Consider the following 72,089-nt stretch of genomic DNA (forward strand, 5'->3'; position numbering starts at 1 on the left):
ATCTGATAGTTGTACCTAAAAATCCGTTCCCCTCCTTGTCCATAGTACTGAATTTATACTGGGCACATATCCTATCCAGAAAACAGACCATATGCCTCAGGTCTTTTTGTTTGTTTTGCAGCAAGGTGTGACTATATTCTGGCAAGAGATATAAGTGGGATTGATGTGTGTAATTTCCTGGTTGTTTCCTTGTAGGTAGAATTCTGCCTTTTATTTCCTCTTTTGCTTCCCACCTGCTGAGAAGCACTAGGTGGTCTGCCATCTTCTACTATGTGAATGACAGACATTCCGTAGAGATTGTGAAGTTAAAATAGAGAGGGAGCTGGATGCCAGATGACTTCATGAAGCTGACTGCCTTCCTGGCTCAAAATTTATGTGGCAGATGAATTATCTTCTATTTATCAAGCCACTCTTATTTTAGATCACTATCATACTCAGTTGATCATATCTTAACCCACTCCCCATTAAGAATTTTGCTAGTTAGCAATAAAAATGCGCATATACATTTTATTAAATATTTCCCTTGAAGTAATTAAGATCATTACTAACTTGGCTTTACTAAAATCTTTATTTTCTTAGTTTTTGGTAAACCTATGATTGATCACTAGAGTATTAAATTTGTTCTTTTGCTTATATAAACTTTGCTCAGAATTTTTTTTCTTTATGTGTTCTGCTAAATATTTTATGTTTTAATAGTCTTGGGGTTTTCTAATCCATCAATTCAATTCAGTAGGTTATAAAATTTCAGTTCTGGCCAATAAATTCCACCCGTTCTCTAGTGCTATTAATTAACTTTAGAAGATGTACTATGAAAATTCCTCTTTTGATATATAATGAAAGTCTCAGATGTGCTGTACTAGGTAGAGAAGCAGTCTGACCTATGTGGATTTAGTTTCACCTTCACTCAAAATATGGTCTAATATCTCACTTAATATCTGGTTATCTCAATCTTTTTTCTTTATAAAACAACGTAAAGCCAGTATTTCTCGGTATAACTTCCTAAAGTTATACCTAGGCACTTCAAAAAGTGTAATATGGAATGAAAATATCTTTTTTAATTAAGGAAGATATGTAACTCCTCAAAAGTTAAAAGTATAGAAGTAAATATTTATTTTGGATACTGAATTATGTAATAATGTTTGACAAGAGAAGAGATATTTAAAGATAATTTAAAAAGACAACAATTCCTATACAAAAAATATTCTATTAAATTTAAGTCCTGCATCGGGCTCCCTGCTCAGCAGGGGGTCTGCTTCTCCCTCTGCCCTCTTCCCTCTCGTGGTCTCTGTCTCTCATTCTCTCTCTCTCAAATAAATAAATAAAATCTTGAAAAAAAATTATTAAGTTATATTTTTAAATATAAATTAAAAATAAATTAACATGAAATCTACATAGAAAAGAGTCACCATTGGTGGTAGAGGTCTGAGGATTGTAGAGGCTCAAAAACAATCATTGTTGATGCATCAAAAAATCTATTAACAAAGGAATGTAGTAGGAACACTGTGATCTTAAAGCCTAGATGTCAAGGTAAATCCAAGATTTTTAAGGCAATAGTTTAGCAGAGATCATTTTAAGTGAATCAATTTCCAGAATCTCAATACTCTCTCCTAAAGGAGATCTGCCTGAAGTGTTGCCTTTTTCAGTTCTGCATTCCCAATTCCTCATTCACAATGACCTTTATCTTTATACAAAAAACAACATAAAACAAAAATAAACAGGAAATACTACATACCCATTTTTAAACTTAACATGATGCATTTCTAGATCCTTCTAGGACACAAAGAAGCAATTTGCTTCTAAATTAGATTCCCATTAGAGCTAAGGGAGAAATACGGAAAGGGATAGTAATTGATTTCATAAAAATGATAAAATCATGGCAAGACTCCATGCTTTAGCTAGTAGATAGCTATATTATAATCAGAATTCAGAAGTTAATGTGTCTGTCATGCAAGCACATATTAACGTTTCTATTTGAACTGAAAAATGAACTAAGATGTTTTCTGACAGAAAGGAAGTCTGATTTTGCTAATTGGTTTGATTATGGAAACTGGTCTTGCCAATTAGTTCTTATGGTAGGCATTTTCTGAACATTGAACAAGATAAATCTGCTGCACTAAAGTTTTAGTAAAATTTTATTTAATGCATCATTTAATATACAATATGCCAGGCATTACATCTTTATAATTTATAAATGTTGGAAAATTTTAGTCATCAACTTAAAGATGTATGAGGGATTTTATGGTTATTCATGATTCTACTGTGGAGCATGAAAGTAAAAATTCATGAAGACCATTTAGTATAGATTTCCCTTTTGCCATTTGGTGTTGGTGATGATAAAGTAATGGTAGTACCTGTTTGTCAAACATCATCATTTACTCCAACGGAATCCAGCTGTTTAAATGCAAGCAGGGAAAAACATAATTTTTTCACCCATGTTTGAATTTTTATCATAGAAGACAATGAAAAGAAGAGCAAGTGAGGTCATGGTATTGAGAGTGACAAAAATAACTGTTGTACATAAATTTGATAGGCAAAATGGATAAGGTGAAATCTGGGGTCAAGTGGATGTATTTCTGATGTTATTACATAATGACCATGGTCAGGAGAGGAAAGTAAACAGAAAGCCGATTTTAACCCTTAAAGGGCTATTTCTATTGGTGTTCTCTCAAAAGAGGTGGGGCTGCTGAGAACATGGTTTATTCATACAGTGGTGTGGTAATTTAAGATTATTTAGGGTTAATTGCCATCAACAGTCATAAAGATACATGAATCCTCTTAATTGTCCCTTATTTACAGGCTCAGGAAGTTTTAAACAGCTTATGGTCTTTCAGAGTAAGTGTTTAACTTCCTAGGATAAATGTCATCATAGGTAACCCACTTTACTTAGACAAAAAAACAGTTTCCTTTTGGAAACTACATAGATAAAACATTAAGTAGATAGATGGAATCAGTCTTAGACCTCACCTCATTATTAGAATATAACAAAGATCATCTATCTTCTGGATAAGAGGAGAATCATATTGAAATTTAAGGTCTTGAAGCTACAGTTGAAAACTTGTGAAAATAAGTGGGAATCTCAATAAACTACCTGGGCCATAAAAGCCTATATAAATTGATTATTTCTCCAGGAAAGAGTAAATGAATATGGTTATTTTGAAGAGACACTATGGAGAACAAATCTGTAATTGTAAAATATGTAGTCATAGGTTTGAGTACAAAACTATAAGGAAGAAGTATAGATTCTTAAAACGGCTTTCTTGTGAGTTGCCCGGCTGGCTCAGTCGGTAGAGCATGTGACTCTAGATCTTGTGGTCCTGAGTTCAAGCCCCATGTTGGGGTAGAGTTTACTTAAACAAAATAAAATAAGGGGCACCTGGATGGCTCAGTCAGTTAAGCATGTGACTCTTGATTTCAGCTCAGGTCATGGTCTCAGTGTCATGAGATAGAGCCCCCAGTCAGGCTCCGTGCTCAGCAAGGAGTCTGCTTGAGATTCTATCTCCCTGTGCCCCTTGCCTCCCTTGTACACACACTCTCTCTCTCTCTAAAAATAAATAAATAAATCTTAAAATAAAATGAAATGGCTTTCTTAAGTGGTCCCTTATAAAGAACTCTTCCTATTCCATAATTTAAGACATATAACATTATTAGAAAAATGGGCGAATTATGTGAATAGAAATTTTTACCAAAAAGTTATATACAAAGGGCAAAGACATGAAAAGATGCTCATTATCATTAAACATTAGGGGAATGCAAATTGTACCACAAATAACATTTTACACATATTTGGATGGATATAATAAAAAACGCAGACCATAATACATGTTATTGAGGGTGTAGAGAAATGGGAATGCTCATGCACTACTTTGAGAATATAAAAGGCTCAAACACTTTGGGAAATAGGTTTCCCGTTCCTCAAAATGGTAGAGTTACCATATGAACCAGCAAATCCACTGCTAAGTATAAGCCCCAGAGAAATTAAAACATGTGTAACACATATTTGTAGAAAAAATTGTACACAAATGTTCATAGCAAAGTTGTACTAATAGCCTCAAAATGGAAACAACACAAATGTCTGTGAACTGATGAATGGTTACCCATACACTGAAATATTATTCAGCAAAAAGAAATGAAGTACTACAACACAGATGAATCTTGAAAATATGCTACACAAAGGCAAATAGTAATGAGAGACTGTACATTGTATGATTTCACTTTTATGAAGTATCCAAAATAGGCAACTAAATTAGTGCTTTCCTAAGGGTTAGGAGTCAGGGTTTTTGGGGGGGAGGAGCAGTGCCAGCTACTATATGTGGGGTTATTTTGGGTGGTAATAAAAATATTCTAGACTTATTTTGTGATGACCATTTTATAACTCTCTGAATCTAATAAAAATATTATATTTTACAGTTTTACTTCAAATAATGCAGACCATCAAATGAAATAAACACATGTATTTAATATTTGAAAATTTTGCTCCCTAAATTCTAAGTCACCTCTCGAGCAATAAAGTTTGTATCTATGAAGTTTCCCAAACTGACTACTGTATTTCCCAAATTAACTAAATTATCAATGGTGAAATTAAAACATTTAAAAGGTAAGTATACAAATATGGGTTATAGTAAAAATACATTTGTGAACTAGTAATTGAACTAGTACTTGGTTCTGGAAGGGGCACAGACTAAAATTTAGACTGAAACAGACACATTTAAACAAAGAGTTGCTAAAAGAGTTGCTTATGACTTCATGTCTCGGGACACTTGGCCTAATGGCTGGGCCAGTTTCAACTGTTCACTCAGTTTTTGCTTTCTTTCAGAAAGAAAGTATTACTAAAGAGATCTGTCTCAGTTTCTGATATTCACAAACAAAACAAAACAAGAAAAGTCTTTATAAATTTTGCTAAGTGAACTTAGGTAAATTTTGCTAACTGAACTTAGGTAAAGTTTGACTGAGGAATGCTGGTATAAGAAACCTTCGAATTTTTCAGTTACCAGGTTTGAAGAGTGGGCTTGTTAGAGTCTATTTCTTACTTCTCCCCAGTGTGCTTTCTCTGTATAGACTTATAATAAAAAAGACAAGGACAGAGAGAAACAAATAATAGTGTCTTTTTTTTTTTTAAGATTTTATTTATTTGACAGAGAGAGACACAGCGAGAGAGGGAACACAAGCAAGGGGAGTGGGAGAGGGAGAAGCAGGCTTCCCGCGGAGCGGGGAGTCCAATATGGGGCTCAATCCCAGGACCCTGGGATCATGACCTGAGCCGAAGGCAGACGCTCAATGACTGAGCCACCCAGGCGCCCCAATAGTGTCTTTAACACAAAGTAGTTTTCACATCTGATCTGATAGTCAAAAGATTTTTTTATAGAGGTTTTTTTTTTAACTCAATCCTTTTATATAAAGGATTTTTTCTTTTCTTTTTTTCTTTTTAAACTCAAGAACACAAAATTAACTTAGTATTTGAGGAACTTCAATACATACATACATACACACATAAAAACATGGGCCTAACAAAATTAACTATACTCATAATGTTCTGACAGGTGCTCAAGCCAGATGCCCATGGGCTTACAAAGGAAAGTGTTGTTTTTGTATTAAAGATCTTGGGCCATAGTGACAAAGAGAGCTTGACCAGTGCTCTGTGGCACTGCAAGATGTTAAATCCTGGCTTTCCAAAAATAATACTTAGGCAACTTGATAAGATTTGAACAATCTCAGAGTTAATCATGTGAATACCATTTATGGAAAAGCTGAGCCTTTTGATGTTTACTTAAACAGAGTTTGGGGAGGCTCCTGGGATGAGCAATAAAATGAGCAACTTTTATCTATCTGGATGAGAGTTTCCCAGAATAGTAGAGTCATAAATCATGTTGATGAAGACAGTAGAATGGTATTTGTAAAGACTGCTAGAGTAAATTATGTTAAGGTAGATATAGGCTTAGTGGAGTACCTACTTTCAGTCCACATGATAAAAAGAGAGAAACATGTATTATAAACACATTTAAATAAATGAAGCTTAGTTTACCTCATGGGGATGGAGGTGATAGATAAGCTGCAGATGCAGAGGTTAACTGTGTCTTGTCCATTTATCATAAGGGGAGCTCCATAAAAACTTATCGATTGACTAGATGACATAAAAACTGTGAGACAAACTTCAAATGGCCTTTTCAGACAATGTCTTAAAATACATTTTGGACTCTTCTCAGGTTTCTCATGTATAAAATAAAAACAAATCCTTTACCATATGGTATTATGTTTTTATTATTGCTTATAAATTCTTCAAAAGCATATGTAAACTTTTATGCCTTAACATTGGATGCATGGCAGAGCTAAATGAAGCTACAATTAGTGTGCAAAAATCCCATCAACCCAGCTGTGAGAAAATCCCTAATTTTTATCTTGAAAATCCACAACCAATAATTCCCCAAATCTCGGGCGCCTGGGTGGCTCAGTTGGTTAAGCGACTGCCTTCAGCTCAGGTCATGATCCCAGGGTCCTGGGATCGAGTCCCGCATCGGGCTCCCTGCTCTGTGGGGAGCCTGCTTCTCCCTCTCCCACTCCCCCTGCTTGTGTTCCCTCTCTCGCTGTGTCTCTCTCTGTCAAATAAATAAATAAAATCTTTAAAAAAAAAAAAGAAAAAAAAAAGAATTCCCCAAATCTCTCTCATGGTTTGGTTGTCTTGTCTTTTCCCTTCACTTCTCCTTTTTTACATATGTGTAGAAGAACTAATCTAATTCACATGACCAATAGAGTAATCTGATATAGTGGCAACAAATATATAGAAAACAGTGAAGTAAAAAGATACTGTACAAAGCACTCAAAAGAGAGCTGTAATTATATGACAGCTGTCACAGCATTGCACTGACAGATCAGTGAGAGGTCAAGAACTGTCTTCCAGGCACAAGTCAGAAAAACAACAAGAGGGAAATGCAGTGCTGCGGAAATGGGGGTTGGGGAGTGGGTACTGTGTGATAATAAATCTGGGTAAAAGGCATTTGAAACTAATGAAATGTCATAGTCACATTAGAACTTCAGAGATAAGCATTGTATAATACAAGTCACTTTAAAACATATAATGAGATTGTATATAAAACAAAAAATTATATTTAAATTATCTCTTTATTCTTGAGCAAAGTAGTTCCATTATCTCTAATACAGCAAACTCTAAAATGCATTTCCTGCTTCATTGCAATTCACTGCAAATGGCCCAGATCAACATTCTGAAATTTTAAGTAGATTCTTTAGCCTTCTAATAGGATTTAGCTGCACGACTTCAATATCCAAATTTCTGCCTCAGTGAACAATAGCTCAGAGTTAAAATATTAAATAGACTAAATATTAAACACATCATTTCATGAAGGACATATATCACAAGACAAAATGCTTTGGAAAAGAAAAAAAAAAAGAGAAAGAATGATTGCCTGCTGGGTAATCAATTCTGGACCTCTCCAGAGCAAAGTGTTTATTCAAATAATTTAGCTCATTGTTCATCTTTAGAAGCAATATTCTGGCAGATTGATCTTCTGATGTTCATAGAGTAATATGTAAAAACAGATTCATTTCTTCCTCCACTTAATTTATACTGTATCTTCAGCTTTAAAATGCCATCAAATAGACATACTTTGTAAGGGCCAGGAAATAGTCTCTACGTGTAGTTTCTCTGGATCTGCTGAAGGCATGCATGGACTTTGGTATTAGGGGGACCTGTTTGGCTCAAACATTTTGGAGAGTACTTAAACTTTTTGAAGCTCATTGATCTCGTCTGTTGCATGATGTTAAAAATTCAGACCTGTCTTCTCCTTTTTTGTGGAATTTAATTCTAGATATTGTAAAGAATCTAATAAAGTGTTTGGGACAGGCTGGGGGGCCGATAAATAACTCTTCATCATTGATGTTACTCTACTGATAATAAGAAAGTTATATTAAAGTAAACCTCAATAAAGAAAATTCTATCCATAATTTCTGGACAAAAACATCCAAAAGAGTAATCCTAGAGAGATGAAAACATTCTAGGAAAAAATTTATAATGTGGCTCTAAAAGCAGGTGTTAGAAGGAAATTAAGAAATGCATATAATAAAAGATTAGATGAGAAAATAGTTATAGGGAAGGAGGGTCCTAACAAATTTAAAGGGATGCTTGAAAAGTAATCAGATCTTATTAGATCTAGAAATTTTCTATCTTTTATCTTCACAACTTGTTTTCTGTCAGAAACTTGAGTATTATGATTTTATACGGCATCTAGACAAGTTTAAACCTTACTCAACCTTCAGTGCTGCCTCTTCCTACCTACATGTTGCTTAGGATATGTCGTTCTACCCAGTCTAGGAATAACGGGCACACTGTTCTCCTGCATTGATGTGTAAACTCCTGGAGAGGGGAAACCAGTCAGACCAGATTGATTCATTTCCTCCAAGTTGCCTAAAATGAAGACTCAGATGTTGCATCACATATGGCAGAGATAAGACCTCTTTCTGATTCCTCATGGTCTTTTTCTATAGCTTGTGTCACTGCCTCTGACTTAGTCCTTTTCTGTGGCTTCCCCTTTGCTATTTTTATTATTTTCTCTTGCTTTTGGATCTTGGCCATAGCCACTCAGAGAAATGCTACAAGTACCCTCATTCCAAAAGGATCCCCAGGCTCACTATGTAAATTGTCCCATCATTTCTCCAGATCTTTGATTTGTCTTTACTTCATAATACAATTCTGTTTAACTGCAACACTTTATATATGTATATAATAAAATATATTTAACAAAATTAAGTGGCCTGAAGGAGTTAATAAGCATATCAAGGAATAACAATTGGCTTTTCCTGAATGATATACTCTACATGCCATATTGGTTTATGATTTCAGCTATTGTACTATCTAAACAATCTATGCAAGACCCACAATCACATAATTTTAAATATAATCCAGATGGTGTCCTCAAGTCCTGAACTATTTCGTAAAATCATTGCCCAGTTCATGATCAAATGTCGTAAGAACAGAAATATTTGAAAGAAATAATTGCTTTAAAGGTTATGTAAAGTAACTATTGTACATAATAAACTATTCTCATTTTGCAATATTAATTTATATTATAATTGCTTTAAAATTCAATATATTAATTTTTAAAACTTAGTTATTGGAATTTCAGTGTACATCATTTATTCATATGATATGTCATGATGTTTAAATTATTTAAGTGATGGAGTATCAAGTTTAGTAAAATAAATGTCCTTTCTTATCACTGTTTCATTTTAGATATGAGTTTAGCCATTCAAACCAAAACTATCTATTTACTCAAAATGAAACATTTAATACTACTCTCTCTCTTTTTTACCAAATAATAATAGACAGAATTATTATTAATTTAAGATCCTTAAGTGTGATAATATTGTATTAGATTTTCCATCATGTTTTTCAGCTAATGTGTTTTTGGTACTGAATAGCTTTTAACCATTGAATTCTGGAAAATTACATAATCATCTATAATAATGTGTTCCTCTTTAAATAATCTAATTTCCATTACACAAAACCAATCACATTTATCACAAAAAGCCAACTGAAGAACTTTAAAACATTTTGTTCCATGAAAAGAGTTATGTTGATAAATAATACAGTTAAGAACTCTCAGAGGGGGCAAAGCATCACACAATCCACTAAATTAGACACTGGAAATATATCATATATGGACATAAAGTTAGTGATCTAATGTAATCCTTATAAAAGGTTCTTCTAAATCCTTATAAAAATCTAACCTTAAATTTAATTGTGCCTTAGAGAATTCAGAGTATTAACAAACTAAATTGAAGGAATTGTTAATTTTTACCTGAATTTACTATACAAATTAATCTTAAGATTTTAGATACTCAAAAACATGTTCCTTTTATGTTGTTTTTGTGAATTTAGAAAAATATTGCATGCCCTGAACTGAACTAAAGCTTATAAGGGAGAAAAGTAGTATAGACCTATAGTAATTTAAAAGTAGGATGGGGCACACACATTTTGTTTTAGAGCATATAACATAAATCTGTAAATAAATTTACTAAATAACTTAATTTCTTCTATCTTACAATAACTGAAGCTACAAGTAAATTGAACTGAAAACTTCCAAGTGTAGAATGATCTAAATAAACACCAGTTGTGGGGCACCTGGGTGCCTCAGTCGGTTAAGCATCTGCCTTTGGCTGGGGTCATGATCCTGGGGTCCTGGGATCGAGCCCAGCATCGGGCTCCCTGCTTGGCAAGAAGCCTGCTTATCCCTCTCCCACTCCCCCTGCTTGTGTTCCCTCTCTCGCTGTGTCTCTTTCCATCAAATAAATAAATAAAATCTTTAAAAATAAATAAATAAATAAATAAATAAATAAATAAATAATAAACACCAGTTGTTCTTATGCAATTTCTCTTATCAGTGCCATGGACATGTCTGTTGAAAGACAAAACTTTTCAAAAAAAAAAAAAAAAGAAAGACAAAACTTTTCATATCATGCAATTATTTTTTGTCATTTTTATTTTATAGAGTAGCTTTGTTCCTTTCCTTGAAAAAAAAATTATATCCCTCCCTCTCTTTATCTCTATCTTTCTGTCTCTCTCAATGTCATTGAGGTAACTACTGAAGAATGCATACATGGAACAGCTACAAAAGATCTTGGTTTGGTCAAACACCCAAGCATGTCATTAAATAGATGCCAGAAGGCCACAGTCTAGAAAAACTTGCAACTTCACAATGAGTCTATAATTCTCTGAAAAATATAATGAGCTCACACAATTTCAATGTACTCCTCAGCCCATAAATGTGTTGCAAAATAACTTTTAAAAAGTTAATGCCCTTGGGCGCCTGGGTGGCTCAGTTGGTTAAGCGACTGCCTCGGCTCAGGTCATGATCCTGGAGTCCCTGGATCGAGTCCCGCATCGGGCTCCCTGCTCGGCAGGGAGTCTGCTTCTCCCTCTGACCCTCCTCCCTCTCATGCTCTCTGTCTCTCATTCTCTCTCTCGCAAATAAATAAAATCTTAAAAAAAAGTTAATGCCCTTTTCTTTTGCAAATAAATAGAATGATCTTATTAAATATTAATTCTCATCATCAAGATTGAGGTATGATAGGGCGCCTGGGTGGCTCAGTCGTTAAGCGTCTGCCTTCGGCTCAGGTCATGATCCCAGGGTCCTGGGATGGAGTCCCACATCGGGCTCCCTGCTCTGCGGGAAGCCTGCTTCTCCCTGTCCCGCTCCCCCTGCTTGTGTTCCTGCTCTCGCTATATCTCTCTGTCAAAAAAATAAATAAATAAAATCTAAAAAAAAAAAAGATTGAGGTATGATAGATATGTGAAAGATATTTTTCTGAATGATAATCGAATTATAAAAAAGGAATATATATATTCATAATCCTCAATACTATATCACTTATTTGTAAATTCAAAATTTTTTTTTCCTTTGTTAGAGTTTATGCTTATAAATGAGTTATCATAGGCCATAGCATCATAATCATAGTGATCACGGAAGTGAAAAATGGTTTTAAAATCGATGACTTGGTAATTGCATAAATTTGTGTTAGCTTTTGTATCTTGACTAAATGAACTAAATGTTAAGATTCACAAGTTTCATTCATTTTACTCTTGAACACTTGATGGTGCAAAGGGCAACATTTCCCAGGGCGGTAAGAAACTGGTTGCTTCTTCCCAAACCATATGCCCAAGTGAAATGTTAGTGTGTTTTATACACATCATTACCTCTAGTTCATGTAAACACAATTCAGGTTACTGACATTTTTGTAAAACAAATAAGAAATATGTTAAATATTAATCTCTGGCTTTCTTTGCCTTATCCATATATATGAAGAAGAAATGCTTTAGCAAATAATTAACTTTTATATATGTCATTTGATCATTTCTACTCTATTTTATGAACCATGATTTTCCTTGGAAAATCTCAACCTCAATATCCAATCAAAGAATGTCTTCCTTTGGATGTTTATTGTAAAAACCAAACAATTCCAAAGTTAGCTTTTGTATCCCTGCCAAAATCACTTCCTTCATCTTGAATTTTCCATAATAAACTAAATCTATCTATGTCTTTCTTATAGGAAATTATTAGTTATAGTAGGGGTGAGAGAATTAGAACTATATGTTAGATACCTGAATGGTGTTAATATTTGGAAAGATGAATATGAGAAAAGTGTATGTTATTGTTGAGTAGCCAAAGGTTTTCAAAAAATCACACATTTGCTGTAGTTGGGCATTTTTAACTCCAACAATAGGATATTCTCAAAGGATTCTCACAGGCCTTTCTGCAGTGTGTGTGTGTGTGTATGTGTGTGTGTATTCCTATAAAAGAGTTAATTTACGCTTATTTTATGGCATGTTAAACTTGTATATGTTTTCTCAAGGCCATTTTTTAGTTGGTCTGAATTAAATGCTTAAAAGACAAAACTAATTTTGTGCAATTTTTTGAACTGTCTGGAAAAGTGCTGAACAATTTCCTACTTCTATCCAGTTAGTTCATTATCATTGTCATTGTTTAAAATAGAAACTTATGAAGCTAGTCAAGGCATATATTCATATTAGGTATACTGATAATCCCTGCTATCAAAATAGGCAAAATAGGAAAAAAATGAGTTTTTTTTAAAAGCTATTAAAATGTTAACTAACTGTAATTTAAGACATCTGGGAATAAAACAAAAAAATTAAAAATAAAGAAATAAATAAAACATCAGGAAAAAACATTTATATTTTTTGGAAATTTATAGCAATTAAACTTTGATAAATAACATAATCAAAGATTTCAAGATACAAGCAAAAATCCATTTAGGGTTGGAATGGGAATGGACATTTCCTCTATAATCTGGTACATTGTTTATTGAAAAAGAATCGGAGTCAGTTAATTTAGAACACAGAAGTTTACAAACTTTTCCAGTAAAGGGCCAGAGAGTAAACATCTTAGGTTTTGAGGGCTATATGGTCTTTTTTGGCCACTACTCAGCACTGCTATTGAAGCATGAAAGCAGACATAAACAATAGCAAATGAATGGGTGTGACTCCCTTCCCTGCATTTTTTTTTTTTTTTTTTAACCAAAATCAGTTGCAGGCAAGATTTGGTCAACACACCCATAGTTTGTCAACCCTTGAAGATGACCGAGTTTTATAAATAAACTTGTATATAACAGTGCTAATATTTACACGTCCTTATTTCCATTACATTAAAACAACTTACTGAACTGAGACAATTCAGTGTAACTTCCTCTCTCATGAGACAGGAGTGTAAACATAAACAGAGACCACATACAGTGCACTTTTGTTATGATCAGTTTGCTGAGGTTTATAGCCCTCTGTTCCAGACACTACCTATTACTTTGGTCAAGTATTGCAACTGAGTTTGCTTTGTTACAACCTATGACTTCATGCTAGTGCCATAAAATGAAAAAAAAAAAAAAAACAGTATCTTGAAGGGGATCCAAAATATTAATTTTTGCAAATTAAGAGATCAGTATTGTTGATTACCCTAAATGTCAAAACAGTGTAAGAAACTCAAACTAATATTTTTCAAAGATATATTTTTCTGTTGTAGTATCCATGAACATAAATCTGTATTTGAAATATAATAAATGAGAGTGACATTTTAATATGGGCAAACTAATATATATGAATAATTATTTCTTCCTTAATATGTTTACGAGGAAGAAGACAAATGTCTTCTAATTGAGCCACATGGAATTTACTAATGGAATTAGAGATAGCATACAGTTAAAACCAAAAAAGCTTTTGAGAAAAACAGTATATCATTAAAGTATTATAAAACAAGACAAAAGTGACCCAGGAAACACTTTCTAGATATTCTAAATACAGGATATATAAATAATATATATTATGACATATATATATAATGAAAATAATACCAAATCATATGAATGGGAATGCACAAACCTTTAACATAACTGCATAAGCATATTAATTAGGCAGCTGTAAACTATGTGAGATGTAACTAAACTTATGGATAGTTTTAGAAATAGCACCAGCAAAAATATCATAATAGTAAAAAGCAGTTATAGATGCAGAAAAGAAAATTTTGTGGAATCTATATTCTGTGATAGATCAGGTTGTTGAACATGTGACAGAAAATGGAAGAATATGAATTCTCTTGTCTATATTTGCCAAATTTTTCTGATGAAATTTTATGTGACAAACATTACTTCTATAGGTAATATCAGAAGAAAAATCCATTCTGAGGAAACACACACACATACACACTGCTTTCCATCAAAAATAGTGGAGATTGATTCATGTATTTTTAAAGTCTTCCATTTCTGTTAATCATTAATGATATTGTTGCTTAAAGTAAAGACATACTCAGTCCTCACTTCGTAATTTCTTTTTCAGTTGAGCGCACGGTTTATATTTTCAAACCATAAGTTTAGGCAAACACTGGCTTAATATCAATGTAAAAAGTCCAAATATTAATTGCAAATTAATATATCATAATTGGAAGTTATAAAATGTGTTAATTTACAATTTTGTGTTATTTAATGATACATTTTTAAAATTTTTCTATTACTGAGTTTGCCACTTTTAACTTAAGTATCTCAAGTGTTTTGGACTGTTCAAAACAATGAGATTGATCTAAAAGGATTTTGTGTGTGTGTGTGTGTGTGTGTATCTTTTATTGAGGGCATTCTCTAAAAACACAACTTAAGCCACTTCTACATAGGCCTGAGGTTTAAAAGTTTAAGGATTATTATTTCAAAAGAGTATCACAATATCAGTAGTGTTTGGATATTTGGTTAATTGGTACTTGCAGGATACTGTCTTTTCACCACTCATATGTCCATCTAATTGAATCTATTTCCAGTCAGTATTGTTTTTTCCACTGTGGTATGTCCCATTTTAAACCAGATTATGTGACCCTTCTGGACCCTGTAATTCATCTACAAATTTGGACGACATTCACCTTCCAAGTTATGAGAATTGTAGGTATCCAAATTTATCCCTGTATTTGTATTTTTCAATTGCACTTTAAATCAATTTATGTGTTTGTGTTTAATACAGTATTGTTTCCTGTACATGTGCCAACTTTACGTCTTTCCTGTCTTTAATATCTTCTTTAAACTACTTGCTATACCAGACTTGGAAAAAAGCTTAAAGTTTAAATAATATCTTCGTGTAAATTTACAAGAAAATGACAAAATATTTTCTAAACTGGTTGCAAATATTTTTTATAAGATCTCTTCCTTTAGAAACTTTTAATAGTCAATTCTTTAAAAGCATAAGTTCATAATACATTAACTGATAAAACAGTTATAAGTAAAATTAAGACTAAGCATTGTACATGTCACATTTGATAATTCTTTCTCTTTTTTTTTTTTTAGATTTTTATTTCTTTATTTGAGAGAGAGAGAATGAGAGAGAGCACACGAGAGGGGGGAGGGCCAGAGGAAGAAGCAGACTCCCTGCCAAGCAGGGAGCCCAATGCAGGACTCAATCTAGGGACTCCAGGATCATGACCTGAGCCGAAGGCAGTCGCTTAACCAACTGAGCCACCCAGGTGCCCTCTCTTTATTATTATTAAAGCCACTAGTAATTTTTGGTTCCTCTGATCACTATGTAAAAACTTTAGAGGATTTTTTATTTTAATTTTTCCTATGAAACAATACAGACATTATGCCATAGGAAAATTAATCATATAAAACTGGATTTTAAAAATATATTTTTTATTTTGTTTTGTTTTGTTTAATTATGCCCCTGAGTTCGACCATACTCAGCTTCATCTGTGGTTTCTAATACCTGAATTGCTAATGAGAATATGAATTGCTAATGTATTCCATAGACAATGAAAATTCCTGGAAAAAGACTTTAAAATTTTTTTTTTTAAAGATTTTTATTTATTTTTTAGAGAGCGAGCGAGAGAGAAACAGCATGAGAGGGGAGAGGGTCAGAGGGAGAAGCAGGCTCCCCGCAAAGCAGGGAGCCCAACATGGGGCTCGATCCCAGGACCCTGGGATCATGACCTGAGCCGAAGGCAGACGCTTAACCATCTGAGCCACCCAGGCGCCCTGGAAAAAGACTTTTAACACTCTCTCTAACACACACACACACACACACACACACACACACACACACACACCCCCCTAAGATTAAGAATGTTGTTGATTTTATCAGGAAATAAGATTCTTTAGATTTCTTTTCTTTGCCCTTCATTGAGTTTAGTATTATAATGCACTAATTTCATGTTTATAAGTGAATGTTTATAATAGCTATTAAGGTATGAGTTTCACTGTTCAACCCCAGAGGTAGATGGATCTGTTTATGGTCCTTTGCCCCTGAGACTGAGGGAAATCATTCTCAGAAACTAAGAACAAACATCTCTCAAATTTCATTGGCTAAAATGGGGTGTATAAGCTTCACTGAACCAAAATACACAAAAGGATGATTTACTTATTATTCAATGTTTTAAAAAATATTTAATTGCAATATAGATTTTAGATTTTATTTTTTATCTTGAGGTATAACTGATATACAAAAAATTACATATATTTAATGTATACATCTTGATGAGTTACTACTCGATGTGTTTAATATAAGTTAATTGAATCAATTTGCTAGAAACTTTATTTTGTTCTGCTTTAATTTAATTGGTTCCCTTCACTTCATTGATAGCGTCTAATACTTAACGTCCTATTATGAGCAGCTCTCACACATAATGGAAACTCCTAGACCATGAATTTTAACACTTCCTTTCCATAAAAAAATATAGATTACAATAATTATACGATGAAATCATGGAGATCTTTTTCCATTGCATGAGTACTAGATGACAATTCTTATAGGAAAAATTTTTGAGTTTATATAATTTTCAAATGTGATATACTCTTTCCATACCCAGAAAATTAGGATATATAAAATATTCAAAATAAGACGTATTTATTCAAAAGAAAGGAATTATAATTCATACTAACCACACAGAACATACACCTCTTTGACTTTATCTAAATTGATAGCACATTTTGTAATAGGCCAATAAGTCTGTGACCCAGACACCAACCCTTCTATGGAATCTTTTGAGAAAATAGCATAGGAGCGTTAATCATAAAGTAGTATTATTGGTCTCATGGTATCAACAAAAACTTTATTGTATCCACCAAATTTAGATGCCATAATTTTATAAAATTCTGGATTTACTATATCTTATAATGTATATATCAATGTTTATTTTCAGAAAATAAGCAAATATACACATTTTAATTAATAAAATGGCATTGAAAGAAAAATATTAAGATACCAGTATCACATTTGAACACTTATGTAACATTATTACTTCCATCATATGTATTTAAGAATGCCTCATACACATTTTTGTGGGTTTTTTTTAAAGATTTTATTTATTTATTTGACAGAGAGAGACAGCGAGAGAGGGAACACAAGCAGAGGGAGCGGGAGAGGGAGAAGTAGGCTTCCCGCGGAGCAGGGAGCCCGATGCGGGGCTCAGTCCCAGGACCCCGGGATCATGACCTGAGCGGAAGGCAGATGCTTAATGACTGAGCCACCCAGGCACCCCCTCATACACATTTTTGAAATGTTCTAAATTTGTTTTATTCTATACTAGAGTTTATAGGAAGGTGAGAAAGAAGAGTGACTTCGAGTGTTAAGCTGATAAATTTTCAAATGTCAGAAATTTGATGAAAGAACTGCATACTGTTTATGAGAAAGTAGAAAGTGCTCCCTTCTCTGGCATTAAATAAGGATCTGAAAATATGGGAAAGCTTAATAAGAAGCAGTCTTAAAGGATCATACTGTGATGTCTCTTTATGGTTCTATTCAGTTTAAGCCAAATTAATAATTTTAATAACAAGTTCTCAAAAAGTACGTAACTCCCCATCCCTGGTTAAATAGCTAAACCCGGTGAATATGCATAATTCAGAATTTATGCAAAATAGTGACTAAAGAACTTAGTATTGCTTAATATTATTCAAGACAATTATGTTTTTGAATTTTTATATGTCCTGCTTAAAAGAAAAAAGTATTTACTGCATTATGCTTCAGAAGTTTCTTAAACAAATTTCAGAAATGAGTATCTAAAAATCCAAAAGAGGGCCTTTCCGATAAATGTTCAGTGATGAAACTATTGTGATTTAATTTGTTGTGTGTTAGTTATTTACTCGCTTTTCCTGATTTTCTGCTTATTTAATTGCAGTGAATGGAATTTATGGAAAGGCAAGAGTAGACAGCTGGGAGCAAAGAGAAGAGGAAACAGAGATTTTAAGTAGAAGAAATGAGAGGTTACATCATGATTGGATATAGGGCATTATTCAGATGACATAAATCCAGATTAGCTTTCCTTGCTTAAAGTATTAGGCAAGGATAAGGATTAACACTTACAACATCTGAATAAAGTTGGTTTCTTTAGAATAGTGTTTTGGTAGTTCAAAAATGACATATTAAAGCTTCCTATAGTAAAATATATTCTTCAGTTATTGTAAATACACTAAATAATATTTCTTTACAAATATTTTTACTTTTTTAAATAAATGATTTCTTTCCTGATCCAATGAGTTACTTTCTTATTGACAGCTAGTATGTAAGCAAGGTATTTACTGTGTTTATTATTTAATCTCATTCAGCACATGAAGCTGAAGATCTGAGACTTCCTCAATTAATATTAAAAGAAAAATGTTGCCAAACTGATTTATGATGTGAAAATTATGTCTAACAATACAGAGAAGTTATAGTTGCAATGTATGCCTCCATTTCCATAGAAAAGCTAAATTCTAAATCTGTAATCTCTTGATCTTTGCAACTATTTTAGCTTCTGTCAATCTTGCTTAGGAATGCACACTGACCTGATTTTAGTAGTTGATAATCTTCATTTCTAATGCTAAGGTAGATCACATATCCAAACTTGACCTAGTTACATTTGGCAAAGAAGGAACTTATTAGGTATCACTGTAAAACTATCACTGAGTTTTCTTTTGGGTGGTCTATATTTTATTATCATGTGCATTTTTAAATGAAAGAATGGAGATCTTAGAGGAAGAGAGAGATGGAATTCTAGTAATGTTCCTAAGATAATATGACCTAGCATTACAGCATGTTTTGGTTCAATTTAGAGTTGAAGAATAGAGATAATTCTATCTTAGTACTTCATAAAAGAAAAAATATTCAATATTTCTTTCTTATCTAATCTCTGCAGTCAGTGCACCTGTTCCATGGTCTGATAATTTTATTTTTCCACATTTTTTGAAGTGTAGTAATTATAATAATGGGTCTGATTATTGAAGCAATACAAAATTGTTGAGTTTGTACTGTGAACATGAACTTCCTGGGTTCAAATCCTATTTTAGCAATCTCTTATTTGTATAATCTTGGACAATGTACTCAACCCCTCTATATAATAATTTTATTATCCAAATCATATATAAAAAGGTTCTTCTGCTTGTAGAGTCTGAATTTTTTCCATATGCAAAACAAATTCACCACATTTGGAATCACTGATATTTTATTTTCCTTATTCCTCAATGAGATTTTACTATGAAACTTCACTAGGTCTTTATAAATATTTATGAAAACGTTCTGTTACATGGCTAGTAAATTACAGTTAGCCCTTCTACTTATTAGTAAATGCAACACTGTTGGAGCAGTATGGGATATTTTCAGCTCCTCCTTTCTGGGAAACCATCCAAGGAACATAGACAGAGAGAGTCACTTTGAGAAAAGACTTTTTTTTTTTCTATTTGCAATCACTTTATTTTAAACAATTTTTTCCCGTAAAATCTGCTTCCACTTCTTATTCACACTGGGTCTTCCAAGGACCACCTGTTCGAAGAAGTCCTCCAATACCTTCTCCTTTCTATATCTCTGTATTTTTTTTTAATTCTAACCCATTAAAATAAAAGATTTAAGACTGAGAAGTAGGCCCATGGTAGTAAAAGATTATAAGTAAATGCAGACACAAATAAGGCAAATAAAAAAAATCGTGGGTATTATTTAAGTCATTTCAACATTTTTCCATGGTAAATATCATATTTTTTAAATATTTGGGGCATCAGTATATATAATATTTCATGATTCACTAAATTAACTTCTTCATAATCATTTTGGTCAAAGATAAATAGGAGAGAAATAGGAAAAAAAATAATGGTCCCATTCTTTTGGTTACACATTGGTGCACATCAACCATCACTCAAAGTAGTGACTTCAAATAACCATTACAATAATTTATTTTGCTCACACATCTGATTACAAAATAAATTATTAAAATAACCTCTTCATTAAGTAATTTAATAGCAAGTAATTTCAAGTGTATATCATGTTTGTGGAATTCTTTAAATAGTTTACTTTGGAGTTCTTCAAATAGTTTAATAGGAAAGACTTCTAACACCATAGAGCTATTTGTTCTGATAATAGGACCCCGTTTATCCTTCTTGAAGAACACCAGTGTTTAGTATATAAGAAAGTATACATTTATTCCAAATAGCATTTTGTTTCTTATGACATTACTTGGATTATTTTGAAATAATTCGTAATCTTTTCATCACTTCCATTTTGTAAGATATTATTTGTTCTGTTAACATTATCTAAACCTAGGATCTAAGTCAGCTGGCTAATGGCAAGATATATAATAACAAAATATTTCTATGTTATCAAGGCATTTTTCACCTCCAAATTTTATTTTAGAACATTTGAAAAGTACAATTAACTACCCCTTCCTTGTTAACTTTTTAGAAATGACACACCTTTCATAGATTTAATATAATTAATATTTGAAAGGATGCATGGTCATAACATTTGGCTCTAGACTTCAGAAAAGTTGTGATTTTTTTTTTCTCATCCCTGCTTCCTTTTCAGTAGTTTTGTCATTATTTGACCCTTTCTTCATCTGAGGTATTAGTATCCTTAATGCAGATCCATTTCTTTCTTAGTTACAAACTCTATTATTTAGCATTAATAGATATTGATAGACTAATTCACACTGATTTGTGAATAGCTGATAAAGGTTAATATTTTTCCCATCAGCTATTTAAGGGGACTGCTCCATACTACATTATCCATATAATATTTACTGATACTAAATCTATATTTAATGTTATAATTTAGAGGGCATGCCAATTTTTTTTCAATTGCAATCATTATTTTCCCTTTTGCAGTTTTCTTTTAATTGTGGAATCAGTGATTTCTTTTCATGTCTCAATAGCTGTATAGGCCATTTGATGTTTTGGTGGAACTCTTAAAAATCTGTCTACATTAAAAGGCAGGTTTTTGCTTGCTTGTTTGTTTTGGGTAAGGTGATGTTTTCAGTAAAAGGAATATATTTTGGGGTGGAAAGGTGATTATTCCGAGAGTTCATAAGTTAGCATACATGTTGGCTTAACAAATAAGCCTTCAGCCATACCTTAAGTCACTTACTCTAAATAGGCTAGATTTTTAGCAGAGTCTGACATAAATGCTTAAAACAAATTGATGGTTGCCAGAGGGGAGTGGGCGGGGTATGGGCATGATAGGTGAAGGGGAGTGGGAAGTACAGTTATAGAATGAGTAAGTCACAGGGACAAAAGATACAGCAAAGGGAATATAGTTAATGTTATTGTAATAATGTTGTATGAAATCTGATGGTAGCGACACTTGTGGTGAGCATAGAATAAAATGGAAGTGTCAGTAGTAGTTTTGATAAAAATTGCGCTGGGGCACCTGGGTGGCTAAGTGGGTTAAACGTCTACCTCTTGATTTTGGCTCAGGTCATCATGACCTCAGGGTCCTGAGATTAGCCACTTACAGCTCTGCCTGGGGCATGGAGCCTGCTTAAGATTCTTTCTCCCTCTCCCTCTGCCCACCCCCTAAAAATGTTGCATTATTGCATTGATTTCGATAATTAATTGTCTGGAGAAAAGAAAAATCTAGTGAAAAATTTCCCATTAAAAAAGTAAGTTATTTAAAATATGGGTATTACAGTTCTCTTCTAAATGTAGGGATTGGATAGGCTCATTTTTAAAGCCTTTTCTAATATTCTAAAATTATGCCATAATAGTTAATCTTTTAAGAACAATCAATTAAAAAAATTTTTTAATCTATTTGTACAAATCCCACCCCCCCCAGACACACCAAATGAGATGTTAAACTACATACAATTGGGGCAGTTGCAACTTTGGAAATTCACCTATCAAATTTAAGCCTGGGAAGATATTTTTATTTAAGATATTGGAATAAAAACAATAATTTAGTAGAATAAAAGGAATTCTTCTCCTTTGAGCACCATACATAGAATGTGCAAGGATCTTTTCTTTATAATCTTTCACTTTATTTAGCCTTCTGTGGAATTCTATTTAAAGCCAGTGTGATCTTTATGTTCAGATACGCCCTGCAGGGCTGCTGAACAAAATGAATAATGAGCCCAGTGGGATCTGACTAGCTATGTCTCAGTTTGTCACGCTGAAAACTAATTGAGAATGAGGAGTTCACAATAAAACTACAGCTTCAGAGTGTTGGTCTCTATTGGTAGGAACTGAAAACTGTAAAAAATCTAATGTGCTATGCAGGATATTAACTTAAGTTTGTCTTGTGTATAGTTTTCCTTAAAATAATTTTTATATAATTTTACAAATTCTAAAATACTAGGTAAGTGAACAAAAGGTGAGTAAATTTGTTCAGCAAAATATAACAAGGCTAACACTATTTTAATAACTATGATTTGCTAAACACCCAAAGGCTATGCATTTACCATTGCCAACATGTGGGTGAAAACTGAAAATGTGAACCATTAACCATACTATGGCAATATCCCAGATGGTTTCTCTCATATAAAGACAGATAAAAACTGTGCAGTTTTTACTAAAATTTTGTTTTCAACTAACTGATTTAGGGTTGTTGAAATAGTAGTTATATGCTTGAATTTATGCAAATTTGATTTTACCCTGATTTATTCAATTTTCCTATGTGTATCACAGGATTTGAAATTTTGTTTTCAGTAACAGTGTCATCAATTCATAGAATACAAATTATATATGCAGATATATACTGATAGAAAGAAAAAATAAATCTAAGATAAATCAGAAAATATTTTAATTTGGACAAGAGAGGGAGATAGCTTCTCACTCATAAGTAAGTATTACTTTCAACTAATTTTCAAAACAAATTCATGTATTTGCTTACTTTTTTTTTTTAGAGAGACAGAGAGAGAGAGAGTGAGAGAGAGTGTAGGGGTGGTGGAAGGACAGAAGGAGAGAGAGAATCTCAGGCAGACTCCACTCATCACAGAGATCCAGGAGAGGCTCTATGCAGGGCTTGATCCCACAACCCTGAGATCATGACCTGAGCAGAAACCAAGAGTTGGAGGCTTAATAACTGAATGAGCTACCTAGGCACCCCTATATTTGCTTTCTTAGCATGTTTTTATTTTTGAAATGCAGTATGCGAACAATTATTTTAAAACATCAAGAAGGTGACAAACTATTAATGGAATAACAAACTGCTAATTTTTCATTGCTATTAAGATAAGACCTACTAAGGTAATTGTTAAACTGTTTAAAATGTTTCATGAGCGGGTGCCTAAATGGCTCCGTCCATTAGGTGTCCTACTCTTGATTTTGGCTCAGGTCATGATCTCAGGGTTATAAGATTGAGACAAGCATCCAGCTCTGTGCTGGGCGTAGAGACTGCTTAAGATTTTCTCTACATCTCCCTCTACCTCTCCCTTCTCTCTCTCTAAAAAAAAAAAAAAAAAAAAAAAAAAAAATTCATGAGCATTCATTTCTTTTTCTTTTTTTTCTTTTTAAAATAGGCTCCATCCCCGATATGGGGCTTGAACTCAAGACCCTGAAGTCAACAGTTACATGCTCTACTGACTGAGCCAGCCAGGCACCCTGAGCATTCATTGTTTTAAAAGAAACCTATGTTTGGGGCGCCTGGGTGGCTCAGTCGGTTAAGCGTCTGCCTTCGGCTCAGGTCATGATCCCAGGGTCCTGGGATCGAGCCCCGCATCGGGCTCTCTGCTCCGCGGGAAGCCTGCTTCTCCCTCTCCCACTCCCCCTACTTGTGTTCCCTCTCTCGCTGTGTCTCTCTCTGTCAAATAAATAAATAAAATCTTTAAATAAATAAATAAATAAATAAAAAATAATAAAAGAAACCTATGTTTGTAAACACATTTTTGTGTATGTGCATGCTTGAGGGAATCTGGTAGAGCTATAGAACAAAAGAGCTTCTTTTTTAGTTTTTATTTTTTTAGAAAATTTAATATTGCTTCCAAGCCTTTATTCATATAACAGGAAACATTTATTATGACCTATATTTCCAGAGCACCTACTAACTATAGGCATTTTCTATTTTAAACATAAATGCAACTTTCTTTTGAAGATAGAATTATGTTATGGGTTGTTTTCTGAAATATATTGTCCTTTTTTTTTCTTTCCTTTTGGTTCTTTCTTTCCTTCCTTCTTTCCTTCTTTCATAATCAACAGTAACTCTAGTTTTATGAGAAAAAAGATACACAATTCTTTTTTACATGTACATTTTATATATTTTATATTTTTAAAATTAAAAAAATGCTCTGATCAAAATTAGTTTTATATGAATCTGAAAGCCTATTTCAGGTGACACTGATAGGGAGTTTAAGTGTATAGAAAACTCATGAATTCAGAATCAAGGCTTTCTCATTATTTTAGGAATAAGCTCTAAATTATAAATATCTCCAAAGCTATGATCAATATCTGAGTAGGCCTAGAGGATATTCAAAGCCCTATACAATGAAAAAGTTATTACTCCACCAACTCCCTACCTGCAGTAGAAAATAATAAAAAATAATAAAGCAGGTGCATGAAATATCAAAAAAACTATCAGTTCTCATTATGATTAATAATGTATTGTTTTATATTTCATTATGATGACTTAAATATGTGCTTAATTAGATTACTGATCATTCAAACTCTGTCTGAATGTCTCTGGGGAAAAATATGTACCAAATGCAGTATATGAAAATAATTTTCAAGTTTCTTTCTTTCACTTACAATTAAATCTCTCTCAGCCAAACCCAGAAATTGATGTATTCCAATGACAAGTACACAACAACAAGTTTGTTAGATCTTCATTTTTACTTATGCCATATAATTTCAATTTATAAATATTAATTTGGATAATCATCATTGCAGTAATATAAATGTGAGTGTTTAGCCTAATAGCACCTATAAAATGCTTAGTCATGTGAAATGTTTTCTTACTTAACCAGCACAATTACAATTTAATTATCTATTGATAATTAGGAAGTCATAGATAATATATTTGTTGTTATAAATTCAGAAGATTCAAGAAAGGGCAGTATTTCTGGATTGTCAGAGGAAGGACCTACAAAAGTTATGCCCTTTAAAAAGCAATAAGAACACTGGCAAATATTGTCAAAACCAATTCTTCCAGAATTCTAGGAATCACCAAATGCTTACAATAATCTGAAGAACATTAATTCAAGTAATGACTGAACTCTCACTCTTTGCAGATGATATGATACTTTATGTGAAAAACCCAAAAGACTCCACCCCAAAACTGCTAGAACTCATATAGGAATTCAGTGAAGTGGCAGGATATAAAATCAATGCACAGAAATCAGTTGTATTTCTATACACCAACAACAAGGCAGAAGAAAGAGAAATTAAAGAGTTGATCCCATTTACAATTGCACCCAAAACCCTAAAATACCTAGGAATAAATCTAACCAAAGAGGCAAAGAATCTGTACTCAGAAAACTATAGAACACTCATGAAAGAAACTGAGGAAGACACAAAGAAATGGAAAAACGTTCCATGCTCATGGATTGGAAGAACAAATATTGTGAAGATGCCAATGCTACCTAGAGCAATCTACACATTCAATGCAATCCCTATCAAAATACCATCCACTTTTTTCAAAGAAATAGAACAAATAATCCTAAAATTTGTATGGAACCAGAAAAGATACCGAATAGCCAGAGGAATGTTGAAAAAGAAAACCAAAGCTGGTGGCATCACAATTCCAGACCTATTACAAAATTGTAATCATCAAGACAGTATGGTACTGGCACAAAAACAGACACATAGACCAATGGAACAAAATAGAGAACTCAGAGATGGACTCTTAGCTCTATACTCAACTAATCTTTGACAAAGCAGGAAAGAATGTCCAATGGAAAAAAGACAGTCTGTTCAATAAATGGTGTTGGGAAAACTGGACAGCCACATTCAGAAGAATGAAACTGGGCCATTTCCTTACACTGTACACAAAAATAGACTGAAATGAATGAAAAACCTATATGTGAGACAGGAATCCATCAAAATCCTAGAGGAGAACACAGGCAGCAACCTTTTTGACCTCAGCCGAAGCAACTTCTTCCTAGACACATCGCTAAAGGCAAGGGAAGCAAGGGCAAAAATGAACTATTGGGACTTCATCAAGATAAAAAGCTTTTGCACAGCAAAGGAAACAGTCAACAAAATCAAAGACAACTGACAGAATGGGAGAAGATATTTGCAAATGACGTATCAGATAAAGGGCTAGTATCCAAAATCTATAAAGAACTTATCAAACTCAACACCCAAAGAACAAATGATCCAATCAAGAAGTGGGCAGAAGACATGAACAGACTTTCTCCAAAGAAGACATCCAAATGGGGCGCCTGGGTGGCTCAGTTGGTTGAGCGACTGCCTTCGGCTCAGGTCATGATCCCAGGGTCCTGGGATCGAGTCCCACATCGGGCTCCCGGCTCAGCAGGAAGCCTGCTTCTCCCTCTCCCACTCCCCCTGCTTGTGTTTCTGCTCTCGCTGTCTCTGTCTCTGTCAAATAAATAAATAAAATTAAAAAAAAAAAAAAAGAAGACATCCAAATGGCCAACAGACACATGAAAAAGTGCTCAACATCGCTTAGCATCAGGGAAATCCAAATCAAAACCACAATAAGATACCACCTCACACCAGTCAAAATGGCTAAAATTAACAAGTCAGCGACAGATGTTGGCAAGGATGCCGAGAAAGGGGAACCCTCCTACGCTGTTGGTGGGAATGCAAGCTGGAGCAGCCACTCTGGAAAACAGTATGGAGGTTCCTGAAAAATTAAAAATAGAGCTACCTTAAGACCCAGAATTTGCACTACTGGGTATTTACCCCAAAGATACAAATGCAGTGATCCTAAGGGGCACATGCATCCCAATGTCTATAGCAGCAATGTCCACAATAGCCAAACTATGGAAAGAGCCCAGATGTCCTTTGACAGATGACTGGATAAAGAAGATGTGGTATATATAGACAATGCAATATTATGCGCCATCAAAAAAATGAAATCTTGTCAGTTGCAATGACATGGATGGAACTAGAGGGTATTATGCTAAGCGAAATAAGTCAATCTGAGAAAGACAATTATCATATGATCTCACTGATAATGTGGAATTTGAGAAACAAGGCAGAGGATCATAGGGGAAGGGAGGGAAAAATGAAACAAGAAGAAAACAGAGAGGAAGACAAACCATAAGAGACTCTTAATCTCAGGAAACAAACAGGGTTGCTGGAGTGGTGGGGGGTCGGAGGGATGGGGCGGCTGGGTGATGGACATTGGGGAGGGTATGTGTTGTGGTGAGTGCTGTGTATTATGTAAGACTAATGAATCACAGACCTGTACCCCTGAAACAAATAATAAATTATATGTTAATAATAAAATTAATTAATTAATTAATTAACAATAAAAATAAAAAAATAAAATGGTTGAATCTGAATAATAAGAGCAATATTAGTAATCTTCAGTAATTACAACAAGATTTGTAATATTTTAACCTGCTCTCTTTCCATCTTACTTTCACCATGAGCTCCATGATATCCTTAACAATCAGCAACCTAGGATCTCTGGAGAAGCCAAAAAGGGTTTGGAAGTTGTCTGAATTGTCCAAATAATGTTTTCTCTATTTGCCTAAAAATTCCCGGACTAATCTAGCTAACAGAGCTAGTTCTTTACTAAACCTGACTTAGAATCTGTTCAGTGGGAAAAACCACATCTGAGAACATTTTTATAAAATAATCAGCGGCATCAATAAACACTACAGGTGACTGAGGCAGTATTATCAATTGTGGTACTCAAAAGAAGAAAGAAGAAAAGAAGAAAGAGAAGGAAGGAAGGAAAGAAGGAAGGAAGGAAGGAAGGAAGGAAGGAAGGAAGGAAGGAAGGAAGGAAAGAAAGAAAGAAAGAAAGAAAGAAAGAAAGAAAGAAAGAAAGAAAGAAAGAAAGAAAGAAGAAAGAAAAAGGAAAGAAGGAAAGAAAGAAAGAACGAAAGAAAGTGAAAGGAAAGGAAAGAAAAAAAGAAAAGAAAAGAAAATCTAGATAATGATATGTCCACATGGAGCTTTGAAAACCTCTGACAGATTTCTGGGAATATAGAAGGTCACATGTATGTGCTGGGTTGTGTGCATATTCAGAAAGACTTGAAGAGGCACTACTCTCTCATTTCTGACAGTCCTTGAGGTGTATAGGCAGAAAAAAAAGGCATAACGTGGACACGGAAACTGCCAGAACACTGAAGTATACCTCAACACCCAGAGCCTCTTGGCAAAGGTGGGAGACTTATTGATTCAAAGCATTCAAGGGAAATCTCAGACTAGCCAGTTGAAGAGAGATTTTTCCAGCTACACATGAAAAAGAATATGAACTTTACTGAATTAATCTTGGAAAGTCACTAAAAAGCAAAGAGCAGTAGCAGCAGGAACAACCATAACAACAGAAACAATAACAAACAACAACAAGCCTTGTGGGGAATCTGATTTCCAAAGTGGTCTAATTCAATTTTAAAATGGAAAAGAATAATTTTATGACCCTAAATGAGATCATCTAGATTTAATAAACACACTCCTACAAAGACAAACACTACTGAATCTGTCTCAAGAAGAAATATAATATTTGGACAGACTTATAACTAATAAAGATATTAAATTAATAATTTTTAAATTTCCAAAAGAAAAGCCTAGGGCTATATTGCTTTGTTGGTAAATTTGACAAGATGTTTTAAAAAGAAATACTGTCAATGCATCATAAATTTTTTCCAAAAAATAGAACAAAATAATATATTTCCTAATGTATCCCATGAGGCTATCATTACTCTGATACTAAAGCCAGACAAAGACATTACAAGAAAACTACAGAAAAAAAAATACCACTTATAACTAGATGGAAAAAAAAAATTCTTTCATAAATTACCAGCAAGCAAATCCAGCAACATGTTTATATACCATGACCAATTTTTATCTATACCAGGATTTTAAGATTGGTTTAACACATGAAAATCAATCAATGTAATATGCCATATAAATAAATTAAAAGTAAACATATGATCATCTCAATGTATAAAAGAAAAATATTCAACAAAATCAAACAAACTTTTATGAAAAAAAGTTAAGAAACTAGAAATGTAAGGGACTTCCATCAACCTGATAAAAGATAGCTACTCAAAATTCACAGTTAACATACTTAATGGTGATATACTGAAGGCTTTCCCCCTAGTATTAAGAATAAGCCAAAAATGTCTACTCTTGCCCCTTCCATTCAACATTGTACTGAATGTACTTGTCAGAGCAATTAGGCAAAATAAAGGAATAAAGCCCATCTAAATTGGAAAGGAGGAAGCAAATCTATCTGTTTTAAAGTGATACAATCATGTATATAGAATATTCTAAAGAATCCATAGAAAAACTTTTAGAATTCCTAAAAAAGTTTGCCAACATTAGTCACAATATCAAAATATAAATATCAATTCTTTTCCTATATATTGGCAATGAACATTTTGAAAATAAAATCAAGAAAACATTTCGTCTTATAATAGCAGCAAACATATTAAAATATTAAGAATAAATATAACAAAAGAATAAATTTAACAAAAGATGTATATGATTTCTGCCAACTCCAAATCATTGTTGTAAGAAACTGCAGACCTAAATAAATTAAGAGTCATGTTCACAAAGACTTAGTATTATTCAGATTGCAATATTTCTTAAATGAATTTACAGAACCAATATAACTATTAAAAACCCAGCTGCCTATTTTGCAGAAATTGTCAAGCTGATTCTAAAACCTGTATGTAAATGTAAGAAACCTAAAATAGACAATCTTAAAACAAAACAAAACAAAACAAAGATGGAGGTCCCACACTTTGTCATTTTAAAACATATTACAAAGCTACAGTAATTAGGAGTATAGTACTAGCTTACCAATCAATATATAGATCAATGGAGTAGAATGGAGAATCCGAAAACTATTACATTTATAGTAAATTGATTTTATCAACGATGACTGTTGGGGTTAATGTAGAGCATGAAATCAGCCATAATACCTGGCTTGCCAAGATGTAACACAAGGCCGCTGAGGGCAGGGAGGGTTTTGGAGAAGGGCCTGGGCCTTTGGAATGCCGAGGCCTGCGTGACCACTCTGCCATAGGAATGCCATGGGGAGTTGCCTTCCGTGCAGCTTTCTTTTCTTTTCTTTTCTTTTCTTTTCTTTTCTTTTTTTTTTTAAGATTTTATTTATTTGACAGAGAGAGAGAGATAGCGAGAGCAGGAACACAAGCAGGGGGAGTGGGAGAGGAAGAAGTGGACTTCCCCCGGAGTAGGGAGCCTGACACGGGGCGATCCCAGAACCCTGAGATCATGACCTGAGCCAAAAGCAGACGTTTAATGACTGAGCCACCTAGGCGCCCCTCCCTGTAGTTTTCTTAGCCCAAACAGCCGCCCTGTGACCTAAGAGAGGTATGCATTGTCCCTTAGGCTATGTTTAGCAAAACTTGTAGAACATGCAGATTAGCATATTGTATTTTTCCAGTAAACAGATCCTCCTAGTTTCAGTAAGACCTCCTGTCACACATCATGTGCTTGAGAAACAGTGATATGGATTTGTGATTATCCTGAAAGATTAATAAAAGTGGGAGCAAAGGGCGCCTGGGTGGCTCAGTCATTAAGCATCTGCCTTTGGCTCAGGTCATGATCCCAGGGTCCTGGGACGGAGCCCCACATCGGGCTCCCTGCTTGGCAGGAAGCCTGCTTCTCCCTCTCTCACTCTCCCTGCTGTGTTCCTGCTCTCGCTATCTCTCTCTGTGTCAAATAAATAAATAAAATCTTTAAAAAAAAAAAAAAAAAGGTGGGAGCAAAGAAGGGCAAAGGGTCTTCATCTCTGAGAGTTGACCCCCTTGCCTTCTCCTCTCTTTCACAGCAAAGTTTAGAGTCATCTTTCATCCATTGGTACAGGGATTGCTGACCATTCCCGGCAGATGACACCATAACTCATTGAGGAAAGTACAGTTGACACTTGAACAACCTAGGTTTGAACCATGTGGGTCCACTTATATGCAAAAAATTCACATTTTCCATAAATACAGTATAGTTTTGTTCCTTGTAACTTTAAAAATAACGTTTCCTTTTCTCTAGCTTAATTTATTGTAAGACAGTATATAATACATATAAAATACAAAACATGTATTAATTGATTGTTACTGGTAAAGCTTCCACAGTAGGCTACTAGTAGTTAAATTTGGGAGGAGTCAAAAGTTATAGCCACGTTTTCAACTGCTGGGGTATCGATAGGGATCAACACCCTTTATTCCTGCTTTGTTTAAAGGTGACTGTATAGTGCTGTAAACAAATATGTTTGAACAATCTGATATCTACATGCAAAAGAAGGAAATTTGATTCCTGCCTTATGACATACACTAAAATTATTGTAAAGTGGAACACAGACCTTAATGTAAGAGCTAAAACTTTAAAACTCTTAGAAAACATAGAAATGGGGCGCCTGCGTGGCTCAGTTGGTTAAGCGACTGCCTTCGGCTCAGGTCATGATCCTGGAGTCCCAGGATCGAGTCCCGCGTAGGGCTCCCTGCTCGGCAGGGAGTCTGCTTCTCCCTCTGACCCTCCTCCCTCTCATGCTCTCTCTCTCTCATTCTCTCTCTCTCAAATAAATAAATAAAATCTTTAAAAAAAAAGAAAACATAGAAATGAATCTTTGTGATCTTAGGTTACATGATTTTTTAAGAACATAACTCCAAAAGCATAAGTGAGAAAATATATAAAATAGATCAATTGAACTTCATCAAAATTAAAATATTTTGTATTTAAAGGACACCTCAAAAAATTAAAAGGACAAATTACAGAATGGGAGAAAATATTTACCAGCCCTATGCCTGATAAGGGAATTGTATCCAGAATATATAAAGAACTCCTACATTTCAACAACAAAAAGAAAAAAATAAATAAATAAATGGTCAAAGGATGCACTTGTACACTATGGGTGGAAATGTAAAATAATGCAGTGCTTTAGAAAACAGTTTAGCAATTCACTCACAGGTTAAATGTGATGTTACCATATGACCCAAAAATTCTACTATAAAATATATACCCAAGATAATCAAAAACATATATCCACATAAAAGCTTGTACATAAATATTCACAGCGGCATTATTTATCATTTGCCCCAAAGTAGCAAAAACCAAATGTCCATCAACTGGTGAATGAATAAACAAAATGTGGTAGATCCACACAATGAGATATTATTCAGCAATTTAAAGAAATATGACGAGCTAATGAATTTTAGAATTTGTAGGATCCTTGAAAATGTTACAGTAAGTTAAAGAATCCAGTCACCAAAATACATACTGTATGATTCTATTTATATGAAATTTCCAGATTAAGCAAATTCATGGAGACAGAGAGCACACTAATGATGGCCAAGGTCTTCAGATAGAGAGGAATTGAGAATTGCTGCTAATGGGTACAGGCTTCCTTTTGGAATGATGGAAATGTTCTAAAATTTAACATTGGTGACGACTACCCAGCTATGCTAATATAATACAAACTACTGAACTATACACTATCTAATTTTGTAGACAGAAATCAAGGTGCAAGTAAATACAAATAAGTAACATTTCAGACGGGTAAGTATTATCCAACTGTAAAGTTTTAACAACTTTCTACTTTTAGTTAATTAATTTTTTAGTTTTTCAGATATCCATATTAAAAAAGGTTAAATATCAAAAATATAAAAAATATATACAACTCAGAAGTGAGATGAAGGAATAATATTAGTTATATTAAAAGTATAAAATATTACGGCAGAAATAAATCCAACTATATTAATAGTCCCTGTATGTATAAATACAGTAAAATTTCTAATTATAAAGGCTGCAGAGTAGGTCAAACAACAGCAAAAACTACCTACAAACTATTTCTAGTAGTATACCAAAAAATAAGGAATAGAAATGATAAAAGTTTAAAAGAGAGAAAAACCTGAATTAAGCAAAATTTCATTAAAAAATAGATGTAGTCAAATTAACATTAAGCAAATAGATCTTTTTAAAAAGGAATATTAGGGACAATGTTAATTACCACACAGACAAAATGAGTTACTCCCTAGTAGGTTAGAACTATTACAAACTTGTATAACATAACAACGCATTTGTTGTTACGTTATATTGTTTTTGTCCAGAAATTAAAGGAAAAACACAACAGAACTAAAGAGAGATATTGACAAACTCATACCCATATTAGAACTACACCATTCTCAGTAATGAATAAATTGTGAAAAAATAATTAATACATTGTCCTACATTCATTTAATGAGTGTGTGTAATACCTTTTGGTCAAGGTTAGCAAACATTCTTTTCAAAAACCAATGGAACAGTTATGAAAAGAGACCTTTTACCCAGCCACAGGCAATTCCCATATTTCCAAAAACAACAAAAATAATTCTATTACTAAACATGTTTTTTTCCTAATTATAAATAAACTAATTTGAAATAAAAACCATGAAAATAATAGTTTTAAAATAAATAGTTATAAATAAATTTTGTTAAAAGAGGAAATCAATATATATATGTTATATATATATACATATATAATGTTCAATTTTTGTGGGCTTATTAAGTGCCAAGTACTGTTAAAGTCTTTCAAATTCATTACTCTATTTAATCTCCATTTGATCTTCATAACCCTGTGAGCTACATTATAATTACATTAATCTACACATCAATGCAAAACTAACCAATAGGAAAATTTTTAAAAAGTACAGTCAACATGAATTGAAATAATCCTGAATGTTTAATAAAAATGTAGCCCATTTAATTTGCATTACATTTTCTCCATTAGTAAATGCTAATTATGTGTCTGGCACTATTATAATTGTTTTACCTTCATTATTACATTTGGTACTCATAAGCTACCTTACAATATTTTTAGCTGTTGGCAACAGGAAAAAGGAAATATAAAACAACCTTCAAACTTAAGCCTAAACAAGAAAAATTATTTCCTCACAAACATGAAAACCCAGAGATTTCAGAATTGGCTTAATCCAGGTTCTCAGCTCTATTTACAGTAAATGTATTTTGTCCTTTTTTTCTATTTGTTAGCTTGAGATGAAAATATGTGCAGTTGACCCGAGCATCAACCTCTTGACAAAATCAAAAGGAGGAAAGAGAAATTTTCTTGGAGAGCTTTCCAAGTACCAGGAGGGACTTTCTTACTGTGGAACATCCAGCAATCTCATCAGGACAAGTTGGTCCAAACCCTGTCAGTGAGGGAGATGAGATTCTCTCCTTAAACCAAAGCAATTGTCTATCCCCTCTGGGATGGGAGTGAGCACATTCCCCTGACTGGCCATGGTACTGAGCACCCGAACTGAAATTTGGTTAGAAAAGTGGTAAGAGTCACTGGATGCAGTGTTATTTAAAACTACCCTCTGTAGGGATGTTTTGTTATTATGGCATTTTACAAATGAGTCTTACTATCTTGTTTAAGGTCTTTTCCTTAATTACTGGGACTCAGTTTTCAAACCCAGACTGTTCACACTAAAACTTTCTCTTCGTATGAATGCATAGTATTTTCTAATCACCAGTCTTTCCCCATAGAAGGGTTAATGAAATCTTACATCTATCGGAGGACTAATGTTGAAGTTTTATTCTTTGTAATTTCTTTTTGTCTCTGGCTTATCCCTAGAATTCAGTGTCTCCAAATATCTGCAGTTATCTGAAAACACTGTATCTTAAACAGAAACTTAGAATTCTTACTATGAAAAGGTTTGTGCCACGGCTGCTCTTCTCAGACCATGACAGAACCTCAACTTGTCTCTTAGTTTCCTTGTTCCCAGTATAATAACATGCCATGTTCAGTTCCCTGTGGTATTTCCTTTGTACCATCTCTGGCAATTTCTAACAAGGTTCTCTGTAATATTTTATTACTTTCATCAGTAAAGCAAACATAGATCTCCTGTTCACCTAGAGCAAAACCTACAAAGTCACATTGCTATGGACTGAATGTTTATTTCCCTCCAAATTTCTTACGTTGAAATCCTAGTGCCCAACATGATGGTATTAGGAAGTAGGGCTCTTTTGGGAGGTGATTAAGTCATGAGAGCAGAACCTTCAAGAAATGGACCAATGCCCTTACAAAAGAGGTCAAAGAGAGCTCCCTTGTCAGTTCAGTTATACTACAGGAAGTAGGACACCCTGCAGAAGGTCCTCATCTAACCAGGATGGCAAGGATGGCAGCCTCTAGAACTGTGAGAAATAAATTTCTGTTGATAATAAGCTACTCAGCCTGTGGTATTTTTTTATAGCCGTCTAAATGAACTAAGATACAGTTTATTCAGCATTTTTAATGCTTTTTGAGAGTAACGATTTCTATTATTAATACCTTCTTGAAAAACCATGACTCCTTCAGTATATGGAATCCAGGTCTAAGAACTAGGCCTCATCTAAAAATTTGACAATAAATTGCCAATTTTTCTTGTAGTGGCTTCCCTCAGTCTCCTCCTCAATGAGTGTTGATTTTGTTTTGATTGTATAAATTGAGGAATTTTTGTGTTTTGATAGTTCAGACTCCTCCTACATGCTAGGGCAAACTTGCTGCACATTCGGATAATTGCAGACAGCCTTAATTCTAATTTATAAATGCTACCTAGCTTCTATGTTTTGTAATTCTATTAGCCCCAATACTATAAGAGTTCCCAGTACTACCACAGCATCTCTTGCCATCGGTCCTTAACCTACAAAAGACAGCCATCTCTGAACTTCTCAGAGATGCTGGTAATTCTTTTATTGGCACATCCCATATTGTTTTGGTAAATGTATCTTCCCGCAGAATATAGTCAGCAGATGGATTTTATGAATGTAGTATATCACTCTAGCATGTCCATTTCTCTAAGCCTTATGATCAATCACTTCCTTCCATCTTTTCCATGGAAATTCTAGTTTTTATACTTCAGTTTGTGACCTTTTCCAATCTTCCAAAAGCCACTCAGTTTCAGCCCAACCTCTCAGGATCCTGCCAGCTTTTAAATATTGTATCAAAGGAGAGCATTCCCATATGGATAAACTGTCTTAGTCAATTTTATCATCTGTTCTCCTTGATTCTGAATCCTTAACATCCAGCCCCATTATATTTTGGCTCTCTGCAAGTTCATGTGTTTCCTCAGTCATGCCGCAGCATCGAATATAGTTATTTCTTTTACCAGGCCAAGTACTTCCAAAACAGGATTATGTTGTGATATAATCTATTATCCAGCAGGAATGATAAAGCAGTTCCAGGGGAGGTTGAGGTTGAGTACTGCCTTGGAAAGTAAAGACCTCTACATTGTTTTCAAGCATAAAGGGAAGGGTGGTTTCTAAATTCTGATACAAAGGAGTAGACATTGCTGCAAATCCAGAGGAAGCATCAGGAGTTATATTTTCTAAATGCCTCATCCCAAATCTCAGGGTTCCACTCTTTCTCAATCATGCCACTTACCCTGGTGTTGCAGACATGCTGGAATTAAAAACAAAAACAAAAACAAAAACAAAAACAAAAACAACCTTTTTTGGAGTTCACCTAACCTTATTAACTCCCGACTGATTCTCAATGTTTTTGCCCTCTGGTTTCAGAAAATTACTATATTGTCATGGAGGCTCTCTGGCTTTCCCTATCACTTTCGGTTTGTGATTAGTCATCGCTAGACTTTCATTATTTTTCTTGTAAAAGTTTTAACAGTTGAACCAGGACAGCATTCCAGATGCTGTTAAGTACACCAATGGCCATTACAAGGCCCACACAGACAAGCAGAATTCTAATCAATTATACAGCTGTAAGATTACATTTTAGAGGTGGCATCTCAGATGACTCATGGTATCTACTGTCATAGCTCAGGGTCCTCAGAACACATACTGCAGGGAAGATATTTGCAGGCAGGGGTTTATTGGGTGACATTCCTCGAAACTACATGGTTGAGGGTTATTGTGATTGAAGCAAGAGGGCTGGGCTCTAATCGCTGGATACAGGCTGCCTGCAAGAGCAATTCACCTGCAAGCTGTCAGCAGCTCATACTCCAAGCAGCTGAGAAAATAAAGGGGTGTCTGGGCAGCCCACCACTATGCTCCCTTTTTAAAGGTACTTTTTAAAGTTTTAAAAGGAATTCAATAACTTCTCTTAGTTCTTCTCATCTCTAGGCCAAATATCCAAGTCTTTATTAACTATATTATAAGTAGTTTCAGGGCAGAAATCATTTTATATTTGTTTGTTTGCTCATCACAGAGTTTTGAGCATGGTATGTGCCCAAAACCTATTTTTATTTTGTTAAAGAATTCACAAGTATTATGAGTCTCTTCACTCAACTGTTCTCCCTCACATTCCTATTTGTAAAATTCTTAACCATCTTTCACATTCTTAAAATATCACCGTCTGGTCGGTCTTTCCTAATTGACTTATGGTCATCTATTTTTTGTTTGATACACCATAAAATGCTTCTCATGTGACCGTTATTTGTATTGTCTTATTATCAGTTAGTTCAAGTTGTCATTATTTATATCTATACTTGAGATATAAAATATTGTATAGTTTGTGTATAAAACACGTTTACTATAAATAATTTAAGCAATGCATAAAACCACAAAGAAAAGAAAAATACATCATTCTACTCAGAATTAACAATGATCTGCTCAGAATTAACAATCATAAACATTAAAAGAACAACCTAACAATCCCAGGACCCCAGGATCATGACCTGAGCTGAAGGCAGACACTATTTCTTTCTGATTTCTACTGATTTATCATTTATGTTAGTCTTTACATTTAATTTTGTTTTTATCTTCTTTGAGTTCTTATAGACCATGTCCTTAAACTGTTTTCCACCTTAAAACACATGTGGACAAATGCCTATTGCTTTAATTTTGCTGAGAGTGGGCTGGGTGGAAAGAGGCTTCTTTCAATGTTGTATGTAAGACTATAATCTCTAGTAATGTCCATATTAGTCAAAGGATCTCTACCAGTATTCTTTCTACTTTCTTCGAGTGTGTATCAACCCTAAAGAGACACTCTCAGCCTTTTAACCACACACTCAAAACTTATGCCATTTATAGAAGTGCACACAAATGTGGACATAGTTATAATTATTCATGAATAGATTTTCTCAAGGATAGCAGTCCATTTCTTATGTTTAATTAAAGTCAAAATATATTTTCCTATGTCTTCTTTGTCTTTAAATCTTTATTTACACACTAGCAAAATGATACTGATTAGAATCAGACAAGTATTGGAATAATTCTATTCTTTCTAAATTATGTATTAATAGTTTATTAATTTACTTGAAAAACATCCTGTCATTAAAAACTACTAAAATGTATGATCATGCCTAAGGTCCTAAATAATTGGGTCAGAAAATAAAGAGACTGGGATTATGTTGTGGGTAGATACAGGAAAAATCTACCATACAACAAATATTCTCACTTATAGCCACACACACACACACACACACACACACACATGAAAAATACTCTGTTTAAAGCTCACAATGTAAGTTTACAGCATCGAAGACCTGTCACGTTATGCCATTTCGGGTTCCGTTTTACTTTTAGAGCATCTCAAAGAAGAAGAAAATATTTTTAAGTCATTCAAGCTCTATTCTTACTCAGTTTCAATTCTAATTAATACAAATTGTTTTAATGTAAACACCATTACATATGTGTGTGTATATCCATCATCTATCTATCTATCTATCATCTATCTATCTATCTGGCTTTTACATAATTAGAAGCAACTAACTGTCAGATAGGGTAAATAGATTTAAGGATGAAAAAATGTTATGTGTAGAGAACAGCTCTCAAATAATGGGCTCCTATCACTAATATAAAATTGATGTTTCAAATGCAAAATTGAAATCAGTATTGTTGACTATAACTCTTATTTATGTTTACTGGGTTTTTTGGCCAAATGAATTCATTGTTGTCATTTTAAATAAGAGCCAATTTTAATGGTTAAGAAAACAGAGAAATGTATCAGCCTAACAATAAAAAAATGAATATATTCAACTTGTATTCTTTGTAAGGAATATGCTTTCTAGTACCATATTGATGCTAGAATGCATGGTAATAGGGTATTATATAAACCATCATAGGAAAAAGCATTACAGGGAAAATGAACAATATATAACTCTTAAAATGAAAATGATCAAATCCACAATACACATACAATATTTCAAACTAGTTAGAAATCAGCAAACTATAGGGGCACCTGGGCAGCTCAGTCAGTTAAGCATCTGCCTTGGCTTAGGTCATGATCCCAGAGTCCTGGGATGGAGCCCTGAATGGGGCTCTCTGCTCAGTGGGGAGCCTGCTTCTCTCTCTCCTGGTGCTCCTCTCCCTGCTCGTGCTCTATCTCTCTCAAATAAATAAATAAATTTTTTTTAAAAAAATCAACAAACTATATAAATCAGTTAAAGAGGAAGACATTCTCATCCACATATCTTTACTAATAGAATCCATTTATTCTCAATATCTCACAACGAAGAATAAGTCTGCACATTGTCTTCTGGGAGAACTCTGGATGTTAAGTTCTTTTTTTTTTTTTTAAGATTTTATTTATTTATTTGACAGAGAGAGATACAGCGAGAGAGGGAACACAAGCAGGGGGAGTGGGAGAGGGAGAAGCAGGCTTCCCGCAGAACAGGGAGCTGGATGTGGGGCTTGATCCCAGGACCCTGAGATCATGACCTGAGCCGAAGGCAGACGCCTAATGACTGAGCCACGCAGGTGCTCCTGGATGTTAAATTCTATGGAGGATATCCCAGAGCTTCAAATCCAGGCTCTACCAATTAATCTAATTATGCATGTGAACTTTAATAATTTGCTTATGCTTTCTACTCTCCATTTTCTATATCTATTATAAAGGTGTAATAATGGTATCTGTTGCTTAACTTATGAATGTCAGGATTTGAACAGTTTTGTAGAATGTTCTTAGAAAATTATCTAAGGTAGGGCTCAATAAAATATGCAAATAAAAAGTTTATCTAGAAGATATTCAGGGAGATGGCAGAGATTGCAAGGGAAATATTTTGGAAGGTGATCAATGTTTTTACTTGAACTTTCATTGTTCTCCCTGGCATTTAGCAGGTCACAGTAATACTACATGTCATAATGAATGTATACTTAGAAGCCATGGAGAACCTTTGATACAATTCAACTTTTCTCTACTTTAGACCAAATAGTATATGATGAGTAGTCCCTGCATTAACTGTTGGATACTGTGAAAATGATACAGTATGGGGAGGAAAGGAAAATGTTAAGAACTGTAATTTATAAAAAGCTTTTCAAGTGGACAGTTTGAATTTAAAATAAAAGGAAGAAAATTTGTATCCTTGTTATGAGGAGAAATATAACATTAGTGAAAGAATAAGGAAACTCTATAGAAATACTGTTATATATTTTTTTGAATCTAAAAAGGACCATGAAACGTAAACAATGAAGAGCAGCAGCTGAATCTCAATGTATTTGGTTTATTCTCCTCAGAATCTCCATAAAGAACCAGTGGGATGCAGAGTAGAACAAATATATTCATAATGATACCAGTGCTCAGACATATTTATAGACCAGTGAGGTGAGGAATATAAAACAAAATCCTTCAGTTTCTACACATTTAATTTCTATGGCCAAAGCACATCAATACTTTATTACTTACTAATTTACTCTTTGTGCATAAACAATAATAATAGTTGTCATTCTCCTAACTGAAATTTCTCCCTCTCCTTGCTTTTACATCTCATTCCCTAATACCTACCTAAGGATGGTGTTGCATTGATTCTCCCTCTCTCTTTTCTGCTGCCAATTCTCTCTTTTATATTATTCATACCAGTATCTAAATAATTTTTTTCTTTTATCTTAAAAATTCCCTGTTTGATCCCATTTCCTCCTCTAACTTCTGTTCCATTTGTCTGCTCTTTACAGGAAGGGTTCTTGAAATTATAGTAGCCAAATTGTTGGCTTCTTATTGGCCCCTTGCACTGGTTTTTGTCCACCAACTCCACTGAAACTCCTCTTTTCAAAGTCATCAATGACCTTCATTTTGGCAACTTCAACAATCAAAATGCAGTAATCTCACTCTGGCTATTTAGGAACATTTCATACAGTGTATCACTCTATTTTTTTTTTCTTAAAATACTTTCTTCACTTGTACTATTGAACACAACTCCCATCCCTAAACTTGAGGGTGTCAATCCTTTCACATGATTATTTTTTTATTATCTACTGTCACTGTCTAGATTGTCTCACACAGTCTGATGATTTAATCACATTCTAAATGCTAACTCCTGTATTTGCATGTTATGTAGTTCTCTCTTGACCTCACGTACCAAATATCCTATGCCAGCTGGACTTCTCCACTTATATATTTGATAGTAATTGAAAACTTTGCACATGAAAAATGAAGTTCTTAACATTCTCCCCTTATCTATTCCTCCTGAAGTTTCCCTTACTTTAGTAAATGCCAATTTTATCTTTCTTCATTTGCTCAGCAATAAATCCTTATAGATTCCAAAGCTCTCTTTTTTTCTCTACTTTCTTAACCCTATGTATGGTCTTTCAGCAAATGACTTTAGCTTTGCCTTGATAACACTAATCACCACTTCCAGTCACCACCCTGGTCTAGACACAACCACCTCTCTTACAGAATATGATCACATCCTCCTTTACATTTTAATAGCCTCACCATATTACTGTCTCTTAATAGCCTCACCTTGCTGTCTTAAGAGACTAAACAACTGCCCTGTGTCCTTCAGACCATGTGATTCTAGCAAAATGATTTTAGTCACCTCATCCTTCTGTTGAACACTTGCCTCCAGTGGTTTCACTTCTTGCTCAGAATGAAGCCCAAAGCTTTTAGTGAATGAGTTACATGGCCATGAATTACATGTCAAAACAGACTCTCCATCAATTGTTTCATGGCATCTCCTCCTTGGCTTCACACTTTCTTTTCCTCACTCCACTCCAGTCACATTGGACTCACTATTGTCCATTGCATATGCCAAAGTCCCACATGCAGACATTTTACAGTTGTTCCTTCTGAACACTTTCCCCTAGATACTTCTATAATTAATTCATTTATTTAACTTTTTTGTCCCCATAAATATCTTTTTAATGAGGTAAGATCAAGGCATCCACTAGCCCAACAGGTACAATACTTAGGGCACATAATACATTTAAGATCTCTCAAGAATATTTTAATTTGTTTTAAAACTAAGAGAATAACAAACTTTCTTGTCAACTAAAATGTTTTAATATAATATTAGTACTGTTCATTCTATCAACACAGTCATAAAGTACAATTGTATACATACATATTCATATATGCTTTAGAGTGTGTGTGTGGGGGGGTGTGGGGGGGTATCTTTAATGAAAGTCTGGAAGACAAAGTGTCCACAAAGACCATAACATAGCTATGTGGCAAGGATTTCTCTGTCAATCTCATGTAAACTTCCAGCATTCTGTTCCAACATTTCCCATCCTCTTTCCCTGCTTATGTCTTTATCTTTCTTTTAGCACTTATTACTACTTCTCTTAGTAGAATATAAACTTCATGAGGTAACACATTTTGTATCTTTTGTTTATTATTGTTTGTCTAGTACCTAGAAAGATACCTGCACATACTTCTGGTGAAAAGATATTTATTCGGTGACTGAATGAATGTATACTTTAAATTGCTTTAAAAATGTCTATTTTGGTTGAAGCAGTATTTTTCTTTTGTTTTTTTATATAGCACTCCTACATATTGTTCTTATTTATTTATATACTTATTATTTACTTGCTTGCATTATGTAATATAACATCACTTATTTATAACATAGAGGTACCAGATTTGAAGAGGAAATAATCTACTTCTTAAATACTTTCTAATATATATTATCTTCTTCTCACTTCAGAGAAATCATGTGCCATCTTCCTGACATGATTTCTTTAATTGCAAGATCACCATTTACAAGTATTTTTTGTTAATGAAAAGGAACGGATATTTCAGAAATATACGTCTGAATAAGAATTTATTTAGAAATGAAGGTTTTGCCACTAAATTTAATTGTTACATTGTGTCAGCAGCAATATTTCTGTAAAGCATAAACTATAAGACCAATGTTATTGATGTCACATAAACGAAAAATTTTCTGCACTGAATTTTGGTTGTTTACCATTGCTTTGGTTTCTTACTACTTGAAAAATATATTCCAACTGAGTTTCAAGTATCTGCTGAATAGAATGTGAACCACAGAACCACAGAATATGTTTTTTATAATTAAAAAAAATGTGGCCCAATTTTGATTGAAGGAATGAAAGGAGTTTTGATGAATCTACTAGTATTTTTTTTTACATTTGGTAGCAGAGCTAACTGGAGTTATATTTTTGAATAAGGATTGGCTTTTCTATCCTCTAAAAGACTATTCTTGAACTTCTGCTGAATTACCAGAATCAAAGATATATGGTACGCTCACGTTACATCCAGTCACCAGTATTCCACTGGTATCTGGGCCAGTGGTGCCCTCTCAGGCTGTGCTCCTGGTCTTCCTGCCCCCATACCCACTCCATTTTGTCCACATTGGCATCTTCTACATTATTTTGCTACAGCATCTCTCTAGGTTGATATTCCAGTTCATTACACAAAATCTAATGTATGATAAGGTTTAAGAATTTCATTATGCCTCAGTATGTCAATATTTCAACAGAATTTCTTTGACTAAAAATCCTAAAGTTTGAATAGCATTAGCTTCTAGAGGCTAAGTAGAAAGAAAAGAATATCTTTGGCAGGGAGATAATTCACAATTCAAATCATACAATTTTATCTAAAAATGTGAAATCTTTATATATATATGCAAGTATCATATAAGGATATTTTGGTAAAAGTCACAAAGCTCTATCTCTGTAATATGATTTAACTTTAGGAAAAAATAGATGGATGCAGACATACACATATATTTTCTTTGTTAGAACATATGTTCTGCATATGTCTTTAAATAGCATCAATTATATCCTTTCATTGAACTGACCAGAGTTATTAATTTAGGGATATTACTTTCAATAAAATATTTCATCCTCATTTGTGAGGTAGTCTGAGGAATACTTGTTACATAAAACAGGCAAGATTTTTGATCTGATTCTCCCTTACAAATACATTATTTTCTGAGAAATTTAATAAATGGAGATAATATGACTATGGTTCATAAACATTAGATTTAAATATTATGTTTACATATTATATCCCAATGCTAAAATTCTCCTAGGATTCCTCTTCTCATGTTAAAATCTCTTGCTAGAATTTGAGGCATTAAAATAAAAGATGCAAAAGGAAGAAGTTCTACAGTATTGTGAGTCAGGACCTCAAAGTCGTATGTGGTTAGGCACTTACATCATTTCTAGTAGACTTCATAATTATTATATCACTGATTATCAATTTACTATATTCATATATGTGTATATTCATATATGTATATAAATATATACTTATATATACATATTGATATTTGTAGGTATAATGTTTGCATATAAGCATATGTATATGTGTGTGCATACTGATATACATATAGAGAGAGAAACAGAGAGAGAACTTTTATACTGACTCATTCAAGAAGGTATTGCAAATTTACACTTCTTAGACTAGAGGAATCAGCTTAGTGGATAAGGTGTGTCAATTCCTCAGAATAAAGTCTGAATCTGGAAATAATCAAAGGCTTTTGTCAGCATTGGAGAGCCTATGTTCTATTTATCAGTTATCTCTATCTTCCATCATGTTGATCAAAGTACAGAACAACAGGATTCTTAAAAGTATAGGCAATGCATTTACCAGGCATCCTTACTCTTAAGTTACAATAACCACGGTCACCATTTAAATCTGTTTAATAACTTTCAAAAAGAATTTGAGAATAATGCATTATGATAAAGCATTAATAACTTATTAAAACTCCAAAGGGATTTGACACTCTAGCCATGAAGATGCCTTATGCATTTAGAAGTAGCAACTACTCTAACTTATCAAGCTAAATTAATCAAAACTAGTCAAAATTCAGGGGAAAAATCTATGTCTAATTGATATTCCATGAAAATATTAAAGATTCAAAACAACAGACTTCAGAAAATGTATAAATTCTCCCTGTTTTTTAGCACGGTATAAAAATTCTCCAAGAAAGAAAACCCACATTTAATTTTCTCCCTTTCATTTTTTTTTTTTTCATTTACTTTGATAGTTTTAAAGGGAAGATAAGAATCAGACAACTATTCCCAGGCTATACTCTCCCCCAATGTTGCTTATTTTATTTTACTTTTGTTCAGAATCTGGGTGAATATGTACAGAATCCGATAATATATAGCAGTGGGATAATTTCATTACACTATTTTTATTAACAAGGTCCTGTATTTACTTGTAGACCAAAGATGTTCCCAAGCTAAAGGGGTGATTTTGCCCCCAGGGAACATAAGAAATGCCTGGAGACATTTCTGATTGTCATACTGGGGTTTTGACTTTTATTTAGTTATTAACATTTACACAATATGTAAGCAGAAAAGCACTACTTAATATTTCTTTTTTTATTTCCTTGGAAGATTGAGGGCTACCTTTTTTCCTTGATCAAATATGGTGGTTACAAGAAGAGTGATTGTAAAAAAATATTTTCCCATCCAATTTATGGATAAAATTGAGTTAACCCCAAAGTTTATAAGTATATATTGTTTATAAAATATACTCATACTTTATAATGTTAATAACTAAATTTAGATAAGTAATTAATAGAAAAATAAATATTCTCATACTATTTAAAAGAGTAATATTTTTCTTATGACTCTTAGAAAAAGAGTCAATTATTCTAAGCAAATGATGAAATTGAAAGGATATGAAATTGACAATATAGTGATTACTGATTTACTAAATGCATTTCAATTGAGTATTGTGGACAGTTTAAAATTTAATAGAAAAATAAAAGTGTTTGAAGATAGCATTTTGGATACAAATCTGCATAGTTGTCAGTGGCTTACACACATGTCTATTAACATTTCTCTAAAAGCTAACAAATGAAAAAAATAACACACTAACAAACAGGCTTATATTGCCATAAAATAAATATGTTAATAATAATAAACTTACTTTTTCTTAGACACAATTATGAAGTCATCTGAACAGTAGGCTGTAAGGCAAAGAAAAGGTTTGTCAAATACTGCACCTGAGTAATAATTATAGCCATATTTTGATTTTTCAAAATTTGAATTAGATTTAATTAACTATAATCAAAAGCAGGCATGCTTTTCCCTTAAGAAAACATAAGATAATATTTTTTGTGTAATAAAAAACTACAGATGAGCAAACTTAAAATATAATCACCAACCAAATCTACCCAGATAGATGAAATTATATTAATACTTTTTAAAATTGTGTTTTACATGAATAAGTACCTTTTTTTGAAAAATGAATTAACACTATATACATATTTTAATTCAATAATTATAAAGTATATTTTACTAATTTAATTTAATTAATTAATCTTTATTTAACAGTATATATTAATCTTTAAGACCCTAAACTTTGAATATGATAGCATACTTTCAAATATGATTTTTAAATACCTTAGATATTGGGTTTATAATTTATATGCTAATAAATAAATTATAGTCTGTACTCCCAAATGTGAGATTTTTCCATTTACCAATAATATTCCATATTCCTTAGAAATTTGTTTCTAGGGGCGCCTGGGTGGCTCAGTCGTTAAGCGTCTGCCTTCGGCTCGGGTCATGGTCCCAGGGTCCTGGGATCAAGTCCCATATCGCGCTCCCTGCTCAGCAGGAAGCCTGCTTCTCCCTCTTCCACTCCCCTTGCTTGTGTTCCCTCTCTCACTGTGTCTCTCTCTGTCAAATAAATAAATAAAATCTTTAAAAAAAAAAAGAAATTTGTTTCTATTTGTGCTTATATATAGGTTCCTCTGTAGATGTGAACAGTCACCTGATGGATTGGATTTTACCAGAGATGTGTGTTTATCTATATGTATGTTTATGTGAGTGTGAGAGGGAATGTTTGTGTGTAGGTGTGAAAATAGTTTTGTGATGGATTAAATTTAGTTGAGATAATGGGTTGTATTAGAATATTATTTTCAATTAATGCAGTTCATAGCTGCTTGAATGTATACTAAGAACTAATTTGATGATCTTTTTTTTTTTTTTTAAGATTTTATTTATTTATTTGACAGAGAGAGACACAGCGAGAGAGGAAACACAAGCAGGCGGAGTGGGAGAGGGAGAAGCAGGCCTCCCGCAGAGCAGGGAGCCCGATGCGGGGCTCGATCCCAGGACCCTGGGATCATGACCTGAGCAGAAGGCAGACGCTTAACGACTGAGCCACCCAGGCGCCCCTGATGATCTATCTTCATAATTTAATGTAGAAAATAAAATTATTCCTCTTAGAAGTCTTCATTTTCTAGCATACTTTTTCCTTTGTGGAAGCATACATTCTGCTATAACTACCCTTATGTAGGCTGGATTATTCTGAAGTTAATATGTAGAGACATTATGCCACCCAAATTTCTCAACTTTAGAGATCCCTGTCTCTCAGTTTCAGTGTCAAGCTTCCTATTCTATTCACTTCAATTTTTCCTTCTTGGAGTAAAGGAAGGTATCTGAATCTACCACTGAGAACAGTTCTCTCCCCACATTCCAGAAAAATATATTTTACATGAAGCTGGAAGATATAGGAAAAAGATTAAGATTTTCTTATGTTTTTGGGTGATAGAGATAACTATTCTTTGATTTATTTCAAACTAATTTGAAAGTCTTTTGTATATATTTAAACCAACTGTTACTTGAAATATATGGGGCAATGCATGTTAATTCCATTTTTGGTCATGTCCAGTGGCAAATAAAAGTGTGTTATTATGAAATCCTTATGTTTAGCTGCGTTTTGTAGCTTTTGACTAAAAGTCTTACGTTAGTCTTAATGTCTATTTTTTCTGGGTTAATGTTTTACAGATTTTTTTTTTCTGTATAACGTCCTATATATTCATTTTTTTTAAATATTTTTATTTATTTGAGAGAGAGAGAGAGAACGAGTAGGTGGGAAGGACAGAGGGAGTAGGAGAAGCAGACTCTTCGTTGAGCAGGGAGCCCAACGTGGGACTCGATCCCAGGACCCTGAAATCATGACCTGAGCCAAAGGCAGATGTTTAACCAGCTGAGCCACCCAGACACCCTAATCATTTTTAATGTCAAAGATTGTTAAGGTAAATTACTTCTTACACCAGAGTTATAAATGTGGAATACTTCCTTTATGCATGCAAAAAAGTTAGGTATTAAAAAATGAAGAAACCAAGCAACAAAAATACTTGTAGAATAAAATCACCCAGAGCTTTTTCCTCTGTTTTGGTGACTCCCAGCTTAAATATCTACACCTACATCTATGTCTGCATCTACATCTACATGTACAGCCATAGCTATCTATAGCTGTATCTATCTCTCTATCTACCTATCATCTATCTATTATCATCTATCATAGTCAATGAGGTTCTTCTCTAAATGGGTATGTTGATGCTTTGAAAAACAAATCTTCAGAATGTCCTAATACACACATACACATACACACTAACAGACACACCTATACAATAAATACAGATTATTAACAGGTTATTAAAATTTGCACATGGGGAAAAATACTACGATTTTTTGAGAAACCTCCTATCCTCAAGAAAAAAACACCATAAATACAGTTGGAGAGAGTATTTGGACAGAAAAGCCATTTAAGCTCTGAATAAATATATATTAAATGAATCTAATAGAAATTTTAAGAGTACTTTGCAAATGAACAAAACAGTCTTTATTAAAGTCATATAAATTATCTAGAGTTATGTGAGGCTACATGAAGAGTTTCATTTAAAACAAATATACTGACAAAGCTGCCTGCTCTGCTTATTTTACCCTAATAATTATCAAAGGAAATATTTCCATTTTGCCATTGAATAACAATATATATTGATTTAATAATATATAGGGAAAATATAAAGTTCTGATAACCTGAGTCTACATACTAAGACCATTTGTTTATACTTGTGGACACTGGCATTGACAATAGTTTTAGAACTGATAATCTATTCCCCTGTTATGATTACATCACAGGTGGAAGGTATAAAATACAAAGGGATCAACGATAGTTTGGATCAATGACAGTTTTATTAAGATGATGTGAGTTTATGCCTTCTTCTAAGGTGGAGGAAGAAGGACCACATATGATATGGAATAGAGAGTTAAGTGAGGATGTTTTGTACTGGGGGTATTCTGCATTCTGCCCAGAATAATAGCATTATGGATACCTGAATGTTCCCAGTGTTTCACAGCTTTAGGGACAATATTTTGGAATCTTGATTGTACATCAGATTCAATCAAAGACCATTTTTTTCTCTCACTTTTTTATTATGTTATATTAATCACCATATATTACATCATTAGTTTTTGATGTAGTGTTCTATGATTGAATCAAAGACTTTAAAAATCACTAACGCTTTCATAAATTTTTAAAGAATCCCACATATTGCCTGTCAATTATAAAGTGCACCAGAATATAGAACTAATGTTTAAAGTATTGCATGGAGGGATGCCTGGGTGGCTCAGTTCATTAAGCATCTGCCTTTGGCTCAGGTCATGATCCCAGGGTCCTGGGATCAAGTCCCACATCGGGCTCCTTGATCAGCAGGGAGCCTGCTTCCCCCTCTGCCTGCCACTCCCCCTGCCTGTATTCTCTCACTCTCACTCTCTCTTTGGCAAATAGATAAATAAAAATCTTAAAAAAAAAATTAAGGATTACATGGAAACAAACAAAAAGCATTGCCTGGAAAAATAATTTTCTTTGAAATTTAGTTTTAAAAATTAAACATCATTTTCTATAGTGTCTACAGCTACCAAGCATTTTACAATATTTATTTCATGTTTCATAATTTAAAAGACTAATTAATCAAAACTTAATCAACTCAAAGATCCTAGTGATAACCATTTTATTGATGTTTTTATGAAAATGTGTATTAATTTTATCCCATAATTTACTATACCTCTTTAATCTTTGAAATATCTCTATTACTTGATTCAAATAGAAGTTGGCATTTCAGATATCATTTTGAGGATATTTTATCATTTTCTTTACAACTATTTAGTACTGAAGACAGATCAGAAAAAAATAGTGCTTTTAAAATTTTACTTCTCATTGATTTCTTATATCTATGAAACAGTATGAGGATTTTTGTCTCAGGTAATTTAATGTGTGTGTATGAATTTATTTCATTTTGTTAATCTTTAATCCCTACACACTATTGATACAGCATTTGTACATCCACTTTTTAAATTTTAGATTGACTATTAAGTAATTGTTCATCCCAGATGACTCTGTCATATAACCTTCCTAAACTTAAAATCACCCCAATGACCCCAAATACGAAAGCAAAATTCTGATACCAAGATACAAATTGATTAAGAGGTGACCTATCTTATAGTAAATGACTCAGCCTACAGATAAGATAAATGTAATTTATCTTTGAAGATACTTCGTTATATTAGTGTTATATAATTTAACAGGTACAAAAATCAGCTAGCCCATTACATTTTTATGAACAGTTATTAAGGATACTATACAGTAGGGGTCCTGGGTGGCTCAGTCAGTTAAGTGTCTGACTCTTGATTTCGGTTCAGGTCATGATCTCAGGGTCATGAGACTGAGTCTGGCATCAGGCTCCATGCTGGTCATGGAGTCTGCTTAAGATTCTCTCTCTCCCTCTTCCTCTGCCTCTCCCCTCAGGTTCTCTCTCTTCTCTCTCTCTTTCTCAAAAAAAAAAAAAAAGAAAGAAAAGAAAAGAAAAAGAGAGAGAATACTATACAATATAAGCAAAAGTGAAATAAGTGAATCGATTATTTACCATTGTTACTCAAAGAACGTCTGTCTTTTCTTGTATGCTGCATATTTTTTTAATGGCTACACTACTGACTTATATGGAAAAGCACAACATACACATGTTTTTTCTTCTAGAGTTGTGCATATAGTATTTACCTACATTTGGGGAAATATTTTGAATATGTCTAATTTAAGATAAATGAAATGTAGTCTTATCTTTATGAAATTATCTTCTCTGATTTCCACAATGTTAGGAATTTTCTCTCTTTTTCAGGTAAAACTTAATATATAACATAGAGCTTTTGGAAATACATTTGAATGCCTAATTACCTCAGACTAAAATGAAGAGCAACTTTATGCTCTTTATAAAGAAATGGCTTTATATTGTTTTAATATTTAAAATGTATGCTAGGTTATAGTTTTTAAATTTTGCATAATTAAATTTTCATAAAATGTTTTAAAGTAACATAAAATCAACATAAATGGAAAACAATCATAGGTACTAAACTTGGTTTTGCATGTCCTCATTCATGTGATTCCTGCTAAATGATGTTTTACCGGGATTAGAAATTCTAAGAATAAACAGTAGCTGAAAGAACGCAGGGAATAAAACACCCTCAAAGATGGCAGACTGATTCCATGCCTCAAAATATAAATGTATTTACTTTGATTCAAATCAAACCACAGTAAAAAATAAACTATTTTATGGAATACTTTTTGAAATGTGCTAAGCATATCCACTTGGCTTCTTTAAATAGCGTTGGCAAAAAGGCCATTCTTTTTGTATCAAATTGAAGTATTCATATTTTACCTGGAAAAGTGTGGATTTTGAACCATTCCCTTTTTAAATCATTGTATACATATTTTCTTCTCAACATAAATATCATTTCAACAAAACACAGACAGCCAGAAGATGTCTTAGACTTTCAAAACAATGTTTTTTTCCCTGAAAATTGTATAGTTTAACTTTAGTTTACTTTCAATTGCATAGCAAACAAACCATAAATTCTTATTGTTAATATTAAATAGAAATTTGACTATGGTTTCCATTAAGTAATTTAGTTCCTAATACTGTTGATGTCACAGACTTGGAAAATGAGTATCTCAGGGGTTCTATATATTTTAGGATATTTTCGGCTCCCTCTGGGCATGGAGGTCTGCTTAAGATTCTCTCTCTCTGGGGTGCCTGGGTGGCTCAGTCATTAAGTGTCTGCCTTCGGCTTGGGTCATGATCCCAGAGTCCTGGGATCGAGTCCCACATGGGCTTCCTGCTCAGCGGGAAGCCTGCTTCCCCCTCTCCCACTCCCCTGCTTGTGTTCCCTCTCTCGCTGTATCTATCTCTGTCAAATGAATAAATAAAATATTTAAAAAAAAAAAGATTCTCTCTCTCCCTCTCCCTCTGCCCCCCTCAAGTGTGAGCTCTCTCTCTCAAAAAAAAAAAAAAAATACACTGAACAAAAACATCTTTTCCTGAATGCTGTTAATAGAAATGTATTATGATATTCAGAAGTTATCCTCTATTAAGTTTTTAAAAGTATTCTTAGGGGAATTTTTTCATAGAATATCATCAGTAAAACCAATCATTAAATACATGTCTTTTCTATCAAATTTTGTTTAATTTGTCAGTCAAGTGGCAGAAAGAGAGAGAGAGAGAAAGAGAAAGAGATGAGGAAGAGCACTAAATGTTCTGAGTGTGATGTTTGTTTAATGTTCTAGTCTCCTTCTCTCATGAAAGAGAAGGATGAAGAATAATGCTTCAACACTTCACTAATTTTAATTAGCATATTTGTTAACATAGTCTTCCGAGCTGGGGTCATGCAAAATAATAATTTTTTAAAAAGTATTTATTATATAACATTTTGTATAATTGATATTAAATTGTTCATTTATAGAAACTGTATAGCTATGGGGGCACCTGGGTGGCTCAGTCGTTAAGCATCTGCCTTCAGCTCAGGTCATGGTCCCAGGGTCCTGGGATCAAGCCCTCCATCGGGCTCCCTGCTCAGCGAGAAGCCTGTTTCTCCCTCTCCCACTCCCCCCGCTTGTGTTCCCTCTCTCGCTGTGTCTCTCTCTGTCAAATAAATAAAATCTTTAAAAAAAAAAAAAAGAAACTGTATAGCTATGTTTGTCCTTGTTAAAAATAGGTTGAATACATGTTCAGGGACATAGACAGGATGCTGCCAGTTTTATAAATGTGGCTTTTAAAAGAAAATGCTGAGGAACTTAGAAAAATTTAAATTTAAATTTACCAAATTCTGACCGGTAATGTTTATATTTGTCCTAATCTTTACTGATCTCACTATATTTAAACCTTAAATTCCTAGCTACATTGCTTTATGAAGACATGGTCCATCATCGTAATTCTCCTGCAATCAATGGGACTTTTACATCAGAATTTCAAGTTTACCACTTTATTATCTTCAAATTTGCTTGAATCGAGCAGATTTTTATCTCCTGTAGAAAACAATAAGGAAAGCTTGACAAATATATATATATATAAGAGAAACACTGAAACAACCTGAACATAATGGGACAAAATTCTGGAGAAAGTGACACCACAGAAGGATGAGTTGACTTTCTACAGTGGCTTTTTTCCTTAGGGGATTTGCTGACTCTAAGCATAAGCCAAGAGGCTGAAGATCCAGGTAAAAGAACTGAACAGAGCATGACTAAAAAAAATGAGTGTGCCTACATGTTTGTGTTTAGTCTCACAAGGACTTGAATCTTTTCAATGACTCACAGACTGTGCTTAATTTTCATTCACTTAATTGGAGATGAGTAATAATAAGACCATGTTTCCAAATATGATCATGACTGCGTGGGATGTTGAAATACCACTTAATAGTACCTATGATGAATGTTCGAATTCTCCAAAAGATTACTTCTTCAATGTGCCCAGTGGCTTACCAGTACATATTTGCTTCCAAGTAGCTTGGAATCATAAATTACCACATAACTTTTTTGATTTTCAGTTTCCTTTTTTTTTTTAATTTTCAAAGATTTTATTTATTTATTTGACAGAGAGAGAGACAGCAAGAGCAGGAACACAGGCAGGGGGAGTGGGAGAGGGAGAAGCAGGCTTCCTGCCGAGCAGGGAGCTCAATGTGGGACTCGATCCCAGGACCCTGGGATCATGACCTGAGCCGAAGGCAGACGCTTAACAACTGAGACACCCAGGCGCCCCTGATTATCAGTTTCTTGATAGCAAAATGAAAATTCCAGTTTTGTTGAAATATTTTATAAACAACTTTACCTAAAGGAAAGCTATTATCATTATTATTAGTAGTAGTATTATCTTTGAGTATTACTAAAAGAAAACTACATTTTGTAGGTACAACTCTAGATAGATAAATATTATTCAGATATCCAATATTCAGCATCTGGTAGGATTAAAACATAATCTAAATGAATTTATCCTTTAAAGAATTAAAAAAACAATGATTAAATTTTCTGGATTTCTCCTTAATAATTTATTTTATTTTACTGATTTTGAAATTTCTCCAGTTTACATAGGTTAACTAAACAATTATTCTGTTATCAAAGTTTTTTTTTATTTTATCCCTTTTTTGAATTGGACTTCATTTTGCAAGACTATTTTGTTAGAATTTTTTCATACATTTGTAAAAGGAAATCATTACTACTGTGTAGATAATCTCTGCTTCTCTATTATTCTAGGATGCTCTTTTACCATATATATAAGACCTTACACCATCACATATTTTATTAGGCCACGTACTCTTGCAGGCCCAAACTATGGAAGATTGAAAAAAAAAGTTTCTGTTATCACAGTTTATATTATTTTCAAAAGGCATTGAGAATAAAACACTTACACAAGATTTTTTTAAAGATTTTATTTATTTATTTGTCAGAGAGAGATTGAGAACACAAGCCAGGGGAGCAGCAGAGGAAGAGGGAGAAGCAAGCTCCCTGAGGGACTCGCTCCCAAGACTCTGGAATCATGACCTGGGCTGAAGGCAGATGATTAACCGACTGAGCCACCCAGGAGTCCCACTCCTACACTAGATATGTAACATAACAATTAGTACTTAAAATTGTAAGGTAAAATAAAACAAGGTAAGATAGAAAGTGTGGGAGGGATTTCCCTTTATATAAGATCATCAAAGTGACACTCCTTGATATAATTGCATTAAACAGAAGACCAGTTTCCGCAGTATTTATTGTATTACAGCTCTACTTTCTTTGTTCATATATGAGTACAAATTGCTTTAATTACCAAAGTTTTGTAACCTGAGACAATCGTTAGTAATGTTAATTCTTTCTTGCTTTTATTTAAAAATATTTCCCCTTTTTCTTTTTGCCATAATGTAACTTTACTGAGTCCTCCAGAACACAGAACACACACACACACACACACAATGAGATTTACATTAGAATTATAATTTAATCACTTTACTGACAATAAACTCACTTTATTTTATAGCAATTAATCTTTACATTTGGAAACTAGAAAAATTTTGTAGACTATGTATGGTGGTGAATGTTAACTGGAATTACTTTTGGGATTTTTTCAAAATATATACAGATATCTAATCACTATTTTGTATACCTGAAGCTAATATAATATTATATGCTAATTATATTTCAATTAAAAAAAAAAAGAACTGCTCCCCAGAGGGGATAAGTTAAATGAAGCAAGGGCCATACTCTTGTCTTTCTCTATCATGCCCTTGGAACTCTGAATGCCTTCAATAGGTATTTGATTGAAAAAACAAAAAGATAAATAAATGGGGGAAAAAAGCCATTGGATGCTTCCTCATTTATTCATATATATTTTTAAATATTCCAATAAAATTATCTCTCATATTGGGGTGCCTGGGTGGCTCAATCAGCTAAGCATCTGCCTTTGGCTCAGGTCATGATCCCAGGATGCTGGGATGGAGCCCCACATCTGGCTCCCTGCTCATAGGGGAGTCTGTTTCTCCCTCTCCCTCTGTCACTCCCCCTGCTCGTGCTCCCTCTCTCTCTCAAATAAATAAAATCTTTGAAGAAAAAAAATTATCTCATATTTATACCATCTCATAAATGCTATTTATATTGATTTTATATTTTTCTGCTATAATAAATTAAATCAGCCTTTTTATTATATTGCTAATGTGTTATTCTTGCTGCATAGAAGTTAGATTTGTGTAGGTTCATCTTAAATACTGACATCTTACTGAATTAATTGTTTCTATTATACTTCTGGGTTCTCCCACTACCCCTGGAGTGTTCTATCTGTGCCATATTATCTTTCTGTGGATTTAAAAAAATATACACACACACACATATATATACATATATGTATACATATATATGTATACAAAGGCATATGTATTATATATGAGTGTGTATATATTTTTTCTTTATGTAGTATTGCATTCTTAGACTTTCTAAAACAACATCAATGGCAATATTGAGAATTTTTGTTTGGTTCTTACTGTTTCTGTGTCTATTCATTAATGTATGATATTCATTAAGGCAGTGCACAGCACTCAAAAGGTAAAAAGAGCATTCCCTATGTATAAGCCTTCTTAAATGTGATATCCCTTTAACTGTAGTATTCATAGATACTCTTTCTGGCTATTACTGGTTTCCAATACTATTCTACTATTTAGCTGCCTGTATGATCTTTGGATTTTGTATTCTGTTTTCTGTCAGAGTCTTGCCATATTGATGTGCAAGCAGATTGGCTTTTGATTTTGCTTTTGGTATATCTTTAGTTGGAAAGAACTCTCATCTGATTCTATCACTTTATTTGCTTTTGTTAGTCATGCTGCCCAATCACCTTTGATTCAGGGACTCAACTTTCTATAATCCCATTCAACCAGCATTGCCATATCATTAAGGGAGAATCAAAATTGTTCTAATTGTTCTATTTTGGTGAAGGGCTACTTGGAATTTTATACAATATCACTGAATTTTTGAATAATTTACATAATGATCATTGAATTGATAATTGTGATCAATATATAGGCAAATTGCATTTTACCCTAAGATACATAATTTGATAGATATAATTATAAATTATTCAAAATATTTAACACAATAAATGATATATTAAAATTTCAAACTATATTAAGGAGTATGTCCATATAGCTAAGACAACTCAAGAGGCATAAATAAGAAATGTCACAATCAATTTAAGATATTATCAGTAAACACTAATTTCTGTTACTTTATAAATTTGTTATATCTTTTTTAAAATTAGAAAATGATACTCAGAAATGAGTCTTTTTGTGTTAGTTCCACCTTTAATCTCTATTCTTGGTACAAATTTTTGTTTTTCTCTTCTCTCTTTCTTGTGGAAGTTACTGAAGACATGCCACAATTTATGCCACCATTGTATTTTTTTTTCATTGTTATTATTAAATCACATCTGATTCTCTTTTTAAGTTGAGGTAATTGCAATCAGGTGTAATTTAAACATCAGGGTAGTTGTCATTACATAGGCAAAACTGGATGGAAGATTATTTTTTCTATTTTTATTTTGATTTCTGTTTATTTTTAAATTGGTTCTGGTATCCTGGATTCACCAGCTAACTTAGGTAATCATTAAATTTACACTCGCATTTATACAATTTTTTATATTTACTTTAATTCTAATAATGAATACATGACTTTATAATAGAATACAAATGCCATAAAATAAATATTTTCACATTAATTTATTTCAAATCAAATATATTAAATGTGCCCAAAGATTAATAAGCATAGTTCCTGATTTTAGAAAGTGAAAAGTGAATAGATTCTGATGTGATTATTAAAGTTCTCTTTCAAAAATTTATTGGTGTATTTAGAATTTGAACAATAAACTTCTTATCCCTCATTCAATATATAAGATACTAATAACTCATTTATTCAATAACTAAAAAATTATATATATATAGCTGTATACATATATACATTTAAATATACATACAGCTATATACATATATATATACATATAGCTATACTTAGTATATACTGATAAAAATGTACAATTCTGGAAAGTCATTTATAAGCTCAAATTGCCTTTGGGTAAAATTTTAGTTTTTTAGTTTAGTTTTTTTTTTTTCCCTGATATTCTCAACAGAGGAAAACTCCTCTCCTCTTTCATTCATGATTTTATGTATTTGGGTCATTTCTTTTCTTTTTGATAAGTCTGGCCAGGGGTTTATCAATCCTGTTAATTCTTTCAAAGAACCAGCTCCTACTTTCGTTGATCTGTTCTACTGTTCCACTGGCATCTATTTCATTGATTTCTGCTCTGATCTTTATTATTTCTCTTCTCCTACTGGGTTAGGGCTTTATTTGCTGTTCGTTCTCCAGCTCCTTTAGGTTAGGGTTAGGTTGTGTACTTGAGACCTATCTTGTTTCTTGAGAAAGGCTTGTATTGCTATATACTTTCCTCTTAGGACTGCCTTTGCTGCATCCCAAAGATTTTGAACAGTTGTGATTTCATTTTCATTGGTTTCCATGATTTTTTTTAATTCTTCTTTGATTTCCTGGTTGAACCATTGATTCTTTAGTAGGATGCTTTTTAGCTTCCATGTACTTGAGTTCTTTCTAACTTTCCTCTTGTGATTGAGTTCTAGCTTCAAAGAATTGTGGTCTGAAAATATGCAGGGAATGATCCCAATCTTTTGGTACTGGTTGAGACCTGATTTATGACCTAGGATGTGATCTATTCTGGAGAATGTTCCATGGTCCCTAGAGAAGAATGTGTATTCTGTTGCTTTAGGATGGAATGTTCTGAATATATACTATATGCCAGCAAATTAGATAATCTGGAAGAAATGGATGCATTCCTAGAGATGTATCAACTACCAAACCTGAACCAGGAAGAAATAGAAAACCTGAACAGACCTATAACCACTAAGGAAATTGAAGCAGTCGTCAAAAATCTCCCAAAAAACAAAAGCCCAGGGCAGATGGCTTCCCAGGGGAATTCTACCAAACATTTCAAGAAGAATTAATACCTATTCTTCTGAAACTCTTCCAAAAAATAGAAATGGAAGGAAAACTTCCAAACTCGTTTTATGAGGCCACCATTACCTTGATCCCCAAACCAGACAAAGACCCCATCAAAAAGGAGAATTACAGACCAATATCCCTGATGAACATGATGCAAAAAATTCTCACCAAAATACTAGCCAATAGGATCCAACAGTACATTAAAAGGATTATTCACCACGACCAAATGGGATTTATCCCTGGGCTGCAAGGTTGGCTCAACAACCGCAAATTAATGTAATACAATACATTAACAAAAGAAAGAAAAAGAACCATATGATCCTCTCAATAGATGCAGAAAAAGCATTTGACAAAGTACAGCATCCTTTCTTGATCAAAACTATTCAGAGCATAGGGATAGAGGGTACTTACCGCAATATCATAAAAGCCATCTATGAAAAACCTACAGCGAATATCATTCTCAATGGGGAAAAACTGAGAGCTTCCCCCTAAGGTGAGGAACATGGCAGGGATGTCCACTATCACCACTGCTATTCAACATAGTATTAGAAGTCCTAGCCACAGCAATCAGACAACAAAAATAAATAAAAGGCATCCGAACTGGCAAAGAAGAAGTCAAACTCTCACTCTTTGCAGATGATATGATACTTCATGTGAAAAACCCAAAAGACTCCACCCCAAAACTGCTAGAACTCATACAGGAATTCAGTAAAGTGGCAGGATATAAAATTAATGCACAGAAATCAGTGGCATTCCTATACACCAACAACAAGACAGAAGAAAGAGCAATTAAGGAGTCGATCCCATTTACAATTGCACCTAAAACCATAAGATACCTAGGAATAAATCTAACCAAAGAGACAAAGAATCTGTACTCAGAAAACTATAAAATACTCATGAAAGAAATTGAGGAAGACACAAAGAAATGGAAAAACATTCCATGCTCATGGATTGGAAGAACAAATATTGTGAAGATGTCAATGCTACCTAGAGCAATCGACACATTCAATGATATCCCCATCAAAATACAATCCACTTTTTTCAAAGAAATGGAACAAATAATCCTAACATTTGTATGGAACCAGAAAAGACCCTGAATAGCCAGAGGAATATTGAAAAAGAAAAGCAAAGCTGGAGGTATCACAATTCCGGACTTCAAGCTCTATTACAAAGCTGTCATCATGAAGACAGTATGGTACTGGCACAAAAACAGACACACAGACCAATGGAACAGAATAGAGAGCCCAGAAATGGACCCTCAACTCTATGGTCAACTAATCTTCAACAAAGCAGGAAAGAATGTCCAATGGAACAAAGACAGTCTCTTCAACAAATGGTGTTGGGAAAATTGGACAGCCACATGCAGAAGAATGAAACTGGACCATTTCCTTACACCACACACAAAAATAGACTCAAAATGGTTGAAAGACCTAAATGTGAGACAGGAATCCATCAAAATCGTAAAGGAGAACACAGGCAGCAACCTCTTCGAACTCAGCCACAGCAACTTCTTCCTAGAAACATCGCCAAAGGCAAGGGAAGCAAGGGCAAAAATGAACTATTGGGACTTCATCAAGATAAAAAGCTTTTGCACGGCAAAAGAAGCGGTCAACAAAACCAAAAGACAACCAACAGAATGGGAGAAGATATTTGCAAATGACGTATCAGATAAAGGGCTAGTATCCAAAAATCTATAAAGAACTTATTAAACTCACACCCAAAGAACAAATGATCCAATCAAGAAATGAACAGACATTTTTCCAAAGAAGACATCCAAATGGACAACAGACACATGAAAAAGTGTTCAGCACCGCTCGGCATCAGGGAAATCCAAATCAAAACCTCAATGAGATATCACCTCACACCAGTCAGAATGGCTAAAATCAACAAGTCAGGAAACGACATATGTTGGGAGGGATGTGGAGAAAGGGGAACCCTCCTACACTGTTGGTGGGAATGCAAGCTGGTGCAGCCACTCTGGAAAACTGTATGGAGGTTCCTCAAAAAGTTGAAAATAGAGCTACCATATGATCCAGCAATTGCACTACTTGGTATTTACCCCAAAGATACAAATGTAGGGATCCAAAGGGGTACGTGCACCCCGATGTTTATAGCAGTAATGTCCACAATAGCCAAACTGTGGAAAGAGCCAAGATGTCCATCGACAGATGAGTGGATAAAGAAGATGTGGTATATATATACAATGGAATATTATGCAGCTATCAAAAGGAATGAAATCTTGCCATTTGCAATGAGGTGGATGGAACTGGAGGGTATTATGCTGAGCGAAGTAAGTCAATCAGAGAAAGACATGTATCGTATGACCTCACTTATATGAGGAATTCTTAATCTCAGGAAACAAACTGAGGGTTGCCGGAGTGGTGGGGGGTGGGAGGGATGGGGTGGCTGGGTGATGGACATTGGGGAGGGTATGTGCTATGGTGAGCACTGTGAATTGTGTAAGACTGTTGAATCACAGACCTGAACCTCTGAAACAAATAATACATTATTAAAAAAAAAAAAAAAAAAAGGAAGAAGATAGCAGGAGGGGAAGAATGAAGGGGGGGAAATCGGAGGGGAAGACGAACCATGAGAGACTATGGACTTTGAAAAACAAACTGAGGGTTCTAGAGGGGACAGGGGTGGGGGTATGGGTTAACCTGGTGATGGGTATTAAGGAGGGCATGTTCTGCATGGAGCACTGGGTGTTATACGCAAACAATGAATCATGGAACACTACATCAAAAACTAATGATGTAATGTATGTTGATTAACATAACATAATAATAATAAAAAAAACAAAAACAAAACAAAACAACAACAACAAAAGAACAGAGGAAAACTCCTATTACCAAACTGATGTCACAGCTATGACTATAAAAGTCAGCACTGTGAGTGTAGTTTTAGGAACAAACTCAAGTATAATTGTCATTCAACTTATTATTAAATAGCTATTTTTGATGGGAAGAATGTTCTGAATAAAAGGTCCTGAATTCAGAGCTGATTTTGAGAAATTTATCATATTATTATGTGCACTTTTTTCCCCCAATACTAAGAACATTCACAAAATCTTGTGTGGGTGTCAATTTTAGTTGACAGTTTTCAGCTTTAGCAGGCAGACAAGTTTTCCAGTTTTTGCCAGTGTTCCAACAATTTTACTGTGCAAAGTCATACAAAAAAATGAAACATGCTACCAAAATTATTCCAGGTCTCAAGCAATTGGAAAGAGGTTAAAAATAAACAAAAGTCAAATATAACTTGACAGGCAAAGAGTACAGGAAAAAGATTTAGAAGATACATAACAAAATGGAGCTGGTTCACTACTGGATTTTCTTATTGTTTAAAAAAGAATTTGCAAAGAAAATTTCTAAATAATAAAATGTCCTATGTGATCAGTTTTGTTTTAACTACATTTGTTTAACTGTGTATTATTCCTTATTTTATTTTCCCATTTAGGAATATAAACAATGATTATGCTTAAAGAGACAAGAAAAGCTTACTGTAGTACCGTTATATGGGTACTACAGTAAATGGGTAAATTCTAAAATGCCAATTTTATACTTTTCATAATTTAATTGGAAATTCAAAGGAAATCTACAAAAAATATCCCCCAAACACTACATTTATTGAAAATAAGTCCCATCCATCTGTTAAAGATAACAGAATTATTAAGTCTATAAATCCTATATACTGATACTGACAAAAAGTTGTGAGTCACAATGTTAAAGCCCATATTTATAAACTGAAAACCCATACACTTGACCAAGTGTCTTTTATGTGATTTGAAAGAGATGGATCAGCTTTCTTTGTTAGCATTTTTTTTGACTAAACTAAGTTATGGTATGCAGTCTAAGTTCATAACTATTTTCGTATATTTATTTAAGCAATATTTCCTACCCAAAACAGATTCTGCTTGTCCCTCAAAGATTATGTAAAGAAAAATCCTCCATAAAGCTGTCCGAAAAGAAATGTGTCTTTGCAGTTTTGTGGTTTATTTCTATGTGAAAAATATAATTGTAAATAAACAATAAACAATATAAATAAATAAGTAAACAATAAACAACATAAACATTAAATAAACAATAAAATCTCTCTTCATCTGATTATATATATGATATATATACATTATATATATAATCATTTATTATGTGCTAGGTACTCTTTTTTTTTCCTAAAGATTTATTTATTCTTTTTAAGGAGTGGGGGAAGGGGCAGAGGGAGAGAGAATCCCAAGCAGACTCTGTGCTGAGCCTGGAGCCCTACACAGGGCTTGATGGTGGGCTTGATTTCATGACACTGAGATCATGACCTGAGCCAAAACCAAGAGTCAGATACTAACCAAATGTGCCGGGTACTCATATAAATGTTTTATACCTAGTACTATGATTCTTATTTAATCTTTAGAAAACACTATGTGGAAGATAACATCAAAAGAGCTAAAGCAAAATAAAACAAGGGAGTTTATTAATAAGAAATGTATTAATCTTTAAGAGAAAAAATAATTAGATAAATGAATGAATGCACCCTAGGTCTTTAGATTACCATGGCCAAGTTTTGATTTATTCTAAAAATTTACTAACTGCATGACCATGGATAATTCAAGTCAATATTTTTGCCTCTGTTTCCTAGTTAGTAGAGTGAATTTACAAATTGTCCTGCATAATTCATAAGTTTTGTTGAGATTTACTTTGAGAACCTGTAAAATTATGATAGTACAAAGTTCTTCTTGTAATTATTTTATAAATAAATCAATTAATTTCAAAGCACAGTCACTTTAGTATTATGTTGACAAAATTTTATATGAAGTAGAAATAACTAAGGCCCCCAAACTTTGTTGAGTTCATCCTAATCTCTCCAATGGGAAAAATAAAAAAAAATCAACTTGATCATTTTCACTCTCTGCAATACAATTATGGGAAAATAAGTTACACAAAACATCAAGAAAATGCTTAACATCAAACTCCTTTAAAATTTTTTCTAATAATTAAATGACTAAAAGCCCTCACTAAATGAAGAAAATAATTTTACTCATTCAAATTTAAAATTCGTATTATGATCATTAAAAACATCACTCACTTGGCTTGGGTGGTTTATTTTACCATCTTATATATGGCAAATTATTGCCCTAGACGTTCACAAATCTTTTCTTACACTACAATGCTTATTTCCAAGTTTCTGAGTTTGTATTCCAGTAATCCTTCAGAAGATTAACATTGCTGGGACATTTATGCTAGAGAGGAGGAGATTGGAGAAAAGTAGGTGGCAGTGAAAATAATATTTAAACAGAAAGGAACAAGTGTGTAAGTGGAGTATAGAAGACTTGACATTATATATAGTCTATTGTTTCCTGTATTTACTGTTTTTGCAAAGTATTTGAGATATATTTTAGAGGGAGGAAGTTTTGAAAAAATAACGGCAAATATATCACATTTGGATATTAAGAATTCCATTCACTGAAATTATTTTGGCTAAGGGATTAATTCATGTTGCAAAGAAACCTGATTAAAGGGAAGACATTTCCCTTTCATCTTACCTCTTCTTTTGAGTTATGATTTTTTTTTTAACATTTGAACCATTTTTAAAACCTATCCTTATTTAATAAGTTAGTTTTTAGGTAAACATTCAAGCATGAAATTGAATCATGTTTTCCTCAGGGATTCATTCTCTGTATCACTAACTGTGCTCCTGTCAACTTTGCTACAACAATACTGGCTATAAAAAGAAATGAAGTGGGAAATCATGAAAGATTTAAGATTTATAAAGAAAAGTAATATAATTTTAAAACTTATGTTATTAAAGAAAACCTTGCATGATTTTTTCTGGATAAATGCACTTTAAGTTAATATGCAAATATGTAAAATATTTTTAAATTACAATGAAAAATTCTGAATTTTTAATTTATATCTATAAATGTTTGAAAAAATCTTACAATAACTGATGATATATGATGCAAAAATATGTGTGTATGTGCATGTATTACTTTATTTACTTATATAGTTGTAATTAGAACAACATAATTGGCACTAAACATTCAGATTTGTCTCTAAAATAATGATGGTGATGCCTGAAGAGGATGTTAGAAAGATTAAAAAATATCATAATGTCTAGCAAATAGTATGCATTTGATAATAATAATAACAATAACAGTAACAAATAATACATATATAAGCATTAAAGAAAATAATTAAAATAAAGATGTGGAGGGGTAGACAGTCTCAAGTTATTGATAAAACTTTTTTTTTAAGATTTTATTTATTTGAAAGAGAGAGCGAGCGAGCAAGAGAGAATGAGCAGGAGAGAGGAAGAAGCAGACTCCCCAGTGAGCAGGGAGCCCAATGCAGGACTCCATTCCAGGACCCTGAGATCACAACATAAGCGGAAGACAGACAGTTAACCGACTGAGCCACCCAGCTACCCTGATAAAACAATATTTTTAAACACGGTTATAGTAATGAAGGATGGGGTATATTTGTCCTACTTCAGGGAGCTTTCCATGTGGGTTTTTATTCAGGTGGACAAATTAATTAATTCTATGTTAATCATTTAAACAAAAATGTTTTAGTGCTTTCTCCTGCTTTATTTGTCTCCATGCATATATCAAGGTTTACTTAATGTTAAAAAGTGTCAGGGTGCCTGGGTGGCTCAGTCGTTAAGCGTCTGCCTTTGGCTCAGGTCATGATCCCAGGGTCCTGGGATCGAGCCCTACATCGGGCTCCCTGCTCGGCGGGAAGCCTGCTTCTCTCCCTCCCCCACTCCCCCTGCTTGTGTTCCCTCTCTCGCTGTGTCTCTCTCTGTCAAATAAATAAAATCTTTAAAATAAAAAAAAGTGTCAAATGAATAATCTAATTTACAATTTACAGGTAGATTTTCTGATATTTTTAATAAGAATCTGGGTTAGACTGTGCATTTACACTAGCATTTTTTTTTAAATCTCAAATTATGGTTTTCAAGAAGAGAAAGAAGACATCAATTGTGACAATCCCCCAAAACCTTACATTCTATAATGTTGTATTTCATCAGAAAGACAGAATCTTCCCAATAACTTTTTCTAACTTTTAGAGAGAAGAAATTCTTTTCTATTTTTAGATATGCGGTATACTTGAAGTATCGAGGTTTTAAAATCAAATTGTAACACTGTACGGTGGTAATGGAGATACAGCTCTTCACTTAATGGCTCAAAATAAAAGATGATATAAAAAGAATTAACCTGCACATTAACACATTAACAAATATATTTGGACATACTGATGTGACTTTTCAAAGGATTATTTTAGGCTTTTTCATTTATGTTTTTAAACATGAGAATTAAAGATTATACAATAAGTATGTGTTCACATATAATGAAGTGAGTTCATCACATCAGGATTTTCAAGGCTAAATCCCATACTTAAGGAAGACTGTTCCACTTTAATCCATTTGAAATGTTGAATCAAAATATATAAGTAAATCTGTTCATTGTGAGGGATGAATAATGTATATTTTGAATGCCACTTCTTAGCAGCATGAGAACAACATTCCACTTTCTGCAGTCATAACTTAATTTGATGATATCTATGCCATCTTCTCAGACATTGTGGGAATACACATTTGGACGCATGCTGACTAAAAAGCTAGCATGAATAAACCCAGCCAAGGTAGACTCCAGAAAATACGTCAGAACATCTACCTGAAATTTTGGCATACAATTATTTAGTTGACATATCTAAAGGTCAAGTAAAATGTGAAGAATGCATAAAAGAAACAAATACAGCAGGAAAAAGGCACTGAGGATTTTTTTTTACTTAAAGTATTAGGAGCAGATAATATACCAAGCATCTTACTGGGTAAGATGTAAATCATAATAGCTATTTAATTAACATTTTCTGTAATTAACATTTTCTAAGATTAGAAATTTAAAAATATAGAGTTTATTTATATATTTAGGAGACAAATTGCCTGAATTTCAGGAAAATGCTCATGCCATTAATGTGAATGTAATGGGAATGAAGTAATTGTTTGTTAACAATGTTCCTTTTGTAGTTATTTGTACATCCTGCAATGTCCATTTGTATAGTCTTATTCATATTGGAGACACATATCAGATCACGTTAGGTAGACCTTTCTGAATCCAGTGAAGTTATGTGAAATATAACAAACAATTTTGTGATTTAAGTGTCAAAATTTAAAAACATCCTATTTATATATATATATAATATTATTTTTATTATCAGTCAAAATTCACTACTTCCTCTCTAGCTCACTTATATAATAAAATTAATGGAGCCGGCTTACATGCTAATAATTATATAATTGAATCTGAGTTTTAGGCTAAATTTACTGATGTAATTTACAATTTCTTTAGATATTCAGATTAATCAGCTAAAAAGACCGTATCTGTCATACATTATTAGCTAAAAAGTTTTTTAGTGAAATAACAAAGATAATCAGTGGGTCAACTTTATCTCATTTTTAGAGTATGATATGTACATGTTTCAATCATGTTTGAGTATAAGGAATATAATTTAATAAATACACACACATGGACATCTGAATAATATATACATTGATCTATACTAGAAAATATTTTCTTATATGTCATCACTGCTGGTGCATTAACTTCTCACTTTATGCATGATGATACTGAAGTACACCAATATCAGAAGGTAGTAAATGATTGACATTAATCTATATTTAACTGATATTTAGCACATATTATGACTTAACTACTGGCTAGATGGGAAAAAGAGAGGCAAACATGTTCCCAAATTAACTATCTAAAAAATAGTCAATTCCCATTAAATGTAACAAAATGATTTGATAGAGATGGTTGTAAGGTTTATAGAAAAAGAACTAAGCTAAGAAAGATGTGGGGTTTGGGAAGTCTTACAAGCAAGCACTTACTTGCCTAGAATAGAGAAAAATAATAGGCAGGGAGCTGAAAATTGTTCAGTTTTATTGGATCTTAGAGTATTACACAGTTAAGACATGAAGTTTAAGAAATAAATAGGGGCCTAAAAATGAACAAGGATACAGGAATTTGATTTTTGCTTTGTGTACCTAGTAGTTGAAAATTTTTAAGCAAAAAAGTAATAAAATGTGATTTTAGCTTTTGAATGATTTACAATTATGAAAATGATTCATGGGATAGGAAATGAACTTGAGTGTATAGAAGATGAATAGTAGAACAGATTAAAAGGGCTTGGAGATATTCAGAAAAAAATAAAAATAGAAAAATGATTAACACTTTAGACCTAAGTAGTGACTAATTGTCAACAAAATAATTTAAGTGAAAATATTTCACTTATTATTAATAACCTTTCTCTATGCTACCCTTCAACATCTCTTCTAACTTTTATTTTTAAAGATTTTTTATTTACTTATTTGAGAGAGAGAATGAGATAGAGAGCATGAGGGGGGTGGTCAGAGAGAGAGGCAGACTCCCTGCTGAGCAGGGAGCCCTACGTGGGACTCGATCCCGGGACTCCAGGATCATGATCTGAGCCGAAGGCAGTCGCTTAACCAACTGAGCCACCCAGGCGCCCCCATCTCTTCTAACTTTTAACTTAATTTGGACATATGGGCATTCTTTTCAGCTACCTACATATAAATTCCTTTCTATATATGTATATATGACTATTATTATTCTTTGTAAAAACTCATTCTTATTTCAAGAGGTGGTCTCTTGTTGGCTGATAACATAGATTTTATATATGATCATCATAGTTTTTTTTTTTTTGCTCAATCATATGGCATATCTAGATGATACCATTCTATTTCAATGTTTACAATACTTTTATTTTGTCCCAGTTAATTTAAAAACTTGATTAAATCTGAACCTTTAAGTTTCAAAAATAATTATTTTCATTTTTATGGGAAAAGGGATAGCTAAATCTCCTTATCTAAACCAGATTTCCAAGCCATTGGTTTGCATAAATAACTATTCAGACCGCTTGTGAATAAAAAAAAACATTATTAGATGAACCATGAGAGACGATAGACTCTGAAAAACAAACTGAGGGTTCTAGAGGGGAGGGCGTGGGAGGATGGGTTAGCCTGGTGATGGGTATTGAGGAGGGCACATTCTGCATGGAGCACTGGGTGATATGCACAAACAATGAATCATGGAACCCTACATCTAAAACTAATGATGTAATGTATGGGGATTAACATAACAATAAAATTTTTTTTTAAAAAAACCATTAAACTGTAACTCAAAGTGAATTAGTATTTTGGTATATTCTGATGGTTGTTTTGTGGTACTTTGAAACCAGATCTTTACATCACCTAAATAGCACAACCACAGGCATGTGAAGCTAACTCATTACTCCAAAAAGTAAAATTTTTTTCATATCACAGACTTTGCTTCATGGGCTAAATCTTACTTTCAATTTAGGAGAAATATCCCTTAGTCCAAAGAATTAGGAATTTTGACTAAAAAAAATAATATTAAAATTGATTCAGAACCAGTATTTTCCATAAAATAGCATTTCTTTTTATCTTAGGTGATATAATTGGGTGACCCAATTATTCAGATCAGTTCACATCACAATGAACCAACACCCATCTTCAGCCCAGGTAATGAAAATACAAAAATGATGCACTTCCTAAGCTCTATGTATTCACCTCAAATGCATCCACAGTTTGTACTTCTCAATATATTTTTATATTTTTTACATATGGTTACTCATTAACTAGAAAATGAATGAGTCTCCTAAATAAACATTCATTGTAGCTCACCTAAGCAGTCTTATGTCTTTATCCTGCTTACCTCTAGAAAACAAGATTAATTAGTTCCTAGTCTATGATCCAGCAATCCCACTTCTGGGTATATATCCGAAGGACATGATATCAGTATCTCAAAAAAGATATCTGCACCCCTATGTTTATTACAGCTCTATTCACAGTAGCCAAGATATGTAAACAGCCTAAGTGTCTGTCAACTGATAAATGATTTTTTAAAAAGGTAATGCACAAACACACACACACAAACACACACACACAGGAATATTATTCAACCTTTAAAGTGAAGAAATTCTGCATCTGTGACCACATGAATGAAACTGAAGGATCTCATACTAAATAAAGTCAAATACATAAAGATTCATAATCTTAATGACCTGAAATCACTAAATATGTATAAGTTAATTTATTCTATGAGTAAATGTTACTGTTGTCGTGTTACCAAATGTTACAGGGAGAAGGAAGCTGAAGATCAAAATTGTTAAATTTGTCCTTCCACATTGCTAGTTGCCCAGTAAGTTCAACAAGCTTATTGATTATGTTTGCAGTATTTTTACTAATATATTAAATTGGAGTAAGATTCTTATGTGGATTCTGTAATGTATTATCTATGAATCTTCATAGAAGTAATTTTACATATAGAAGCCATCTGATCCAATATTTTAGCACAGGCTAAGGATGTAAAGTCTAAGGATGTAAAGATGAGTAAGACCATGCCCATGGTTCTCTTCTGGAGGCATACAAAGTAAACAGAAGATTATAATGCATTGTGATTAGCTCTAAGCTGAAGTAAATATGGAGAACTAAAGATATTCAATCTCTAGAGTAGTTGGAGTCTGGAAAAAATTACCTGAAGTTAAGATTTCTCAACTGAAGTGATCAAGATGTCCCAAGATCCTATTGCAGAGTATGAAAGTTCTAACTAAAGTAGTTAGGGGCTCCATAACACTCGATGGAAAGTTGCTGGTAACACAAGAAGAAACATGAACAATAAGTAGGAAATAAAAGAATAATGAAATATATGTTGATAAAAGGTCAAAAAAGAAAAAATATGTAATTTTTGTTTCAAGACAGAAATAATCACCATGTAAAAAATGGACTATTTCTTTAAATATTTTTTCTACAGAAGAATGCTTAATAATGTCCTTTCCTTTATCATTTACTCTAGAGAAATATGAGATACATTATTCTTTTTAGAGTTGCAATTATCCACGTTAGGAATATTTCTCTATTACTCTCTATGTATACGTTTCCAAGATGCTATACATTCTTATTCCAGAAATAGGGACTTTTAACAATTCCTATGTAAAAATAAATCCTGAGTAGCTTATCTAAGTTCTTAAAATAATGAAATATAGGAAGAAGTCTCTGCATGGATAAACTTTCTTTTCTTTAAATATTTTTTCAATAGACAGAGGCACCTGGGTGGCTCAGTTAGTTAAGCATCTGCCTTTGGCTCAGGTCATGATCCCAGGGTTCTGGGATAGAGACCTGTGTCAGGCTACCTGCTCAGCGAGGAGTCTGCTTCTCCCTTTCCCCCTGCCCCTCCCACCCCCACTCATGCTCTCTCTTGCTTACACTCTCTCTCAAGTAAATAAATTTAAAAAAATCTTTAAAAAACTTTTTTTTTCAATAAGCAAATCTATTTTATTTAGTGATGTTGTCATATTAAATTATTGCAAGTGTTTTTTTTAAATATTTATTTATTTGATAGAAAGAGAGAGAGAGAAAGGGGGGAGAAGAGGGAGAGGGAGAGAGAGAATCTCAAGCAGACTCCCCACTGAGCATGGAGCCCAATTGGGGGGGGTTCAATTTTGACCCTGAGATCATGATCCAAGCCAAAACCAAGAGTCAGAAAATAAACCACTTGAGTCACCCAGGTACCCCAAATTATTACAGGGTTTTAAACAATTATATATGAAGACAGAAATATACTCAGAGAGGGGGCATAATATATTCCACAATATAAATGAAGTTTTCTTCTGTACTCTCTATACCAGGAATACCAAAACAGAAAAGCATGGCTTTAAAAATGCAAAGGAATTTGATAAAACAACTTACTATATAACTTATTAAATTTTATAAGCTGTATTAGATGAAACAAGTTATTTATGTACTTGCTCACATTCATATTAATCTATAGTGGAATTCAAAAACATAAAATCAGGCTTGGAATTATTATTTTTTTCAGTTTCCTACAACATCTGTCAAACTAGTCAAGCATAACAAGAATATATATAGAAATCATCATAAATGTATTTGCTATTGGAGTTGATAAATGAAGTTCTTTGCCCCTTAAAGAAACATGTAA

Source organism: Mirounga angustirostris, unplaced genomic scaffold (genome assembly GCF_029215605.1).
Source record: "Mirounga angustirostris isolate CCGP_5_RB_7025 unplaced genomic scaffold, mMirAng1.0.hap1 SCAF_3, whole genome shotgun sequence".
NCBI classification, from domain to species: Eukaryota; Metazoa; Chordata; class Mammalia; order Carnivora; family Phocidae; genus Mirounga; species Mirounga angustirostris.